Source organism: Archocentrus centrarchus, chromosome 3 (genome assembly GCF_007364275.1).
Source record: "Archocentrus centrarchus isolate MPI-CPG fArcCen1 chromosome 3, fArcCen1, whole genome shotgun sequence".
NCBI classification, from domain to species: domain Eukaryota; kingdom Metazoa; phylum Chordata; class Actinopteri; order Cichliformes; family Cichlidae; genus Archocentrus; species Archocentrus centrarchus.
In genome coordinates this window covers 30185927-30247215 of record NC_044348.1, presented here as the reverse complement: position 1 = coordinate 30247215, position 61289 = coordinate 30185927, and the positions used below count along the sequence as shown (strand labels likewise).

At 41.7% G+C, this 61289-nt stretch overlaps 1 protein-coding gene across 1 annotated transcript; it reads left to right on the top strand.

Annotated features, from left to right (window-relative positions):
* The first annotated feature begins 1069 nt into the window (after window positions 1–1069).
* On the top strand, window positions 1070–22497 carry LOC115775680 (thrombospondin type-1 domain-containing protein 4). The gene is made up of 12 exons (XM_030723161.1): window positions 1070–1182; window positions 10527–10731; window positions 13022–13197; window positions 13370–13466; window positions 13926–14123; window positions 14379–14508; window positions 15110–15314; window positions 15676–15849; window positions 16524–16697; window positions 16841–17020; window positions 18363–18507; window positions 21640–22497. Exons 1-12 carry the CDS (start codon window positions 1111–1113, stop codon window positions 21780–21782), a joined length of 1899 nt encoding a protein of 632 aa, XP_030579021.1. The 5' UTR covers window positions 1070–1110; the 3' UTR covers window positions 21783–22497.
* Window positions 22498–61289: the final 38792 nt, after the last annotated feature.

The window sequence follows — 61289 nt, the reverse complement described above, 5'->3', positions numbered from 1 at the left end:
GCAGCTGCCGTGTCTTAGAACCAACAAATTAAACTTTGGACATTGAGACTTTAATCTGTTTAATTTTTCTTTATATTAATCTCCTGTAGGTTTAAATGTCCCGTGTGCCCATCGGAGACACAGCCTATTAGTGTATAAGCCGTGCAGCAGCATGTTTCTGTGGTTTCCATGTGCCACTTCAAAATAGAAAAGTTTTCAATTATCTTCAGCTTATTTCTGGCCTGTGCTTGCAAGGGTCTCTTTGCTCTGCTCAAATAGGACCAGCCACAGCGTCCCCAATGTGCACGGGCTGTCTATATTATATTATGTGAAAACCAACTGTCAGATACTGAGATGAAGAGTGTCCTCCTTACCTCAGTATGTCCTGGTGAATTAGGATTTAATGTTGTGGAAACAATGGTGGTGCAATATAGGAAAACCATATGATGAGTCAGGTCTTCTTGGCTGCAGCGGTTATCCTTCAAGCACTGCAATGTGGCTCCAATAGGGCACAAGAATCTTATTGTTTTTGAGTTGTTGTTTGCGAGCAAAAATGTGTTTTTCATATGGGGCCTTTTCCACTTCAAGATGGAGCCTTTTTCTGGATTGTGTTGTTGTAGTATCAGGAACAAATATGAAGGTGAACTCCTACTTAAGTGTGTAGTTCTGTAATTCATTTTTGTTGGCACCTTTTGAAGATCGCATGCCTACCTGCCAATTAGTACCACATAACCCTAGTGGTTTGGCTTATACTTTCATTTTAGACCCTCAAGAATTTCCTTCCTCTCTTTTTTGCCAAAAGCTCCAAAACTTCCTCTCTAACTTCCAATTTACTGTAGTTGGAGCTGCCACACTCTGCTCTATGCCTTTCCTCTCTCTCTTCTCTCTCCCTCCAGTTCATTTTCTACCTCTCACCCTCCCTCCCTCTAAAAAAAAACCCCTTACCTCCCCCAGCTGCACCTCCCTCAGCTCAGTTTACAAGGGGAGCTCATAGAGATCGGTTCAGTAGTGAGTGGGTTCTTTTGGCATTCCCAGAGCTACAGAGGCATAGAAGAGGCTGACGGGAGCAGCCACTGGACCTGTGTGGACGCCTCAGTGACTGGTTGAACATTTCTGTGCCCACATGAGAGAATGCTGTCAGGGCTGGCTCTTCTGCTGCTTGTCTGCCTCCACATGCGTGTGCAGGGGAAGCTGCGGTCACAGGTAGGCTCTGCCTCACTTCCGCCGAGCCCTGAAGGAACCCGGGAGAGAGAGGGGTGATTTTCATTGATGCCAATGCTCTGGCCTTGAGAAAGAGGCCAGAGCCTCTCTCTCAGTTTATTTTGCACTCTTTACAGCTAGGTTTTGAAAGTTGCTGATATGTGGCTTCATGCCTGTCACCACAAGAAACGTCATTTAATTTATTGGACATTGTGATTACATCCACGGATTTAGTCACAAGTAAGCCTGGTACTCCTTTCCAACCAGTTTCTTGGGGTTGTAATTAGCACTGGGCAGTGTCACTCCATAACTTGAACTGTCATTATAGGACCATGATCTTGTGGTCCAACTACTGAGTGGAAGTATTTACAGTATTGCTGTTCTCACTGTGGCTCTGCTTGCGCTCTGAGCTGTTTATTTTTCCACAGCACATTCACTGGCTGCTTGTGGAGTTAGATTTCCCTCCTAGTGGAAGACTCAGTGAGTCAGGCCTGTCTTGGGACTATAAAGATGTACTTAGAACTCTATTAGGGATAGACTGTCACCTTGAATTAGCCTGTCGCCGCTTGTGGTTTTAGATCACCTGTATTTGCCTGGAATTAATGAGGCCACTGTGAGATTCCTGTGGTTGTTAATGTAAACTCATGAAGTGCCAAAGGCCTTGATGAGGATGTCTTTCTAAATTTTACATGACTTTAAACTGCATTCCTGTCAAGGTTATGTAAACATTATAATATGTCAGGACATAAATTGCAGGTAGGGCATGTGGTTGGATCTTTTTGAAGAGATAAAGTTGACAAAAACTCCTGTGATGTCCATTTTCAGTCTCAATACAGGATAAAGACAGCTGACGTTACCTCGTACAGGAATAACTCTGTTACATCTACGACTCGCCTGTATTTTCTGTGAAGATCTGTATGATATTTGTCAGACCCCAAGATTTAAAAACCACCCAAAGTCTTTATTCACTTTTTTGTAAATGGGATATGTTGAAAAGTAGCACGATGAAAACAGCAGAATACAGTGATGTTATTTACCACAAAGTGTTTTAAAACAGATTTTCAAACATGTTAAAAGTGTGACAGTGACTGACATACGAAGGCAATAAAACAATCAGTTCGCACTCAGTTTGGCTTTTGAGTTGTTAAAGGGAATCTGAAGCCTCCCGGGACCCCAAACAGATTATTGTGGTTACAGCAATATTGTGGTTTATATCACACATACTGGCACACATTGCAGAGTTTTGTTTGCTCAGCGCCTGCGATTAGTCTGTCTTTTTGTGGATGTTCTCAGCAGGTGTCAGGTCCATCCAACAGTTCATCCAAATCAGGGCTGTGATGTCAGGAGAAAGCCCGTGCTCTTTAATGGCTGTAGATTGATCACACTCACTTCTGTTTCTGAGTGTTTTACAAGCATGGAAGCCTTTAGTGCCTTTTGCTCTAGTCTGTGAGGGCATTTTCTGGCCTCTTTTTTTTTTTTACTGTTGGGATCAGAGGTCTTGCCACTATGCATCTCCACACAATAAAAAGCTGCAAATTCATGTGCTATTATGTCGGCACAATAACCTGAAATCAAGCGAGTGAATTCTAAAATAACATTTGGTAACCTGCTTATTTACTCATTTAAAAGGCATAAACAGAACTATAATGCAATCTGTAAATTTGCTTAGACCACCGCTGTTTCGTCCTCCGCTCCTCTGTGTTGTTACAGTAAATAATTCCAGCTCGTCTGCCCATTTTGGTTTGACTCCTGTTGCTACTGATTTCAAAAAAATGCTGTGCTGTGGAGAGTAGAAAGCTGAGTGATTATGGTAAAAAAAAAAACAAAACACCAGAACTTTGGTTTCTGTTTGTGGCTACAAACCAATGTACTAGAGCCTGAGGTATGTCAAATAATAGAGAACTGTCTAAACTGAATAAATATGCAAGTTTTGCTCTATTGATAAAGTCACATCTTCATGTGTACATGCATAACTGGAGTCACCTACACATGAAGGCTATTTTTGCATCATTCTTCTGTGTGATGACAAATTTAAATATTTCTCTACATATTTAGACAAAAGGTGTTTGTTTCAGTACTGTGTCCATACATTAAATATGGAATGTATAAAGTAAGATTACCTGCTGTATACATACAGTAGTGGCAGTTGACCATTAGCTGACTACTTGCTCTTTGTATGTGACTGGAGTAACTGTAATGAAAACTGTGGCACACTATGAAATACTTTATTTAGAAATAGTTAGTATTAGGTTCAGTAGACAAACTCATTTGTTTCTTTTATAACCAGGTACACTTAATGGTCAATGAAGCTGCCTGTTGCCTGTTTTAGAAAGGCACAAAAAAAGACTACAACGCCAGGCACACTGATGTTGAGAAACTCAACCGTTGTCTAGAGGAAGGATTTAGAGAAGTTGCATCTCCTTTCTCATAACCCAAAATAAATCTTCAAGTTTTAGCCATATGACACATTTATGTCTTGAAAGACTTATGATTAAATTAAAAAAAAAAAAAAAGCATGAAGTTTGATGTGACCTGTTTACACAGGAAATACTGTAAATCAGTCATTTCATTTTATGCTCATGAATGCCACGTGAGAGCTCGACGGCGGTGTTTCTTCCACAGATACAGAAGTGTTTGAAGTGCTGACTGAGGTAAAAGCAGTGTCGCCTGCCTCTCCTCATTAAAGCCAATTAAAGTTCCATAGCATCCTAGCATGTGGGGGACAGATGGTGCTGTGCTCTGATGTGCCCTTTGTTTATTTTATTTCAATCTAAACCAAACCTCAAACAGTATTTAAGATCAACCTTTACTGATTTTTATTTTTTTGAAGGGTGGGGTCAAGAAATGTTTGTACCATTTCCATAATCTCATTTCCAGACACAACATCACGTCTTGAAATTACTTCCACTGTAAATTTTTTGTCGTTGGGATGATGCTGCCTCTGCATTCTCAACCTGGAAGCCAAGTTGGGGCTGTATTGAATTTCCAGATGAACTTGAGTGTCACAGCTCACCAAGTTATGATCACTTCACTGGCCATTTTCCAAAGAACTTTACAACCTTTTTATGTGTGAATCTGTAGAAATGCCCAACGTGTGCACCAAACAGCCCCCTTTAACCTTATGCTCATAAATATGTTTTATAATACTGGACTTCTTCCATCCCAGGATGCATTTTTACATAAGAATATGGATCATAACAGAGTTTTATTGTGAGAAGCAGTCCTGGTAAGCAGGATGTCTATTGCATTGTCAGAGTTAAAACTCCCACTTTTTGTGTGTGTTTTGTTTATACAAGTGTTAGTAATATAGCTTTGGTATATTTGGCATAATGAAAATAGTGAAAAGGAGACAGAAGTCCATGTATTGTTATTTTGCTTTTCTTTTGGGGGTCAATAGGAAAGCTGAGGAAGAAACTGCCAAAACACAGGTTAAAAGGTTCTGGTGGGGATCCAATATGGATTCATGTGGATTAAGACGTGGGGGGGGGGGGGGGGGGGGGGGGGGGGGGGGGGTGTTAACCACTGAAGCCTCTCCAGACTGAGAAAACATCCTTTTATTCATAACCTCCTCCATTTCATTGTTTTTTTTTCTCTGCAGCTTTTGGCCCAGCAACATGTAGCCATGTGAGTTACTCAGTGTAAGACACTCAGACCGGAGAATTTTAAACCCAAACTGCTATAAAAACAACAACAACAAAAACCACTGATAAGTCTTAAAATAAAATGCATTAGATATGACTTAAAATATGGACACAGCCACTACGATGTCACCCTCTGGTGGTTTATGAACCCCCGTTTCGAGGCTTTGATTTTAGCTTTATTGCCACAGATATCCTGATATTTTTGAGAAACGTATTTTCAAGTGGAGCTAACACCATAGCTTGGTTAGCACAGTACATATATAGACTGTGGGTGCGTGACACAGTTAGTTTAGACAGAAGTAAAGTACAAATACAATACAAGGATTTTACTCACTAAAACAGAGCAAGGGGTTCTTGGACTGGCTGTCATTATATTTAACCACACAGTGAGCCAAATTATTTGTCATGTCATCATTTTCATACTGGCTTTTGAAACTAGTCTCAACCGGTCATTCAAGGAGCTGCACTTTTTCCTCATTCCCTCCTTTTTTTCTCGTAAGTTGCTGCCAGGGAATTATCTGGCTATTGTGTTCAGTGCCTTCCACTGACCCTTATGTGCTGTTGATGTCAAACTCCTTTCCAATAAACAGAAAAAGAGAGCAATTACAAAAATATTGTTTTTGCATTCATTGTGACTGTGTTTTCTATGTAAGACAGCTGGATAACATTTACTTCAGTCTAGAGAAAATAAATACGTTTTTGAAACTGAAATAATAATTTCTGTTGGCGGTACATAACAGATACATCATTGTTATGTTGAGTCCTAAACTTAAAAACCATCATTGAACTTACTGTAGTTTCCAGGATCCTAGTTGGTATAGTGCAGTTGCCCACATCTGGATGCTGCTGCTGGAGTGTGGCTCGGTGGTCCAGCCACAAGCATCTGCTGCTGTAAGTCAGGCTGTCACCCCAGGACTGGATGTGTCTGTCAGCTGCAGATTATCCTGTCTGAGCACCCTAAACACTGGCAATGTACAGAAACTGGTGCCTTTGTTTTCCAAACTTGCTAGCTTTGTAGTTAGGCTAGACTGGCATTTATTAGCCTGTTAGAAAACTAATGTAATGTGAGTAAATCATGATATTGAAACGTAATCATAAATTACCCAAGCATCATCTCAGCCAAGAAATAAAGTGCTTTAAATATGTTGCCAGGCTGCAGACAGGTGTCACAAAGAGCCGTTCATACATGGTAAAACTTCAAAGTGCAAATACACAAATAACCTTGTCTGGAAAAACCTCAGAAGATTTAGTCACTGCAGCAGTTGGTGTTTTTATGCTTTGAGAGGCTCCTGTGCCAAGGAGTGTCTGTTTTTGTACATAGAGATGAGTTATGACTAGCGCTGCTGTTAATTTCAGCACGATCAACTTTTTATTCATGATTACATTTATAGTTCGGTGCCACAAACCAGGCCTCGAACATGGATGAAATCAGTGTTATTGCAAGGCAGCTGTAAAATTCTGGCAGCTGCGGTTGGAGGAAAAATAATCCTTTTCAACTTTATATCATGACACTGTGCATGTTCAGTGTTGAGGACCGATACCAATGTCTGATATTTGCTGCTTTGTACCACCCTGCTCTCTGATACAGTTTTCAACAGTCATTCATTCCCTCTAAATATTTATTTCCCTTACACGTGTGCCGCATCTGTAAGCACAAACTCGTAACAGACTGATCATGGATACGGTGCTAATCATTTACTGTATTTTACATTATTTTGTTCTAATATAATATTAAACTCATAAAGAGACTTATATAAGAGTGTAGTTTGAATGGTTTGTCAAAGGTTGGCGTGCATATGTGACATTAAATTTGTATGTTGCAGATAAATATCACCTGTGTATCTATTGTGCTTTACCGTTTAAATGTTTTATAAGTGCAATAATCATTATTTTTACATTTGCAGTTCACAACATGTCTCTGCAGCACAGTGTTTGGACTTGCTCTCTTTGTGTTTTGGTTTTCTGTGCCAAAACTAGAAAAATTAAATCTTTGCACTGGCGTTTTTTTTTTTTTTTATCAGCCTCATTTCTAGGAAGTTGCTATTAAAACATAGCTATGATGGTGATAAATCCACTGCACATCATCAGACCGGTGTACACAAGAATATTTAGCAACTTCCTGGTGAATATAATAGCATGTCTGGCTGATTCAAGTGCCAGATAGTATTTTGCGGGTTGCTTGAAGCATAATTCCTGTATCTGTATCTGTTTTTTTTTTAAACCAGCAGTTAACTTTAAATCATTTCCATTTTAATGGTGTTGTACAAAATTAGAAATCAAAATGAAACTACACTAATGCCTTCTGTTTATCTTACAAAATGTTGATTTTGGCTCTAAAAATTCTACGATTATGTGATGATTAGTCAGTTATCAGTTTACACTCTCTCGATGGCCCTGTTTTTATATATATACACAGTGTATCACAAAAGGGAGTACACCCCTCACATTTCTGCAGATATTTAAGTATATCTTTTCATGGGACAACACTAGCAAAATGACACTTTGACACAATGAAAAGTAGTCTGTGTGCAGCTTATATAACGGTGTAAATTTATTCTTCCCTCAAAATAACTCAATATACAGCCATTAATGTCTAAACCAGCGGCAACAAAAGTGAGTACACCCCTAAGAGACTACACCCGTAAATGTCCAAATTGAGCACTGCTTGTCATTTCCCCTTCAAAATGTCATGTGACTCGTTAGTGTTACTAGGTCTCAGGTGTGCACAGGGAGCAGGTGTGTTCAATTTTGTAGTACAGCTCTCACACTCTCTCATACTGGTCACTGTGATACACTTTGTGATACACTATATATATATATATATATATATATATATATATATATATATATATATATATATATATATATATATATGTACATATATTGCACTCTTAACAAGTGACTAAAAATCATTTAATGCTGCTTTAATGGTAGCCTGAAGATATGCCTTAAAGCAAAAGGAGTGAAAAAGATTCTCAAGTTCAAGAGGTTAATGTCTCTGATTCACATGACCCCACAAATTTGTTTTATTTATTTTTATTATTATTGTTAAATAGTTTTAGTTTTTTCTCTTCACCCTTCACTGTGTAGCTCAATAATGACCATAACTCTGATCGGATCCTGGAGTCTCTGACCTACTTTATTTTTAGTATTCAAACAATAAAGCTTCAGGCAGAAGAAGTGCTGCCATCATTGAAATGTAGGCCATTGAGGACAAGCTTGTTGTTCAATAAGAAAGAGACTAAGGCTCACCTCTCAGGATGTCTGTGTCTAATTCTAAATGTCTTGTTGTGTTTTCTGGGAGTAGAAGAAATCTCCAGTGACAAGTGCCTTTGGCAAAACCGTGTAGAGTTCAGTTTGTTACAAAAAACCCTCTGCAATATGATGACTTTAACCCAGCTGCATCGTGTGGGAAAATACCATCAGGATTTACTTTAAGATGATGTTGTTTTCAGTGTTCATGAGTTAACTTGGGGTCGACTCCACTGTCCTGACACATGTAACCGTTTCCAGATGAAGGTGGGCTTTTGCGACATTTTAAAAATCCTGTTACAATTCCACTCAAAACAGGGTGATTTCCCTCAGCAGATGGCACAAGCCACCCACAGAGAGGAGGTGGAAAAAAAAAAAAAACATTGACGTGGTCTCAGAAACTAGACTGAGTCTTTAAAGTCCTTTTTTTAATCAGCCACAATGAGATTTTTTGTTTGAGATCTACTGGTCACAGCTAGCGAGGTTCTTGCTAAGCTTTGGATGCATTAATGCATCTTTACACCATCATCACCTCGTTTTGATGATTTCACATTCGTCAAAAAGTTGCACAGCAGTGGTGGTACTTGCAAATTTCTGGATATCAAGAAATTCTTTACCTCTAATCTGTCTGCGGTGTGGGTGTAAAATCTCTTGGCTCTTCCTCATGTCAGAAGAATGAAAATCCTGGTTCTGTTTATATCCACAGTCACAAGATATTACATTAACTATTCAGATTTTAAGTCAATAAATTCTCCACTCCTACATTAACATGTTTTGATTCAAACATTTTCCCATCCAAATGTCCACAGATAACCTCTCACCGTGTCAACATCTGTTTTATGAGAGGAACATTTTTCCCTTTTTCAGGCAAATGCTGCCTCGCTTCTATAATTGTGTTGTTTTAGATTGAAGGGATTTATGGTGAAAATGGAGATGCGGAGGAGATATTCATTCATTGGTAGTCATTTAAACAGCCAGCCCTACTTGACTGCATTTTAACTTGTTTTCGGTGGTAGATACACTGTAGCCAGTTTGAATGTCCCGAGATGGATTTACCATATATTATGCATTTCTTTATAGTCCGACTGTAGCTTTTGAATTGCTTTATATTCGCTGAGCTGTAAAGTGAGATCACGAAGTGCAGCAGTGCTTCCCTCAATGTTATTTTGTTATGTTTAGTGATTTTCATCCAGACCTTCCAACATAATTCCACACTGACCACCAAAGCGTTTGGGAATTTTATTTAAATTTTTTCAGCACTCTTAGTTTGCTGTTCTTTTCTCCCATCACTTATTTCCTGTGTTGAAGGAGGCATTTAATGTTTGCTTTGGCCCAGGTGGTGTTTTGGCCAAGAGCAGACTGGCCTGCTTTGGGTGGGAGAGTGCAAGAATCTCATCTTGAGTCCACCCCTTAGTCCATTATTTTTTCTTCCACCTCTCCTTTCTCTCACTTTTTACCGCTTTCCTATACCTTTCTCCACCTGTTTATCCATTTTCCCACTCTACTTCTGTATTTCCGCTGCTCTGCAGCTGATTTATGTCCAATCTACTTCTGCAAAATCCATGGAGATGACATTTCTTCTGGCTTATATACTTCCTTTATATTTGTTTATATCATTAGTATCTAGAGATAGATTTGTCACCTCAGGAACAGATGTCTTCTTCTTGGTCTTCTTTGTTGAGGGTTATTATATTTAGCATGTTTTTTTAATGCTAGTATCCAAAACATGCATTAGTGCTGAGGGGAATGTGCTGGGATTAGAGCGAGTGGAGTACATCAGAATCTACCTTAAAGCTGTAATCTGACTCAGAGGTTTGGAGGTTGGCTGCGTACTGGTGAAAGGAAGTTGTGGCACAATGTCTTTCCCAGACTTTTCTTTTTCCTTATTGGTAAATGTGGTCTGTATTGGACTTATGCTGGCACTGTGTGAGCTAAAGCCCAGCATGTCTGACTGTGTGGCAGCTCTCTGCAACTAGTTTTGACTTCTGGACCACCTGTTTGCACAGTGATGGGCTTTTACTGCTGGTTTGACTGAATTTATGGACTGCTGATGTTAACAGTTCTATTTTTACTGTGACCAGGTTTACTGTAATTTATTGCCACCAGTGTGATGCAGAAAACTCACACCCTAGAGAAATGGGAAGGAAAATTTGTCATAAATTTGAAGGTTGTCACTCAAAAGAAGTGTAAAATAACAATGAGCCTGCTAATTTGCAGGTTATACTCTAGTTAAGTATATGAGTTTATTGAGTTTATCTAGCAGATGCAACATAATCTCTGATTTACACGGTCTATCTATATTCTACATAATCTATTGTGTCTATTTTTTAAAAAATAAAAATGCTTAATGCTTGCATGCTTAGCACAGTGTATTGCACAATTATTATTTAAACTAGAACTGTTTAACTGTGTAATGCTCATCACTTCCTTACCTATTTCCTCTCTGTCCCACAGAGTCTAGGCTGCGATGAGTATCTCGGCTCAGGAAGGGTGGTGGACAAGTGTGGCGTGTGCGGAGGTGACAACACAACCTGCAGGCTGGTTTCAGGAGTGTTCAAACATAGTTTATCCAAGATCGGCTACCACAAGATAGTGGAAATCCCTGAAGGAGCCACCAAGATCAATGTGACAGAGATGGTGAAGAGCAGAAACTACTTAGGTGGGCGGTAAAAGCAGAGTATAATTACTCACATTATACTCTGCTGTGGTTTGACAACAGAGGAACTCTAGCTAAGTAGAGCAGTTTGGTCTTCCTGCTCATGGCTAGTTTCCTCAATTTTATTCTAGCTACTGCTTTACATCTGGGTAAATTAGCAAGTTTACCAATAGAACTGCTTCATCATTTGACTTTTTTCACTATGAGTGCAAACAAATTATTTAAGGCACTTAACTTTCAGGTTTCACTTTACTCTTCTGCTGCTGGCTCAGCCATAATCCTGGCAGGTCAGCGACTCTCAGTCTTAGCCTACATCAGCTGATACCATTCTTCACATATAATTGGAAAATCTCGTGTTTAAAGTGTTTAAAGCTGCCTTTGACCTGCAGTCTAAAAGCCCACCCGCAGGCTCTGAATGCACGGTTCCCTAGTGAGGACAGATTGTTGTTCTTCACTCTTTGCCATGCTGTGCCTGGATTATTCTTAATTTAGATGCACAGATGCCAAATATAAACTTTTGCGTTCACATCGTGTAATATTTCATTGCATATGTGGCAGCTAAATGAATTACATTTGGGGGAAAAAAGACCCAACTGAGATTGTTTCTTAGCAGCACATCACTCATACTATAATAATATTTTGACATCTGCTAATTTACTTGAGAAAAGAGGTTTTAAGTATTAGTTGCTAAAGTGTGTGAACAGTACAGTGATGCTTGAATACTGGCCATAGACTTTAAATAAGAGGCCTTTAAGAGCGCTCCTCTTTGGTAACTGCTAATTTAGCTGTCTCGCAGCAAATAGAGCATTTTAGTTTCCATCCTGGTTTACAGTTTCATTAGTCACAGAGTTCTGCTTTCAGAACATACGTCAGAAAATTTGGACCCTCCATCTGCCATGTGCAGTCTTACATGTATGATACCAGTGAAAAGAGAGCCTATTATTAAATGATGACTATGATTAATATTTGTTACACTGGCGTTTGACCGGTCTGCTTAATCAAGTTGAGCAGGTAGCAGCTGTTTGTGAAATGAATTATGTTAGTTTCATTAAACACCACATCAACAATGGGTGCTTTTTTTTTTCAGGTGTTAAGCTTGTTTTACCACCCACTGCTGTCCTGCAGCTGTTTAGTGGTGCCCCAGGATGACCTGCTCTTTATAGATAATTGGAGTCTTTAGTGAAGTACAACAGTGGGACAGTAGTGGCTTATTTTCAGAAATGACTGTTGGAATGTCAGACATTGTTTAATGAGAGTCTTGTCCTGACTCAGCAGTTGGTTTCCTTGAGGAAAGCATAAACATGCTTTCATTAGAGGATCTCAGCCGTTAGGTCTTACCATCTTTTTTTTTAGATGGAAATATGGATAGATTGAAGTGCAGAATTTCACTTCCCAGTAAAAAAAAAAAAAAAAAAAAAAGAAGAAAAGAACTAGGAACATTAAGACAATGAATTCAGTGGCTGCCTTTCAAATCCAAACTACTTGGATGCCAAGTATGCTCTGCTTTCTTTAATTTGGACTCATTTATATACACAAGTACACAGTTCTGTACAGACAAACACATGCCAACTTTTCTATAAAAACTTTGCTGCACCTTCTGCAACATTTACACACACTCATGTTCATTCACTCATTCACACATGCAGCAGCAAGCAAAAAAATCTTGCTTTGTATTCTGTGTGGATATGTTTTCCGTTTACGAATCTGTGACCCATTTCTGACGAGTGATCTGCAAATGGTTTATTTTTTTATTGAAGTGATAAGGTTACAAAGTTCCAGGGAGCAACACATGTTTTAAAATGCAAACGAGGATAGACACGGGCAGGAATCTGGCAGGAGCCATCTATTGTATCCTCATCACGTCCATGATTTTCCCTCAATAGGCCTTTGTTCTACGCTCTGCATCTCTAATAGTGCTTTTAGTTGTCCAAACACTCTTTTACAAGCCTGTCTAATGTTACACCTCTAATGTCTTTCTAATGGCCCTTTTGTATTTAATCCATGAAATCAGTGGAAAACCTCTTGGGAGATTTTGTTACAGGATTTGCATGAAAGATTTGCCAGCACACACAGATTGTCACATTTGAAAAAGACATTGCTCTGAAAGTGCATGTGAGAGCTTTTATTCAGTTAGCTACTGTAATTACTTTTTTGGGGGGAGAGCTGATTTTTTTTTTTTTTTAAACTACAGATCTCATTATAATTATATAGAAGAGTTTTTTTTTTTTTTTAAGTGTTTTTCCCATCCCTTCATCAGTCGTGATTGTGTGGTTGTGCTTTCTGTCTCTACCAGCTTTGCGAAGCCGATCGGGACGATCCATCATTAATGGAAACTGGGCGATTGACCGGCCAGGGAAGTACGAGGGGGCGGGGACCATGTTCACGTACCGCCGACCCAATGAAATCAGTAGCACAGCTGGGGAATCCTTTCTTGCTGAAGGGCCCACAAGTGAGATCCTGGACGTTTATGTGAGTAAGAAAATCCGCTTGAACTTCAGGAAAGTTATGGCAGTGGGTCTCTTTGGGTCTTGGGTTTTTTTTTGCTGACCTGAGAAAGCAGATGTTCCATTTTGGACGGGCAAATATTGAAAGGCTTACGGTTTTATTTTAAGACTGCTGACTGTCATCTACTTTGGCTCAGATGATCTTCCAGCAGCCAAATCCTGGTGTTCACTATGAGTACATTCTCCCATCTGAGAGACCCGTGAGCCCTCAGCAACCAAGTCACACATCAGAAGGTAAAGGAGACCCACTTGTTGCTCTCTTACTGTGTATAACCACAGTTTTATAATTGCTCAATATATTTTATAGGCCAACAACCAATGAATAAAAATAACAAAATTAAGAATAAAATTGAGTGTTAGTTGCAGCCCTATATATATAGCCATCTATCCATACAATCATACAACCATCCAAGCATTTATTCATTAGGCTATCAGGAGTGTCCAAACTTGCGGCCCCGCCCACTTCCAGTCCGCGAATTGATGTCAAAAATAACATACAATTTGGCCCTTTAAGTTACTTTTTTGACATTTTGCCTTCCCCTCCAATTAAGAGGGTTAAGTGAAATGTCAAAAAAGTAAGGGCCGTAAGTTTGGACACCCCTGGACTATATCCAATTTTAACTTTACCCGTCCTTCCAGAGTGACTCTAGTGTGTTGTTACATTTCTTTTTGTGTCTGAACTCTTTGTCTCAGGGAACGGCGTGAATGGACAGGATGGATATGACCAGCAGAGCAACACTCAACAGGAAAACTTTAATTCAGCAGGCAGTGGGAGGTATCCTTCTCGTCCCACTGAAAACCAGGTCCCCTCCGTACAGCCACCCAGACGAGAGAGAGAGTACAACTGGAAACTGACTGGTGCTACAGAGTGCAGTGCTTCCTGTGGTAAAGGTTAGTTAAACAAGTTTGTGTTGAGTATTTTTTTTAATATGCAGCAAATCTGTCATTTCCAAAATTACATGCAGTTTCAGGAATCAGTTCTTAAAGATCAATCCTATGGTCTTTATGATACTGAGTAAAACACATGGCTTTAATGAACTCTTAATTTCCGACCACCTTGAGGTGCTTTAAGGTTTGATAATAATTAACAGTGTATTAGATATTAGGTTCAGGAGTTAGTGCCTAAGGTAAATATCCACTTTTTAGGTTTCAGATTTCCCGTCTTTCACTGTATCCACCGGCTGACTCAGGTCCAGGTATCCGACTCTTTGTGTGACAGCAACAGCCGACCAAGTACACAGGAAGAGGCTTGCAACCTGCAGCCCTGCCCAGCATTGTGAGAAATTTCTCCTCTCTTCCTACACTTGTGCAAACTGCAGATTACTGCTACATTTCAAAAGTCTTTTTTATTCTAAATGTAAGTTGATGTAATAGTACACGCACTACATTTATGCAATGAAGACAGTTTTATAAGCTAAGGGTATTACCCCAGGGGTTTGATCCGTTCCGCAAATCCATATCTAGGCATCTAAGATAACACTGAGAGATGATTTGGAAGAGTGCATTTTAAATTTTACCAGTATTTTTGCCACAGCTTCAGAAGTTTTGAAAACTTCACCAATGCTTAGTATACAATACTGTGTGAGTTTAACCCAACAATATACTGTTTCAGAACATGTCAGCAATAAATTGTGTGCTGACATCAGTATATGTTTCTGCCTTTTTTAGGTTTCTCCATCCATGTGGAAACATTAACACATTATGATTTAAAATTGTTTTTAAATGTAGAAATCAAACATTTGCAGATGAAACAAGTTCTTTACATCTTCTCAACACCGAATTCTCAACACGTGCCATCTGCAAAGGAACAAAACATGATAAACACAGCAAATGAACGCAGCATTCTTAACACTAGTGCTTTTCATTTTATTTCATAGCTGGGATATTGGAGAATGGTCAGAGTGCAGTAAAACCTGCGGCCTGGGCATGCAGCACCGGCAGGTCTTGTGTCGCCAGGTTTACGCCAACCGCACCCTCAATATCCACACAAACCGCTGCCGACACTTGGAGCGGCCTGAAACTGCCAGTACCTGCCAGCTGAAGATCTGCAGTGAGTGGCAGATCCGCTCAGAGTGGACCTCTGTGAGTGGCAGCAGTCAGGCCCAGTGTGACCTTTTTTGAACTGACCCTGCAGCTATGAAAGAAACATCACTGTAATGATCTATTTTGAAGGCTTTAAAAATAGAGGACTGTTTGGGTGTAATATTTACTGTAAGTTATTATTAATGATGCTGGTATATCATAGAGCATCTTTTTGCCTTTCTTTACTTCATATTGTATATTTAAAAGGAATGAAGCAAACTCTAAAGTCTATTTCTTATTATCTTATCTAAATTAAGCAAAAGAGAACACTCATGGGAAAAAATAAAGAAAGGAATGAAGCCTCTTCAGCCACGCAGATCTCCACAGTACAGCATTAACCTTATAGTATGTATCTTCACAGTGCTCTGTGCCATGTGGGCTGGGTCAGAGGTCACGAGAGGTACGCTGTGTCAGCAACGTGGGCGACTTTGTTCCTGATGAGGAGTGCAACATGAATCTGCGGCCGAACGATATAGAGAACTGTGATATGGGGGCCTGTGCCAAGAGCTGGTTCTACACTGAGTGGGGCAGCAGGGTAGGTGTCAGCAGGAGAGACAGTAACTTTCATTCATTTCTAACAACAGAGCTAGTCTTTGTGTACAGCAGGTCTGTCTTCATCACTCAAGTAGATATTCTTGACGGCCAGCTTATATAAATATCTTTTGATATTTTTGGCAGCTAAAAGCACAACAGAGATTGTATAGAAGATTTCACTGTAAAGAAAGTGGTTGTCAAAAAAAAAAAAAAATAGACATTATATATACAGAGAATGGGATCATAGGCTGTACTTTAGGTTGTTCCTGTTTTCAGGTTACCTTGGTTGATCATGGTAAGCAGCAGAACAGTTTAGCCAGGAATAAATACAAAGTTAAAGCAGGGGAAGGAAGAACTCAGCAGATGACATGAGAAACAAACAGAATTGGGCACATGTTTTTGGTCTTACAGTGATGATACCACTTAACTGTACAGCATTACAGCAGTACAATAGTAGAAAAGTGAATGACTTTAATTTTGCAACATTCCTTTGATTCCTCTAGACTTGAAACATATGAACTACAAAGCCAGCTAGGATATGAAGTTTAAAAGTGGGCACACATTTGATTTGTGTTTTCTCCATTTAATCTGTTTATCGCCTGAAGTTTTTTCTATTTTGTGCAAAAAAAAAGAAACAAAACAGAGGCAGGAACTGTAAAACTTTTTGCTCCACAGTGCTCGGCTGAATGCGGGATGGGTGTACGAACCCGGGGAGTTCTGTGCCTGACCAACCAAATCAGCAGCCTCCCTCTGGAAGGATGTGGCAGCGAACGGCCCACAGACTCTCAGGTCTGCAACAATGGTCCCTGTGAGAATCGCATCGAGTGGTTCACAGGCCCCTGGAGTCAGGTATGAGCACAAATGCAGGTTTCACTGTTCTTAAGGGGAAGGTGTCTAATATGGAAGACTTTAAACTAACATGTCACACGAGTTTTCCTGTCTTAATTTTGGGTGGAACTGAATCCATGTGCTTTTATTTTTTTGTGACACAGTGCTCTGCAGAGTGTGGTACTGGCAGCCAGCACAGGTCAGTGGTGTGTTTGATGAGGTCAGATGAAGGATTCACTGTCATGCCGCTGTATGAGTGCTCATCCCTGGACAAACCTCTCAGCCAGCAGCGCTGTAGCCTCAAGGCCTGTGGTGCAAAATGGTACCACACTGACTGGAGTGCTGTGAGTAAGACCCTATATGAAAATAATTTAAACATTGAGATAATAAACTGATGATTTTTTTTCTGAGGTTCTAAATTATTTTCTGCTTGGCTTTTATACTATCTGATTTTCTTTTTAAAAGAAAGGAATTGCTTCCTGCTGTCCATTAGAAAGAATCCAAGTTGTAGCTACTTCTGCATTACCTCCATCTTTTCCACTTAGAAAGCCAACTCTGTGGCTGCTGATGGGTCTCCTAATAATAGGTAGTATTCTGTCCTGGCTACTGTGTCCATACAAAGCACTGACAGATAGCAAACCAGAGTAAAATGAGGAGCGGGACTTTCATTCATGAAGCTTTATTTGCTGTAAGTGCCACTTTGTCCGCAACTACATGACATGCAGTACCCAAAACTAACACTAGGTGTCATGAAAATGCTCTGTACTGAAGTAAACGGGCTTCTAAAACTTAAAATAAGTTTTCTTAAACATAAAATCAGTTAAAATGAGTCGGAACAGTTACGGTATAAATACAGCTGCAAGTGTTTTGGATACTCTCACCTTTCTCCAGTGGAAAGAGGAACTTCCAATCAATAAACATCTGAAGTATATTATACTGTCTCAGGTGCTCATGTCCATAAACTATGTCCATAAACTAAATATGCCTATTACATTTAAAAGTACAAAATGTACAATTTTAACTCAAATAGGGCTGTCAGTTTACAAAACATTCAAAGCCATATACAACATGTACAAACTTTCAATTATTTTGTTTTTATTACTGCTACAATTCTGAAATAATCTCACAAAACTCAAATCTATAAGTGTGTGGAGCTTCTCCCATACTGGACAGAAAGCTAATGCTGCACCTTTAAGCAGTGCAGTTCGTGTGCCTACATCAGTGCAGACTCAGTGTTGGAAGGATTTATAACCCACTTCCACAGAGGATTGTACACTTAAACATCCCACTGGAGTGAAAGCCTATAGTGGGAGTGACGATGGATTGGACAGCTAAATGTGTAGTTACTTTTGTTGTCCTCCATAATATGTCAAATCTTTCCTGGTGACATTAACACAGTTTGACACAGCCTCTTTAACTGACAAACTGACTGGCAAAACAACCCACTGAATTTGATGCGTGGCCTCACCTTTTTCCAACTGATGCCTCAAAACCAGTTAGAAGAACTCAAAATAATGAAATCTCTAAAACTGTTCTTGTAACCAGTGAAAATCTTGGGTTTATTTTGGATCTTATTAAGAATCTAATTGACGATGTTAGCCTTTAAAGGTTCCAATCACAATATTCAGAATGTTTGATGAAGGTAAATATGAGAATGATCACTATCACTGACTCCTGCCCTTCAAGTGCTCAAAAACATGTGAAGGAGGTTTTCGTGTGAGGGAGGTGCGCTGCCTGTCTGATGACATGCTGTCCAGTGAGGACTGTGATGAGGAGCTGAAACCAGCAGAGAGGGAGGACTGCAACCAAGAGCCCTGCATACCTCAGATAGGTCAGTCAACTTTGATCATCCATCCATCCATCCATCCATCCATCCATTCTCTTCCGCTTATCCGGGCCCGGGTCTCAGGGGCAGGAGCCTAAGCAGAGAAGCCCAGGCTTCCCTCTCCCCAGCCACCTCCTCCAGCTCATTCGGAGGGAACCCAAGGCATTCCCAGGCCAGCCGAGAGATATAATCTCTCCAGCGTGTCCTGGGTCTACCACGGGGCCTCCTCCCGGTGGGACATGCCCGGAACACCTCACCCAAGAGGTGGCCAAGAGGCATCCTTATCAGATGCCTGAGCCACCTCAACTGGCTCCTTTTAATGTGGAGGAGTAGCGGCTCTACTCTGAACCCCTCCTGGATGGCCACACTCCTCACCTTATCTCTAAGGGAGAGGCCAGCCACGCTTCGAAGGAAACTCATTTCTGACGCTTATATTCGCGATCTTATTCTTTCGGTCACTACCCAAAGCTCGTGACCATAGGTGAGGGTAGGAACGTAGATCGACCGGTAAATCGAGAGCGTCGCTTTTACACTAAGCTCCCTCTTCACCATGACAGACCGGTGCAGCGTCCGCATCCCTGCAGAAGCAGCCCCGATCCGTCTGTCAATATCCCGCTCCCTTCTCCCGTCACTCGTGAACAAGACCCCGAGATACTCAAACTCCTCCACTTGGTGCAAGAACTCGTTCCTGAGCCAGAGAGGACACTCCACCCTTTTCCGGCTGAGGACCATGGCCTCAGACTTAGAGGTGCTGATTCTCATGCTGGCGGCTTCACACTCGGCTGCGAACCATTCCACTGCGAGCTGGAGGCCACCCCCTGATGAAGCCAACAGGACCGCATCATCTGGAAAGAGCAGAGATGAGACTCTGAGGCCACCAAGGAAGAAGCCTTCTGCCACCTGGCTACACCTAGAAATTCTGTCCATAAAAATTATGAACAGAATTGGTGACAAAGGGCAGCCCTGACGGAGTCCAACACCCACAGGAAACGAATCCGCCTTATTACCGGTTATATGGACCAAGCTCTCACTGCGGTTGTACAGAGACTAAATGGCCCGCAACAACGGGCCAGACACCCCATACTCCTGCAGGACCTCCCACAGGATACCCCGAGGGACATGGTCGAATGCCTTCTCCAAGTCCACAAAGCACACGTAGACTGGTTGGGCAAACTCCCACGCACACTCGAATATCCTTGAGAGGATAAAGAGCTGGTCCAGCATTCTGTGACCAGGACAAAAACTGCATTGTTCCTCCTGAATCCGAGGTTCGACTAACGGACAGACCCTCCTTTCCAGCACCCTGGCATAGACCTTACCGGGGAGGCTGAGGAGTGTGATCCCCCGAAAGTTGGAGCACACCCTCCGGTCTCCCTTCTTAAAGATGGGGACCACCACCCATCCAATGGCACTGCCCCAGATCTCTACACGATGTTGCAGAGGCGTATCAACCAAGACAGCCCTACAACATCCAGAGCCTTCAGGAACTCAGGGTGAATCTCGTCCACCCCAGGGGCACTGCCACCAAGGAGTTGTTTAACTGCCTCAGTGACCTCACCCCCAGTGATGGTCAAGTCATCTCCCTCATCCCCAGACTCTGCTTCCACTACAGAAGGCGTGTCAGCGGGATTCAGGAGGTCCTCGAAGTATTCCTTACACCGTCCGACTATAGCCTCAGTTGAAGTCAGCAGCACCCCACCCACACTATAAACCGTGTGAATGGAGCACTGCTTTCCCCTCCTGAGTCGCCTGACGGTTTGCCAGAATCGCTTCGATGCCATCCAAAAGTCTTTTTCCATAGCCTCACTGAACTCCTCCCACACCCGAGTTTTTGCTTCGGCCACTGCCCGAGCTGCATTCCGCTTGGCCTGCCGATACCTGCCAGCACCCGCAGGCTAACCAAGCCCGATAGGACTCTTTCTTCAGCTTGATGGCTCCCTTCACCTCCGGTGAAGATTTCCCGGACTGGGGCTTCTGCCAGGCGTTCCCAGCGCACCCTCACAATACGTTTAGGTGCGCCAGGTCTGTCCAGCACCTGATCCAACTCACCACCAGGTGGTGATCAGTTGACAGCTCAGCTCCTCTCTTCACCCGAGTGTCCAGAACATACGGCCGCAGATCTGATGCCATGTGCACTTATGGACATCCTTATGTTCGAACATGGTGTTCGTTATGGACAAACTGTGGTTTGCACAGAAGTCCAATAACAAAACACCATTTGGGTTCAGATCGGGCAGGCCATTCCTCCCAATCACGCCCCTCCAGGTCTCACTGTCATTGCCCACATGAGCGTTGAAATCTCCCAGCAAGACTATGGAGTCACCAGATAGAGCACTCTCCAGCACCCCGCCCAGCGACTCCAAAAAGGGTGGGTACTCTGAACTGTCATTTGGCGCATAAGCGCAAACAACAGTCAGGACCCATTCCCCAGCCCGAAGGCGCAGGGAAACAACCCTCTCGTCCACCGGTGAAAACTCCGACGTACAAGCAGCAAGCTGGGGAATACAAGAATACCCACCCCAGCTCGCCGCCTCTCACCGAGGGCAACTCCAGACTGGAACAGAGTCTAGCCCTTCTCCAGGAGACTGGTTCCAGAGCACAGGCCATGCGTTGAGGTGAGCCCAACTATATCTAGCTGGTATCTCTCAACCTCCCGCACTAGCTCAGGCTCCTTCCCCAGCAGAGAGGTGACATTCTGTGTCCCAATAGCCAGTCTCGATAGCCGGGGATTGGTCCGCCAGGGCCTCCGCCCTAGGCCACCGCCCGACACCTCCTGCGGGTGGTGGGCCTACAGGAGGGCGGGCCCATGTAACCTCTTCGGCCTGTGCCCGGCCGAGCACCACGGCCTAATGCCCGGCCACTAGACGCTCTCCCTTGAGCTCCCTCCCCAGGCCTGGGTCCAGGGTGGGGCCCCGGTAACCCTATCCCGGGCAGGGTAAACTGTTCCCTTGCTGTTACAAACATAGGGGTCTTCTGAACTTTTATCATATTTCTCTGTAATACCTCTGACCTGAATGAATGTTTCCTGGTGATTTTAGCATCCTGCAACTCTATGGCTCCATTGTCATGTTCCTATTTAGTTACCTGTTTAGTGAATGCATTATTTTGTATTGTTGTCAACTCTTATTTTGCTTTCAGATGAGAACTGCAGAGACAAATACTTCAACTGCAATGTGGTGGTCCAGGCTCGCCTCTGTGTGTATGATTACTACAAGACAACGTGCTGTGCTTCGTGTTCCCGGGTGGCCCACAAACAGTTGACCTATCGGCAACGCAGCTAGCGCTGTCTATCAGAGTCCCTCAACTCCATGGTGGACCATAGTCGGCACCCACTGGAGGCACACTGATCCTGCGCCAGCCCGGAGGAATAGACTGGCTGGACCTTGCCTAAAATAGGAGCTTGTTGTTTTTGCCAAGCATGGAAAGTGAAGAAGGGAAATTTTTGTTGGTTTATTTGAAGAGAGCTGTTGTGAAAGAAAAATAGTGGGTGACAAGGATCCACTCACTGCACAAACAATGTCCAATGAGGCAAAAGACAAGTAACAAAGTGGAAATTCCAAAACACTTGTTGGGTTCGATTTGTGAACAGGTACCTTTTTTATGGCTCTTTTGGATTTCTTATGAAGAGGAGAGCACATGTTAACTGTGTAACGTGGACTAGATATAGAAAAATATGTTTGTTATGTGACAGAACTCAGATTTCTGGCAGTTAATGTCATCTTCCATGTAATCAGATATTTCACATCCACTGTTGACCAAAGATACGCAACCTCACCGAACTGCTCAGTGGCAGGTCATCGCCTTTTCCTGAAAAACAAATATAGTGTGCATCAAACCTTCCTTACGATCTTCTGGCAAACCACTTTTTTTTTTCCTTTTCTCCCTACACAGCCATGAAGTGTAAAAGCAGCCTTTGTAACATGTATAACTGTATGTATGACAGCGTGAATGAAAAAAAAAAAAAAATGTTTTTAAGGGTTCTAGGACAGCCCCACCTTCTCCCTGTCATGTCCTGGGCCGTTGGCCCAGCGTTTTGTGTTAGTTTATTTCCTAGTGTTGTGATATGTCTGCGTCTCTGTCCTGAGTCTGTGCCTGTTCCCCGTGTTTAGTCAGTATGTTCCTTGGTTTGTCACTTCCTGTTTATTTTGACAGTCTGGTTTTCCTGTGCTTTGTGTTCAGCTTTGCTTCCCCTGTGTAATTAGTTTCATTTGCCTCACCTGTTGTTCCCTGCTGTTTCCTCTTGCCCTGATTACCCAGTGTGTACTTAAGCCCTCAGTTTTGTTTTGTTCTCTGTCGCGTCGTTGATGTTTTGTGCCCGCATGTTCCTGTGTTCCCTGTGCCTGCCCTTCGTCTCCCTGTGCCTCCCTTCCAAGGTTTTTGTATTTGTGTTTCCCCCGTTGAAATAAATCCCCTTTTTAGTTATGTTTGCTTCTGGAGTCCTTCATGTGAGTCCTTCCTCGTCCGTTCCCTCCCCGGCCATGACAGAACGACGCAACCATACTAAAGACCCTGCAAGCTCCGGCCGCTACAATGGCACTCGCCTGGCGCTGGGGGGACCAGCTTTTTTGAACGGTCCCCGGCGACGCCGCTCACCGCCCCCGCCTAAACCGCAGGTCTGCCGCGTGGGCGGACTGTTTTTGGCGCCGGCCGCTCCCTCACCTGTCACTCCGCTCGCTGGCCCCTCCTGTCCTCAGCAGTCGCCGCAGCCACGGAGGACGAGATACCGGAGGAAGCGGAGAGACGTTTTCCTGGAGCCAGCGCCCGGAATGACTCCAGAGGAGTCATTTTTCCGATTCCTGGGTCACAGGGGTCCCTGGCCTCCCACCACTTCCGCGTCACCACTGCCTGCTGCTGACGGAGGAAGACCAAGCTCCCGGCAGCATCAGAGAGAATCGCCGCGGGAGCAGAGCGGTATAACGCCGCGGAGACGGTCACTCTCGCCTCAGTCAGCTGTAGCGCCAGCTCATTCTCCGTTTCCCCAGTTAGCCGTAGCGCCAGCTCATTCTCAGTTTCCCCAGACAGCTGTCGTGCCAGCTCAGTCTCAGCCTTCCCAGTCAGCCGCAGCTCTCCCTAGCTCTCAGTCGCAGTGTTCCCAGTCAGCTGTGGCTCCAGCTCCTCCTCGGTCGCAGTGTTCCCAGTCAGCTGTGGCTCCAGCTCCTCCTCGGTCACCGTGTTCCCAGTCAGCTGTAGCTTCTCTCTCTCGTCAGTTAGCTCCAGCTCCCTCTGCTCCAGCTCCCTTAGCTCCATCTTCCCCTGCACCCGCACCTGTTCCGCGGGTGGGGGCAGCCACGGACGGGCTGACCTCTGCACCCGCACCTGTTCCGCGGGTGGGGGCAGCCAGACCCAAGCCTTCGCATCGGTTTTCTGCGTTAGCTGCAGCAGCAGGGTCTCAGTCAGCTCTAGCTCCAGTCGCTCCCCCTCGCCTTCAGTCAGCTCTAGCTCCAGTCGCTCCCTCTCGCCTTCAGTCAGCTCTAGCTCCAGTCGCTCCCCCTCGCCTTCAGTCAGCTCTAGCTCCAGTCGCTTCCCCTCGCCTTCAGTCAGCTCTAGCTCCAGTCGCTCCCCCTCGCCTTCAGTCAGCTCTAGCTCCAGTCGCTCCCCCTCGCCTTCAGTCAGCTCTAGCTCCAGTCGCTCCCCCTCGCCTTCAGTCAGCCCCAGCTCCAGTCGCTCCCCCTCGCCTTCAGTCAGCCCCAGCTCCAGTCGCTCCCTGTCCACTCCAGTCTCAGTCAGCCCCAGCTCCTGTCGCTCCCTGTCCACTCCAGTCTCAGTCAGCCCCAGCTCCTGTCGCTCCCTGTCCACTCCAGTCTCAGTCAGCCCCAGCTCCTGTCGCTCCCTGTCCACTCCAGTCTCAGTCAGCCCCAGTAGCTCTTCCTCGGTCCCCGGTGTCAGCTGTTTCTGTGCCCTCTCAGTCTGCTCCCTCCGCTTTAACGTCAGTTAGCTCCGTAATCCCCTTGGACCCTTCAGTCAGTTCGGTTTTGGTCTCTTCATCTGCAGTTTTTCCATCTTTAGTCGCAGTTCCCTCAGCTCCGGCTCCCTCGGTAGCTCCAGTAATGACAGCTTGCCCAGTGTCAGCTCTTCCTAGCTCTCAGTCAGTCTCCACGCAGCCAGATCTCCCTAGCGCTCTGTCAGTTTCCACGCAGCCAGATCTCCCTAGCTCTCGGTCAGTTTCCACGCAGTCGGCATGCTCTAGCTCGCAGTCTGCCTCCACGCAGTCTGCTCTCCCTAGCTCGCAGTCTGCTCTCCCTAGCTTGCAGTCTGCTCTCCCTAGCTCGCAGTCTGCTCTCCCTAGCTCTCAGTCGGGTTCCACGCAGTCGGCATGCTCTAGCTCGCAGTCTGCCTCCACGCAGTCTGCTCTCCCTAGCTCGCAGTCTGCTCTCCCTAGCTCGCAGTCTGCTTCCACGCAGCCAGTCGTCTCCCGGCCTGCTTCCACGCAGCCAGTCGTCTCCCGGCCTGCTTCCACGCAGCCAGTCGTCTCCCGGCCTGCTTCCACGCAGCCAGTCGTCTCCCGGCCTGCTTCCACGCAGCCAGTCGTCTCCCGGCCTGCTTCCACGCAGCCAGTCGTCTCCCGGCCTGCTTCCACGCAGCCAGTCGTCTCCCGGCCTGCTTCCACGCAGCCAGTCGTCTCCCGGCCTGCTTCCACGCAGCCAGTCGTCTCCCGGCCTGCTTCCACGCAGCCAGTCGTCTCCCGGCCTGCTTCCACGCAGCCAGTCGTCTCCCGGCCTGCTTCCACGCAGCCAGTCGTCTCCCGGCCTGCTTCCACGCAGCCCATAGCGTCAGCTCCCATGCAGTCCCCTGCACCTTGGCTATTCCCCGAGCGGCCCCTGCTGCTCAATAAAGCAGCAGTGTGCCCTGTTCCGCAGTCCCAGCCTGCGCATCCGGAGCCTCACCATGTAGGCCCCGTTCAGCCCAAGGGCTCAGCTCAGGCCGAGCCGCCAGGGGGTCCCGCTCAGTCCGAGCGCTCCGAGCCTGAGGGTCCCGCTCAGTCCGAGCCGTTGGGGGTCTCCGCTCAGTCCGAGCCGTTGGGGGTCTCCGCTCAGTCCGAGCCGATGGGGGTCTCCGCTCAGTCCGAGCCGATGGGGGTCTCCGCTCAGTCCGAGCGCTCCGTGCCAGAGGGCCCCGCTCAGTCCGAGCCGATGGGGGTCTCCGCTCAGTCCGAGCCAGGGGGTCCCGCTCAGTCCGAGCCGATGGGGGTCTCCGCTCAGTCCGAGCCAGGGGGTCCCGCTCAGTCCGAGCCGATGGGGGTCTCCGCTCAGTCCGAGCGCTCCGCGCCAGAGGGTCCCGCTCAGTCCGAGCCGATGGGGGTCTCCGCTCAGTCCGAGCCGATGGGGGTCTCCGCTCAGTCCGAGCCGATGGGGGTCTCCGCTCAGTCCGAGCCAGGGGGTCCCGCTCAGTCCGAGCGCTCCGCGCCAGAGGGTCCCGCTCAGTCCGAGCGCTCCGCGCCAGAGGGTCCCGCTCAGTCCGAGCCGATGGGGGTCTCCGCTCAGTCCGAGCGCTCCGCGCCAGAGGGTCCCGCTCAGTCCGAGCCGATGGGGGTCTCCGCTCAGTCCGAGCCGATGGGGGTCTCCGCTCAGTCCGAGCGCTCCGAGCCAGGGGGTCCCGCTCAGTCCGAGCCGGTGGGGGTCTCTGCTCAGTCCGAGCGCTCCACGTCACCCGAGGGTTCCCCACCAGAGCCCGGGGTCGCCCTTCTCCGCCGCCGCATGCCCCGCGGTCGGCCTCCAGTGTCTGCTCCCCGTCGCCGCCGCCGCACGCCCCGCGGTCGGCCTCCAGTGACCCCTCGTCGTCGCCGCCGCCGCTGGGAGCGCGGTCGGCCTCCAGTGACTCCCCCTCGTCGTCGCCGCCGCCGCTGGGAGCGCGGTCGGCCTCCAGTGATTCCTTCTCGTCCTCGTCGCCGCCGCCGCTGGGAGCGCGGTCGGCCTCCCTCGTTGGGATTTTGCTTTGTGGCCCCTTGGCCTCTGCGGCCTCCTGAACTGTGTGTTTTTTGTTTTTTGGATTTCCCACTGACTCCCCTGAACTGTGGACTGTTTTTTCCCCTGCTGTTTTTTGTTTTTTCATAGCTCCTGGACTGTTCCGTGTTTCGACCCCCTGTTTTGGACTGTCTCCGGCCTTGTGCCGTCGCCTTTTGTTCTGGTCCTGTGTTTTTGTTTTCTTCCGGTACGGGTTTGATTTGTTTTGTTCACGCCCTGTGATTTCTGTTTTGCTCCCTGTCTTTGTTTTTGTTTCGGGCCCTCCCTCCTGGTCCCCCGCCTCCCGCCCTTGTCTGGTTTTGTTTTCTGGTTTTGGCCGTCGGGAGCCGGCCTTTGAGGGGGGGGTACTGTCATGTCCTGGGCCGTTGGCCCAGCGTTTTGTGTTAGTTTATTTCCTAGTGTTGTGATATGTCTGCGTCTCTGTCCTGAGTCTGTGCCTGTTCCCCGTGTTTAGTCAGTATGTTCCTTGGTTTGTCACTTCCTGTTTATTTTGACAGTCTGGTTTTCCTGTGCTTTGTGTTCAGCTTTGCTTCCCCTGTGTAATTAGTTTCATTTGCCTCACCTGTTGTTCCCTGCTGTTTCCTCTTGCCCTGATTACCCAGTGTGTACTTAAGCCCTCAGTTTTGTTTTGTTCTCTGTTGCGTCGTTGATGTTTTGTGCCCGCATGTTCCTGTGTTCCCTGTGCCTGCCCTTCGTCTCCCTGTGCCTCCCTTCCAAGGTTTTTGTATTTGTGTTTCCCCCGTTGAAATAAATCCCCTTTTTAGTTATGTTTGCTTCTGGAGTCCTTCATGTGAGTCCTTCCTCGTCCGTTCCCTCCCCGGCCATGACACTCCCAGTAACTGAAGAGAAAAAAAATCTCCCTCTTTATTTATTAGTGTGGTTCCCCAGGGAGGACATTGTTTTATTGGCCACCAGTGGCCTATTTTTAACTGTGGGGATAAAACCTTTGCTGCCTCTAAGTCAGTGACAGCTTTGAACTGATTGTAGGCATTCCACAGCCTACTGGATGGCAGAAGCAGATGATCAGTGACCCTGTTGTATTTTTGGTGCCTTGAAACTAACTGTATATATTTCTTTTTTTTTTCTAGTGGGATTTGATCATTCCACACTGTATAATTCCTGATAAAAAATATATTGATTTATCTGTAATATATTATTCATATTTGACTGTAAAGATAAGTCATTGCAGTATTTTACAGCTATATGGTGATATGTTGTCGTATACATGAGGTTTGCATTCATAGTAAATCCATTAATGACGTATCCTTTTCTGCCATAAAACAGACATTTATACAAAAGTGCACACAGTACCTCTCAAATGTTGAGCTCTTGTTGTGTTAGCTTTTATTGATTCCCTCCAAATACGATAAACTTACCTCTAATTTACAAGTACTGTATCCATGATTAAGTTCTGAATGACTCAAGTATGCAAATATCTCACTCTCTGAGAAAGAGCTATTCTGACGTGCCAACATGATGGCACGAGTCTCACCTTTTTTACTTAATACAATCAAGAAGAGTTGGATTGAAACAGCTGAATTAAACATTCAGTATATGATTGCAACTAATAAAACATCTGTATTTGCTTTTTTTTGGATTCCAGATGTTAATTTTATGTCTTATATTTACTCAGTGTTGAGATTTTGTATTTATGCTACTTTGCCATTTAACATTAATACAACTGACAACATGAAAACCATGGAAGTGAGCCAGCTCTTGGCTGTGTGCTGGCTTTGCCGGGGTCTTGTTCAGCAGGCGTTTGATGACGTAGATGTACGGTGAGGGCCATTCTCTCTGCCTCAGTTGAAGCTTCAGTTCAGGCTCTGTAGTTCTTTAAATGCTGTTAAATTTCTTTTATTTTTATTGACTTAATTCCGTCGTGCAATTCACGTTCGTTTCCTTTATTGCAGCAGCAGTTAGTTTGGCCTCTAGAATCCAAGGGGAGGTCATCACTCCCCACAAATATGATCCACACAAAAAATTGAGGAGTGATGCATAAACATCAACCTGTAGCCTACAGTGATAGATTTTAATATTTCTATAGATTCGGGTCAATTTTATTTATATAGCACCAGATAACAACAAATAGTCGCCTCAAGGTGCTTTATGTATACTGTACCTTTATGTATAAGTACCCTGCAATAATACAGAAAAAAAGATCAAGGTATTAAAACTTTAAAATCTTGAACTTTTAGTAGAACTGTTGAACTTGCTGGCCACTAACCAAGAATAAAAGTGTTACTTTTACTTTGCCATTTAATCTGTACATCTCACATTATGAGTCATTAATATAACCACTGACTGAGCCCTGGTTCAAATTCACATGCAGCAGCTCCACTGGAGCAACACTGTTTCTGTATTTAGTTATCAAAACTGTGTATCTGGAGCTCAGACAACATTTAATCCTCCCCCCTCTTCTGCCCTCATCATGAACTTCTTCCTGCAGCTTGACCTCTTTTTATTTCCCTCTCATTTCTGTGCCAAGCTTCTCTCTATTATTGATGACAGATCAAAGTGCCAGGAACAGAAACGTGTTTTTATCCTCTAATGTCTCGAGACTTTTGACTGTTACAGCAATAACTATTGACTACCTGTTGCAATGTGGGCGACCTCAGAGTTATGTTCTGTTCTAACCTCAGGGTAGCCTCCTACATCGTGCACATTGGTGCTCAGCAGGTGTCCCAGGCTACGGGACATGAATACAGAGCCCAGGTGAGACTTCATTATGTCCTCCACACTGCCATACAGGATGCTGGTCTCCACAGTTTCTTTCAGGTGAATCTTGTTAACCAGTTTGCTGCATGTCAGGCCACTTTACCATCATCACAAACTTAGTTTTAAATAAAGAGCAGAATCTAACATCCTTGCAAAAACTATGATCAAATTATTTCATACACAGGCTATAATACAGAGGTTGAAGCTTTGTTTAACTTATGTATAGTTTACATTGACAGGATGATGCAATGGAGCAGCTGAAAAATTAAGTATGACCTCTAGTGTAATTTTTTTTCCAGATTTGTGATTAATTATTTATTTAAAGTTTTGCTGTGAATGAAGTAATTCAATTATTGTCAAAATTATTTGTATTTCTTAACTTAAGGTCAACCATTAAAAACAAATGCCAAAAGTTGTTGATTTACATTAAGTTGCAGCCATGATGTTTAAGATGTCTAGAGAAGACAAAAAATATTAAAACATTTCTGCCTGCCTCCCAGCTTTAGTAATGTGTACCACACTGACCTACACAAATAATGCTCTTTTCTCAACATTTAGCTTGTTGGGATCTGGTCATCCAAGTCGCACAGATGCCAACTTAATGCAAGACAAATTTCTGTCTGAACAGTTTAACTCGGCATGTGAAACTGTGTGAAAATTTGCCATAATTGGCATATGAATTATTGAGTTCTGGCCAAATGTGTACTGCAAGGTCACAGTGACCCTGCCCAAAGCATTTCATCACTGAGTGCAAGTCAACATTTGTGCCAAATTTGGATAAATATTTGAATAATATTACACCACTAAAAGTAATGTTTTCTGGGATTAAAACCCATTTTGGAAAGGAAGCACTTCAGTCACGGGGAATGCCGTTCTTTAAGTGTTTCTTTTCTTCTTTAGCAGAAACCTGAGACACTGATTCTCTGTTTTTTGTGAGCTCTCCCTGACCAGGAAGGAAAAAAAATTCCAAGAAGTATTCATTACTTGTGTCCTTTGGTCCAAAAGGCCAAAAGCATGATTAGAAGCAACATCTGAAAACACTTCCATGGCAATGCTGTGGGCTGACAGTCGAAAACCTATTACTCACAGCCCTCATACCCACAGATACCCGAGTACGAGGAGTGGCAAATCTGTCCAATAGTGTTATGACAAGCTGCAAGGTAGAAGAAAAGCTAAAAAGGCCAAATTTAACAGAAGAAAAACAATCGTTTATCGAAGCAGAGATGAGGGAAAACAAATTTTTATAAAGGATTGATGCTGTCCTCTCCTGCCTCCATTCTTTTTAAAAATTCATTCATTACACAATCATGCAGTCAAACAGCTTTATGGCTCTTGACAGCATCACAAAGCTGTGCAGGATGATGAGCCCACACTTCATGGTGCTTCATTGCCTTCCCAGTAGGTTCCACTGGTAAATTGCACCACTTATCCATTTTAATACTCTGTTTGTCCGGGCTTCACATGCCTCTTCTTCTTGTTGTAGAGGGAAAATGCAACCATAATACCAGTTTTTAGCAAAGCACAGTTTATAATGAGTCTATAAGGTAATATATGAATAATTTACTGTTCCATTATAGTTCAACTGTAACCTACTTATAACACCATTAGAATGGAAAAGCCTCCTCTTTGTGGAGCGAGCTGTTTAACACATTCAGGACAACAATTTAAAGTCCACACTACTAACTAAGTGCTCATTAGAAATTCAGAAACACAACCCCCTTCATTAATGGTTTACCAACATTTATAGCAGCATCATCACTGAATACAATCACAAGGCCATGTTACTATCAAAGCACTGCATTTAAACTGGGATCACTGAGAGTTTATTTAAGCAACAAAACCAAATCTTCAATCTAACCTTGCTTTAAGGTAATAAAATTACACTTAAGAAAATGCTAATAAACTATTTATTAACCATAATAATATGTAGAAAGCTGTGCCTGGTACTCAAAGGCTTTGTTTGCGAAGATGATATTTATCAGTTTATCCTCATGTTGATGACGCCAGCAGTATATGTTGCTTACACTGACTTTTACAGTGTCATTCCTAACATTGCCATGAGATGGCGCCAGAGTCAGTCAGTGGCTCAAAATACACGCTCTGTGCATGGTACACTACACTAGTGAAGCTCCTTTTACATATGACACTAACATTCAAATGCAACATGGGGCTCAGGGGGATCTGTGGCCTGCCAAGTGGTTTTTTTTTTTTTTTGTGTAAACCTAAAATATTTTGAGGAACTCAAAGTGCAAACCCCAAGGAGTCTGAGCAGAGCTTACAAAAAGTTGAAAAAGTCAGTGAGAAAGCTCTCGGGCACTAACTGATTTACTGTTTATTATTGCACAGCTCCAGAGGAGGTCATAACTGAAATTTCGTGTGACAGTATTACAAATATATTGCACTAATGTTACAGCTTATTGGTCAAAGGCAATTGTGTTAACTGCTCTGCTCTGAGCTCTTGTGTCACGTTAAAATCAATACCATTTAAACAGTTTGCAGCCTTGTGGGATTCTAATATCTTGATTCCTTTACAGAAGCTTTAAACTCAATAAGGTATTTAGTGTTTTAATAGCTATTAGAAAAGTTATTAAAGTGACACGAAACACAAATATTTGAAAAGTAGTTCCAAGTTAAGCAGGAGGGTGCTCAGAAAGTGATCTTTTGCAGGCAGTAATGCTGCCTGAGTGCTGAACGGCAGCAGCTTTGCCTATAATTTGAATGAAATGCTGTGACAAATATGTCTGGCTGAAAGTACATTATAATAAAATTTTACTTTTAAAATTGATAAGTAGTAAATGGAGTAAAAGTGGATGGAAAATCCTGTTACTAACCTACCCCTTTCTACTGTGGTATAAATAACTAAATGCACTAATGAAAAGAGGCTGGTGTTTTTCTAGTCTTCCTGACCACTCAAAGCTATGTAGCTGTTCTCTTTATCTACCATACACACTCACACACCTACAGATGCATTGGGGACAATTTGGGGTTCAAATGAAGTACGTGAATATGTGGGCTAGAGGAGCCTGTCCAAGTGTTAATGACCTCATGTACTTCCTGTGCCATAGTCAACCTTATTGTCCTTTGCAGAAATGTCACGACTCATGTCATATCATCAAGGTTCAATTACTGCACAGGAAAAAGGTCACACCAGACCTGCAGTAAAGATCAAAACCAACATAGACTTGCAGCACATTGCACCTCACGAACAGCCTTTTCCATGTTGAAGTGCTCTTTAGGTAAGATCCTGTCAACAGATGCAAACACAGCTGATAAAAGTGCAATAAACCACAGAAAGAGCTTAGTATCATATTCTTGCTTTAAAAGGAGGTTATGTAATAGTATGGGGAAAAAAAGATTAGTGTGAGGAGATGAACTAGAATTACAGCCTGTGTAGTCAAACATGTCTCTGAGATTATTTGAGTGATAACAAAGACTTTGAGCTGGTCTACAACTCACATCTGTGGACTGGCTGGTGATGACTGCTGGCTGTACACACAGCTCTTGGGGGATTCGTGTGACTAACTCTCATACATATTGTACAGTTGTCAGGCAGTTTAGGAATGAGACCACATCAAGAGCTCCCCAGCAGTCAGATTCAGTCACTGCAGTATTGCTGATTCACATTGTAAAACATATTTAGTGGGCAAGTGAATGATCCAAATGTCCCAGGGGGCTTTACAGTGTAAGGTAAAGGTCCCACAATATTAGATAGAGACAACACCATGATTCAAATGACATACAGGTGCAGGTGTACTGATCAAAAAGTGGGCTTTATATGTATATGTAAAACAACTTTGTCCAGCAATGTGGTGGTGCAACTATAAACGCGAGACTCTTATTATGAAGTAAAAAAAAAAAAAAAAAATCATAGTGAAAGAGATATTTTATACAGATAAACACATGGGGTCTTTATGGCTGACTGAAAAGGTGTGCAGTGCACTCTTAAACATGGAAAAAAGTTCAACTCATATGCAGGCTAGTACATCTGATTTAAAACTAGGAGAACATTAACTTATCATATCACATTTCAATTTTATGCTCTTGTTACCAAACACACAAGTTAATTCGGCCGTGCAGAAAAAAACTGAAAATGTTTGCAGGAAATGTCAATTAATTAAACTTACAATGTTTGTTTATTTTTCTAACATGCCTGCTAGTCTTAATTAAAAGATGCTGTTTTATAGCATAAACGCCCTACAAGACATAAATTGAATAAAGTATTGTAAACAGGAACGCTCGAGTTACTTGTTCAAATGTTTTCAGTGGGATGAATCAATCTGTTGCTTTAAACCTTTTTTTGATCAATTTTACCTTAAAGGTTTTATTCAAGGACATGAAGTCTGACAGTTAAAAGTGACTCTCCGCTTTGAAGCCAGAAAAAAAAACAAAACTGCTTTCTTTTGTTGTTTTTTTTTTTTTTTTTTTTCATTTTTCCACACAAACAAAAGTTGAAAATTTTAATGAATTCTTGTGGCAGCCATATTTCCTCTGACGTCAGACTCAAAGTGGGAAATTTAAATGCTGTTATCAGCAGGATTAATGTGGGGCTGCTGTGTTGTGATGCTGCAAATTGTTCCAGTTGATCAGCAACTGGAAAGAACTGACAGTGAAAATTACACTGGGCTGTATTTTGAGGTAAAACAATGCATTTATAAGCCATCAGATAACATAAAGTACTACACTCACCAGTTCCAGGGTAACACTGAGTTAGCTTGGAAGTGACTGAGTTATAGCTGGAAGGTACAAATTAATTCTGAAATATCAACTTGTCTTGGACTCTGACATCCTGGAAATTCAAAAGCACTGGAAATAATCAAGCTTTCAATTTGATGTCAAATGTCTCCATCTTTTTCTTGGCCTCAGAAATGTTATGGGCAGAAATCTTAAATGGCAGGCTTGCTGGAATACATATTTCTTATTCATGTCTTATTCATGCTCACTGCTGAAGTGAAGTGCTTGGAACAAACTTTTGTGTTGGATGTAATTGGTAGGAACATTACAAGGAAATGCCCTAATCTGCCAGAACCTTTAAATCAGTGCATGTGTTCCACTTAGCATACTGTCTGACATTTTTACAGTTAACATTTACAGTTGGAATGACAACGAAGAAATTGAAATTTATCCATTTTTCTGTATATTTGACATCTCAATTTAGCCATCAGCAACACTGCTTGGAAGCTGCTTTAGGGATACTTTACCATAAAATGTCTCATAAGTCTTTAATATTTCAGTGGCAATTCATGTTAATTTCCCCAGTGTTGACTTATGAATCATTTGTCATGCAGCATTGTAGCAGTTATTTAGTAATATTCTATAGCATAGTTGCAGGTTGCAACCTACAACCTGCAACAGTACAGGCTTTAATTGCTAATGTAATTTTAAAAAATGACACAAAAACACAAAATTATGACAAAAATTATGACATTTCCATAGGAAATATTTAAGCTATGGCACTAAGCTGTTTGAAGGTAAAAGCATATATTTTGACACTTCCTGATAGTGTTTAACTCATAAAGGTTTTTTTTTTTTTAATAAATAACTGTATACTAACCCCTCCAAAGCCGTAGAAGTGAGCAAGCACTTGGTTGTTGATAAAGCAGCTCTGGGTAGGGTTAGCCAGGGCCTGATCCAGCAGGTGGTAGATGAAGTATTGTGACACTGTGTGGTGAGAACCATCTGCTCCTGCACCAGGCAGCCCATCACAAGATTCCTCATTTCAGTTATCAATATACTCAATGCCGTGAACAGAAGATGACATTATTATTATTATTATTATTATTAGTAGTAGTAGTAGTAGTAGTATTTTTAATTTCATAAAATAGTGGTGAACACTTATGCAGCTCCACTGGAGAAACTATTTTTTTAAATTTACTTGTCAAAACTGGGGAAGTGTACAAAATCCTCCACTGCAGCATGAAATATTTTGGATTCAGAGTTCAGACAACATTGTGTGTTCCCCTCACTCCTGCCCTCATCCTGAACTTGTTCCTTGCAGCTTGGCCTCTTTTTGTTCCCCTCTCACTTCTGCATCAACAGTGTCTTTATTATTGATATCACATCAGTATTCCAGGAAAAGAAATGTGTTTTCATCTGCTAGTGTCTGGAGATTTTGACTGCTACAGAAACAACTACTGACTGCTTGTTGTCATGTGGGCAATCTCAGACTTTAAGTCTTCTGTTCTTACCTCAGGGTAACCTCTTACACTGTGCACATTGATGCCCAGCAGGTGTTTGACGCCATGGGGTATGAATACAGAGCTCGGGGCGACCTTCATCATGTTCATTCTTGCTGCCATGCTGGATGCCAGTCTTTATGAGGCATTCCAGGTGAAACTTGTCGGTGCGCTTCTCACCACCAATACAAACATTTGTCAAAGAAGAACAAGTGTTTTTACCTAAACTTAAAATGTTACTATATATGTTATTTTAAAAAATTCTAAAATTCTTAAAGCCAGGTTTTCATTTTATTTGTAAAGCATAAATTGCAAAGACATTACTTCCAAGACCCCATCAACTGTGATAATACTAACTACTACTATCTAACTGTACTGAAAATCCTGGAAGTGTAACCAGTTTAAAGATTGTAAAGACAAATATGATCACTGTGCTCATTGCTGTGATTTTAATTTACAGATTTCTAAAACTTTGATAATTTGTATTTAATCACTGTGAAGCAGTATTTCTATTAGGGCAGAATATTCATTTTTAATGATGATGATAATAATGATAATTTACTTACTTCTGATTGTTAAAGTGTGCTTAGTCTTGGTCTGATGCTAGCCATTACAATGCATGAGGATTTCAGGACACCCTTACAGATGGCCCTCAGGTCTGGAGCGAACTTGCTGTCAGCTGGGAAGGAACAGGTGATGTCTGAGGTATAGCAGTAGTACTCTCACCCATGTGAAACAGAGCGCAGGGGACAAAACATCAGACGTCATCAGACAGAATTTATTTCAAGGGTAACAAATGTACAAAGACGGCAAAGGCACTAAAGGTCACAAAAGCATTAACAATGCCACTTGATGGCATTCACTGAAGGGTATTTCACAGAGACTGCAGGCTGGAATGTCTGCCAATAATAAACCAGTTCCTTGTTTAGAAGAATATGTACAGTTTGTAAGACAAAAGCCAGAAGCATGGGGTGCTGAAAGTGAAAACCACTGAAAGATATTCACCATGGCTCCATGTGTGCTTGCCTTGTCACTGAGGGCTCCTGGATAGCCAGATGACAGAGCGTTATTGTCTCAGTGGGAATAAACAGTGCATAAATTAAAAAGGCAAATAACATAAAAATAACTACTATTCTTCAAAGTGGGAGAATAATTCAAATCAACAAATGTATTCCAATCTCATGTTTACAGCTCCTAGTTTAAACAGGAAAATCGCTTTCATATACAGACCACTGATCCTGAGAATGTGCATAATACATGGACTTCAACACAAAAGGGCAGAGCATGATTAGCAGTGTCTCAGAATTTTTCATGCTGATGTTTTTTCATCCAGTACCTTGTGAAAGAGAGGATGTTAATGTACTGTTTTAGTGAGCAGGGTTTGTTTTGGACCACAATGCACCTGGGAACAACATGAATACACAGTGCCAGTTCCACTTTGTTGTAAAATCTCTAAAGGTACTGGAGTAACAAGGAGACTTGTAATATATTCTGCATTATACTATAAAGTATTAAAAAAACAAAACAATATTTTTTCAAGAGTTGCTGGGGTTAGTTTGTCAATGTAACAATTTTTCAAAAGTGGACACGTGCACCAAAATTTGTGTTTGTCCTTCTAGTGCAATTAAGATCAAGAGGATTTACTCTTGATTTCTATGTTGTGCTGTGCTGGCACACTCTGTTAGTTCCCATCCATCCATCCATCCATCCATCCAATAGCCTGGATACACACTTGCATCCACATCTAAGACCAAATTAGAATTAACCTGGCATGGATGTCTTTGGCTGGGAGGTCCAACCAGGAGGATCAAACCCAGAACCTTTTTGCTGTGAAGTGTGACTGTGCTAATCACTGAATCACCCTGCTGCCATATTTCAAGAAGCCTGCAATTACCAATCTTCATGGGTAGATAGATTCTGACCAAAGCAAGGTTGGTTTGGTTTGGGGTCTGTCAAAATCAGACCCCATTCCTACAAGACTGCTCAAAGAAGTCTGACCATTAATTAAATATGACCAATCTATCTCTATTAATGGGCTACATACCAAAGTCTTTAGGCAGTAATTAAACCATTACAGAAAAACTCATCACTTGACAGCTGTCTTAACTAGTTATAGGCAAACCTCCAACCTTCCTTTTACCTCAAAAATGCTTGGAAGAGCAGATGTAAAACAGATCATCTGCAGAGGAATGGTTTATTTGAAGAGCTTCAGTCAGGTTTCAGAATTCCTCAGCATTAGTGAAGGTTACAAATGATCTTCTTATTGCCTCTGACTCATATCTGTGCTTGTCCTGTTAGACCTCAGTACAGTGTTCAATACTGTTGACCATAATATTTTATTACAGAGATTAGCGCATGCCATAGGTATTAAAGGTACTGCACTGCAGTGGTTTGAATTATATTTATGTAATAGATTACAATTTGTTAATTTAAATTGATATGCAGATGATACCCAGCTTTATCTATCCCTGAAGCCAGATGACACACCAATTAGTTAAACTGCAGGAATGTCTTAAAGACATAAAGAGCTGGATGACCTCTAATGCCCTGCTGCTAAATTCAGATAAAACTGAGGTTATTGTACTTTGCCCTACAAATCTTAGAAATGTGTCTAACCAGATAATTACTTTGGATAGCATTACCTTGGCCTCCAGTTACACTGTGAAGAATCTTGGAGTCATTTTTGACCAGGATATGTCCTTCAATTTGCATATTGCATGTATCATGGGATACATGTTCAACCTGAGCTTGAAGCTGGGGAAAGTACCACAACTGTGGAAGACCTCCTGTGTGGTACCGGTACCAAAGACCAAACATCCAAAGGATCTTAGCAGCTACAGGCCGGTAGCCCTGACATCGCATCTAATGAAGACCCTCGAGAGGCTGGTCCTCAACCATCTACGCCTCATGGTGTCGTCTTCGTTGGACCCGCTGCAGTTCGCCTACCGGCCTGGCATCGGGGTGGATGACGCCATCATCTACCTCCTGCACCGAGCTCTGACCCACCTGGAGAAGCCTGGAAGCACTGTGAGGATCATGTTCTTTGATTTCTCCAGTGCTTTTAACACCATCCAGCCAGGACTTCTGAGAGACAAGCTGGAACTGTCAGGAGTGGACCACCACATCTCCGAGTGGATACTGGACTACCTCACTGACCGCCCACAGTATGTGAGGACACAGGGCTGTGTCTCTGACAGGCTGGTCTGCAGTACGGGGGCCCCACAGGGAACTGTGCTGGCACCGTTCCTCTTCACCCTCTACACTGCAGACTTCTCCATCAACTCCCCACGCTGCCATCTGCAGAAGTTCTCTGACGACTCTGCCATAGTTGGCCTCATCACAGGTGAGGATGACTCAGAGTACAGACAGTGGACTCAGGACTTTGTGGACTGGTGCCAGCGGAACCACCTCCTGATCAACGCCGCTAAAACCAAGGAGCTGGTGGTGGATTTCCGCAGGCGCAGACCCACCACACGGACACCGGTGAACATCCAGGGAGTGGACATTGAGATAGTGGACTCTTATAAGTACCTGGGTGTTCACCTAAACAATAAACTGGACTGGACTCATAACACTGATGCGCTCTACAGGAAGGGTCAGAGCAGACTCTACCTGCTGAGAAGGCTGAGGTCTTTTGGAGTGCAGGGGACACTCCTGAAGACCTTCTATGACTCTGTGGTGGCATCAGCCATCTTCTATGCAGCAGTATGTTGGAGCAGCAGCTTATCTACAGCTGAGAGGAAGAAGATAGACAAGCTCATCAGGAAAGCCAGCTCTGTCCTAGGATGTCCTCTCGACTCAGTGCAGGTGGTGGGAGACAGAAGGACTCTGACCAAAATAACATCACTGATGGACAAGGTCTCCCATCCCATGCATGAAACTGTTGCTGAGCTGGAGAGCTCCTTCAGTGACAGACTGCTGCATCCTAAATGCACAAAGGAGCGTTACCGTAGATCCTTCCTCCCAGCAGCTGTAAGACTTTATAACCATCACTGCTCCCAACAAAAACCACAATAACCTACACAATGTAGGATAATATATAATATACTGTAAATAGTCCGGCCTGTTAAGGTTCAACACACAGGCACATCATGTACATTGTATATAGTGTTATTATTAGTAGTATTAAGGTTAATATTGTTTGTTGATTTTATATATATTTATATTCTTTTCTTAGTGTGAATTATTATATTTTTACTTATATTTATAATAACTGCGGCTGCTGTTACACCCAAATTTCCCCTCTGTGGGACAATAAAGGCTGTTTCTTCTTCTTCTTCTTCTTCTATTAAACAAATATGTAGGACTGCTGTCTTGCATTTGCACATTATCCCTAAAATTAGAAACATCCTGTCTCAAAGTGGTGAGGAAAGATTAGTTAATGCATTTATTATTTCTAGGTTGGACTGTTGTAATTCATTATTATCAGGCTGTCCTAAAAACTCCCTGAAAAGCCTTCAGTTGATCCAAAATGCTGTAGTGAGAGTACTGATAGGGACTAGAAAGAGAGAGCATATTTCTCCCATACTGGCTTCTCTTCATTGGCTCCCTGTTAAATACGGAATCAAATTTAAAATCTTTCTCCTCACATACAAGTTTTTGAATAATCAGACCCCATCTTATCTCAAAGACCTCATAGTCCCATATCGTCCCAACTGAGCATTTCGCTCTCAGACTGCTGGCTTAATTGTGGTTCCTAGGCTATTCAAAAGTCTTTTGTCCTGCCAGTAGTAAGGAGCTGTCAATCTGACCGGTGAAATCAATGCACATTACAGTGAATGTACAGGCATAAAACATACACTAAAGGGAAATGAGCAGCAAAATGGCTGCAATGTAATTCCATCGGGCAACTGTAAAAAGTGCTTGTTTTTGCTAATGAAGGGCTCAGATTATTTTGTGAGTGAAGGTAAACATAATTTAGCTATAATCTGGAAACATGCAGACAAACCATTTAAACTTGTTTGCTGCCACCTCTCTAGTATGAACACACATTAAATGAAAAACAATCTTTAGCTTCAGTCAGCCACAAGTATCCTTGATGGAGTCTGTACCATTCGATATTAATTTTAGGTCACATGCTGGTCAGTGGCATAAACAAGCACGTCTCCTTTGATGTGGATGATTGCCCATTAGGATTATATGGCAGCTGTTTTGTCGCTGCTGATTGTGGCATTCAAACTCATGATTAGACTGAGTCCAAATGCTTTGGCCCTAAGAATAATTTAGATGATAATCAATTTAAAGGATTTAAAAAGAGTACATTTTACTTAAGCTAAAGCAATACAGTATCTGTACTGTGATTCAAATATACAATACTTGTGCACTACCAGGTGTAGTGACCACATACTGAGCAGTTTGTTTTAACTCATTTCAAGGGATGTTGCATAAAAATGATGCCATTCTTATCATTCCAGTAGAAACTTATTGATTGCTGCCGAGGTGATAATGTTTCAATCCACTATAAAGTGTACCAAAATCTTTGACTTAAATCAAACCTTTTATTGATACCTTTCCATATGGTCTTATTTTTTATGTGTGCACCTATGTCTTATTACTGAAATGGATTAAGATTACTACACAAATAAACCACATAACGATCACAAGGCATTTATAACAAACAGTTATGGTAGAGTGCAGTGCAGTAATAAAGCCTATGAAAAGAAAGGCTCGTAAGCTGCAGCAAGACGAGGGGGCGGAGGGTTCAATCAAACCTCACTTCCTAAGAGCTGCACCTGAAAAGCATTTCTCCTCATTTAGAAAAAAAAGAAAAAAACCCATCAACTCTAATGCCAAGGACAACCAGGCAAGCACGGGGTCCATTACATACATGCAGACTGATTTCTCATTCTACGAGGAAAATAAAACAACACCACCAACGACAACCAAAATAGAAGCTCCTGCTTCTGATTCTAATGCCAGACACACAGTTGCCTGACTGAGCGGCTGTAATTGCCAAGGTTTACGAGAATCTGACTGAACAAACTCTTAGGAAAAAAAACTGTTTTATTCTCATCTCAAGTGGGCTTTGTTAGCAATAAATTTTAATTACTTACCATGCCACATTGACTGAGTGTAAAAGAGCATTGTTCACTTGGAAGCTAATTTAAAAAAAGAATGCAGTATGATACAAATGGTTATATTTCATTTGAAACAAGTATTTGAGAGTTTGCCAAAAGTGTTTGGGGTCAGATTGGGTTGATTAAAAATTGTAAATCCATACAGCTGACAAAACAATAAAGACCAGTGCCAGAAACAACAGTATCATTATTATTAATCAACAAATAACAAGTAAGATTGCTTGCTTAATTGAATTGTGTTTGAAATTAGGTTAATCAGCAACAATCAATACACATAAGAGTTTGCAGCATCTTTAGATATAAATAGAAAAAAAACAAGTTCTACAAACAAATTATGATTATGTTAATTCAAATTGAAGCCAATTAAATATACTAATTCCATCAAAGGAGGCCTCACGGCAGATGCTCCTACTATTTATATTCTGTCCTCGCTGCAGAAAAAGAACGAACACGCAAACAAGTCATCATGTCATCATCGAAAGCATTCAAATGTTTACAGTAAATGTAATTATTTGTGGTATCTAAAAGTTTACAACTTTTCTCAAACTGTACTCTTAGCAGTTAATCAACCTAAAAATGTTTTTTTTTAAAATCAGTTTTCAACAGTAGATATTTTGTGAAAAATATTTAACTTATTAACTATGAAACTGAAAGAATGGACGGTCAGGTTTACATAGCAGGGCATAATTAGTGTGACGCCACATCACAAAAAAAGAGCTGAGGGGAGTGGAAAGTTTTGAGGGTGATCTACTAACAGTGCAGCAATTTATTTCAGTCATGACCGATGCAGTTTATGTAGATCAACCCATAATAAGCAGCAGAGGAAAAGCAGTAGAAAAACTGATACATTCTTATATAAGGCTGAAATCTTCACTGAGAGGGAAGACCGGGGCAGACAGACAAACAGAACATTATTTCTCATCAGATCCTGATCAGGCTTGTGTTGATACAGTTAATGCATCTGTTCCACATCTGCAATTTTTTTTTTTTTGGCTATGTGATGCTATAGGTATTACAAGGCTCAAAAATAATTGGAAAATTGACTGATAAACAGATTTATGGCTAGGTGAGATCTGTTCCCATTATTATTATTCCATGGCAAATTTTATATGATTTATATAAAGTGGCCAATGTACAAGGCTCAAAGGTAATTGGAAAATTGACTAATTAACAGGTTTATGGCTAAGTGAGACCCGTTCCCTGATCATTCCATAGTAAATTAAGCAGGCATGGCACATTCCTAAAAGAAGGAATTTACTAGTTACACCAAAAGGCCTGGAAGACCAGAGAAGAAAGCTGAAGTGGATGATCACAGAGTTCTTTCTTTGGTTAAGAAAAAACCTAGCCAAGTCAAGAACACTGCCAAAGGAGGTAGGTATATCAAAGTCTACAATCAAGAGATAAAATTATTTAAAATATAATTGTCCAAAAACATATACATGCTACTTTTCTATGAATGAAATACTGCCAGACAAATCTACCATCACTAAACTGTTAATATACCTTCAGTGCTTTGCTGATTTTTAGGTGCAGTTTTTTAGGTGTATCTTTGGAACACTTCAGGGATCCATAGAGAGTATAAAAGATGTATCTACTGTAACATCACTCACTAGTTTTGGCCTCTGGATTCTGAAGTGTCAGGACACCTGTCAATAATTTGTCCAGGTAGATAAATTAAAAAATTCACCTCACTCAGAGTTGTTATGAGCAGGAAAACTATTTCTTCTGTTCGGATCCATTTTACAAAGTGACGTTTCATGCATCATGCGACTCTTCTACTCAAAACAGTCCCTGTGAATACAGCCTACTCCTATCAGAGATATTATCAGATGATGATGATGATGACAAAATGGTGATAAAAATCTATAAAGAAAATGTATGTATTTACATGTATATACGTATGTATTTATTCATTTGCATAGGTGTCGTTGTACATTCTTAGTTTTTTCAGGAAAACAAATGCAGTAATTACACTGGTCTTGGAGAAAATATACATTGTCTTGTAATCGCAACACAACCCAGATATTTTGTCCACAACATTACATTTTCTAATCAGTAACTCAAAGCGGTTGCATTGCTGTTTAGTACATTGTTGTATCTACCTCGCTCAATACCAGCGGTGGCTCAATTCTCACAAACCTGTAAACTCAGTCAACGCCGAATGACACGGAAATCTAACAGCCATGAAATTCTGTGAGGATATGGGTTATCCTTTAACACAGCCATACTTGAGGTTCACCTCGCTCTACTGAACAAATCCTGAGGATTACTTCCAGCTATTACTAAAAACATACTGAGTCTTCTATCCATGCTGAGTGGAGAAATTAGTCTGGATATAACAGTTATAATATTAATTGATGAATGATAGCATCAGACAACATCTACACCAGTCAGCCACAAGGTTAAAATAACTGACAGATGCAGTGAATAGCAGTGACTGTTTCTTTACAATGCATTTTCTATTGGGGAAAGTGGATTCTGGTATTCTTGTGGATGTTACCTTGACACATTCTAACCACTTGAACATTGTTGGGGACTAACTCCAAGAACTCCCCAGTGGGAATAGCTTTGCCCTGCAATGCTTGAGGAAAACAATGAAGAGCACAGGACAATGATGAGGCCTGCAAACTCCCTGGATCCCAATCCGATCAAGCATCTGTGTGATGCCCCAAAACAAGCCCAATCCTCGGAGGCCCAACCCCACAACCCAGAGGACCCAAAGGATCCACTGGCAATATCCTGGCACCAGAGAGACATCACAAGTCACTCTCAAAGGGCCCCTGTCCATGCCTCAATGGATCAGAGCTGTTATGTTGACACAAGAGGGACGTACACAACATTAGGCAGGTGGTTTTAATCCATCTGCAAATCTGGACCACAGGGACATTTACCGGTCAGTCAAAGACACTAACTAAAAAGAATTGAAATCCACTGAGAAGTCAAGGAGATGCACGCACTAATCAAATCCAAGACAAATTAATTTCATTTCACTACAATCTGCCCAAAACTCTGGGAGGAGTAGAGATTCTTGTGAATTCTGGAAGGATGGAGAAATGGATGACTGCCCATCGCAGAAGCTCATCAGTGTTTTAGCTGGGTGAGCTAAAACTAACTAATTTTAATGATAAACAGTATAATATTTTAATATTTTAAATTTTTTGACACAGTAGTGAGGGACAGAACATCAAATTTCTTTGTTTTTTCAGACCTGTCTACTGGCTAAGTAATGTCACCCTGAGGGTGTGTGCTGCCCTTTTTTCTGAGAACCAATGACAACTGTGCCATGGGCTGAAAGCCAAACATGGACTCGTGCCAAAGTCAGTTGTGATGTTGCAGGGAGGAGAGTAGAAGTTGAGGTATTGCATGGACTAACACCTCCACCTCGGGAAGGTAGGTACTTTGTAGTTTTGCTATTGATTCGTGATTCTCCAGCCAGCATTGAGTTTATGTACCTTCAGCATAATTTGATACAGTTTGCTGTCATTTGGATGTGAATGATCACTCAGAGGTTAGAGTGCACAAAGACATCACCTGGTCAAACTCAAGTTTTTAAGAGTCTATATTACTCATAATCTCCATACTCTGCCACAGAAATAAAAGCCAGCATGTCATGCTGCATAAACAACTGTATTTAGTTTTGAATAGAAATCATTCAGCATATTGGAGGTATACCTTTGTTGTCACTTGACCTATAGTCTAACAAAGGAAGCCTCATATTTCTTATGATGTGTCATTTGAACAAAGTTTGCTCACTAATGTGCAAATGCACCTGTGATGGAAGTCTGTCAGTGATGGTCTTTACAGCCCAGCCACTCTGATGTGACCTTCATCTCTGTGCAGTAACTGAACCTTAATGTTATGTGTTAGAGCCATGACTGAGACAGAAGGATATTAGTATGTCTTCATAAGCATTTTTCACACATGCACTGCAGCCCAAAACTTTTCTAGATATTACCCCACATTAAGCCAGCAACGTTATAGTTCAACAGAAAGGCACAGCACTCAAAGAATCCTAAACTGAAATCTGCAGCTTCCAACTGCAGAAAGCTTTTCAAAAACCTATTTGGGGAAAAATTGAGAAAATATTTTTTAACAGTTTTTGTCAAATTTTGCTGTTGATTCTACACATCACTTTTATTATATCAGGTAGCTTAGATAATTACAGGCCAAATAGTCAGAGAGGTTTCACGATGGCTGCCAAGTGGCAAGACCTGCTTCTAGAAGGACTTTGATTAAATGGTCTTTAACCTGCCACCTCCCTAATACACAGTCAGTATGATGAATAATTAATTGGTGTATTCACAGCTAGTGGGCAGGTACACTAGCTTTAATTAATTATGTTGTTCAAATTTTAAATGAAAATCATGGAAAATCATAAACTTTGGTTCATAATTATCTTCTGTGTGTGTTTGCATGTAATAGGATGGTTTCTGCTGCATGCAAATGATGCTTATCTGCACTTATCTGCAGGCAGAGCAGTGAACATGATGAGATTCAAATATTCTACTTTCACTACACTCCACCCCAAATTTTGTGCCTACCTATGCAGTGAAGAAAAAATACCCTAAAAATAATCCAGTGTCTGTGCCTTTCTACCTCAAAAATCTTGTCTTTATTTTTTTTGGTTGTTTTAAACATCAAGAGAGTTTTGCACGGGCATAAATCTAATTTTTATGCCAATATTTTTTTTATGAGTTTTATGGCAGACAACATTGCAGTGAGGTGCAAAAGGGATAAGGTGGTTCATCAAAAATATTCCTACACCATCATATTCAGTAAAATTAAAGATTATTAGGTAGGAATGAGTGATATGTACCAGCGTAAGGAGAACTCCTGGTTTCAGGTTTGACAGGATATTAGCTATCTGTGGGATTGAAGACCGGGCATAATTAGTCAGACATACAATAGAATGGGAGAAATAACAACCACAAGTTTCTTTCTACTTGAAGCTACAGATTAATGGTTATTCTGGCAGGAAACAACATGCCTCTATGGCCTCTCAAGCACTCAGCTGAATAATGTAATTCGAGAGACTTTGTTATTCCTTTGCCATTAGTCCAAATGTCACATACCAGATTCCTGACTCAGTGCTACTGTAGTGAAAGCACTGTTGTTATTGTCAACACCTAAAATCTTAATTAGAGACACTGGAATAAAAAGCTACAATAGAAATGATTCAATACTGAGGTTACTACAGTTTAAAATTTTACTGCTGATGATGACACCATTCTACAGTACACTGTATTGCAAAAAGTATTCACTCACCATTTCAAACAATTAATTATTTTATTAATTTAAATTAATTATTAATTATTATTAATAATTAATTTAAATTCAGGTGTACCAATCACTTCCATGGCCACAGGTGTATAAACCAAGCACCTAGGCGTGCAGACTGCTTCAACAAACATTTGTGAAAGAATGGATTGTGAATTCAAGCTCAGTGAATTCAAGCATGGTATCACCTATGCAACAAGTCCAGCTGTGGAATTTCCCCACTACTAAATATTCCACAGTCATCTGTTAGTGATATTATAACAAAGTGGAAGTGATTGGAATGACAGCAACTCAGCCACGATGTGGTAGGCCACATTAAATCACAGTGTGGGGTCAACAAATGTTGAGGCACATAGCGCACAGAGGTCACCAACTTTCTGTAGAGTCAGTCACTACAGACATCCAAACTTCATGTGGCCTTCAGATTAGCTCAAGAACACTACGTAGAGAACTTTATGCAATGGGTTTCCATGGTCAAGCAGCTGCATCACCAAGTGCAAAGTAAGGTATCAGATGCAGTGGTGTACTGTAAAGCACGCTGCCACTGGACTCTAGAGCAGTGGCGACATCCTCTCTGGAGTGACAAATCACGCTTCTCCATCTGGCAATCTGAGTCTGGAGTACAGTACCTGTCTGATTGCATTGTGCCAAGTGCAAAGTTTGGTGGGGGTGTTTTTCAGGAGTTGGGCTCAGCCCCTTAGTTCCAGTGAAAGGAACTCTTAATGCTTCAGCATACCAAAACATTTTGGACAATTTCATGCTCCCAACTTTGTGTGAAAAGTTTGTGGATGGCCTCTTACTGTTTTAACATGACTGCACACTAGTACACAAAGCGAGGACCATATAGACATGAGCAATTTGGTGTGGAAGAACTTGACTGGCCTGCACAGAGTTCTGACCACAACAGAACACCTTTGGGATGAATTAGAGTGGAGACTGTGAGCCAGGCCTTCTTGCCCAATATCAGTATCTGACCTTACAAATGTGCTTCTGGAACAATGGTCAAAAATTCATATAAACACTCTTCTAAACCTTCCCAGCCTTCCCAGAAGAGCTGAAGCATATTAAACCCTGAGGATTAAGAATGGGATGTCACTCAAGTTCACGTGCATGTGAAGGCTGACGAGCAAATACTTTTGGCAATATAGTGTAGATATAGTACTGACTCAACAAGTTAGTAATTCACTGTAAGATTAAAATCAAAAGATGAAAAAAATACCTTAATGACTTAGTTTGACTTTGTTTGTTATTAGTTTTAAAACTCAGGAGCAAAACACACAGGAGTCAACTAAAGCGAGGTGAAAGGTCTTTGAAGCCTGCTGAACTTTTTTCAAGGACTTGATTGCAGCCACATAAGTCAAGATGGCCAAAGTGACTTGTTGGACACAATTAGATCTGCATCATAAGGATAAAAACAGCTAGATACCTCTAAAGCATAAAATCAGCCATTTAAAGGTGAATTGTGAATTTTAAGCACGAAAGAGCAAAAAAAAAAAAAAAAGTTTTCATGCATCATCACCTTATGATTCTGAGTGCTGCCTAAAATATTCATGACATGATTTGGATGTGAAAGAAATATTGTTCTCTTTCTAGAGCTTCAGTAGGTAACATTGCCACCTGAATGCTGAACATGAGCAACTGCTTTCTTTGGCTTTCTAGATGACAGTCTTGGGACTTAGTAGGCAGTCATTCAGTTATTTATGTGTTTTGCCTGCTGTGTTAAGCTGCTGTTGATGATTTCTAACTTAACCTGTGACTAATTAGGATATTTAACAGCTCAGGGAAGTGCAGAGATGTAAAAATATATGATATGAAGAATGAATGACTAATAGGACAAAGAGAAAATATGGACTGCATAATGTGAAATTTTGTGACCCTTTAAAGCACCAGCCCCAAAATAGGTTTTTTAAAAGCTAGAAAAGTTTGGAGCTGCAGTGCATGTGTGAAAAATGCTTATGAAGACATACTAATATCCTTCTGTCTCAGTCATGGCTCTAACACATAACATTAAGGTTCAGTTACTGCACAGAGATGAAGGTCACATCAGAGTGGCTGGGCTGTAAAGACCATCACTGACAGACTTCCATCACAGGTGCATTTGCACATTAGTGAGCAAACTTTGTTCAAATGACACATCATAAGAAATATGAGGCTTCCTTTGTTAGACTATAGGTCAAGTGACAACAAACGTATACCTCCAATATGCTGAATGATTTCTATTCAAAACTAAATACAGTTGTTTATGCAGCATGACATGCTGGCTTTTATTTCTGTGGCAGAGTATGGAGATTATGAGTAATATAGACTCTTAAAAACTTGAGTTTGACCAGGTGATGTCTTTGTGCACTCTAACCTCTGAGTGATCATTCACATCCAAATGACAGCAAACTGTATCAAATTATGCTGAAGGTACATAAACTCAATGCTGGCTGGAGAATCACGAATCAGTAGCAAAACTACAAAGTACCTACCTGCCTGAGGTGGAGGTGTTAGTCCATGCAATACCTCAACTTCTACTCTCCTCCCTGCAACATCACAACTGACTTTGGCACGAGTCCATGTTTGGCTTTCAGCCCATGGCACAGTTGTCATTGGTTCTCAGAAAAAAGGGCAGCACACACCCTCAGGGTGACATTACTTAGCCAGTAGACAGATCTGAAAAAACAAAGATATTTGATGTTCTGTCCCTCACTACTGTGTCAAAAAATTTAAAATATTAAAATATTATACTGTTTATCATTAAAATTAGTTAGTTTTAGCTCACCCAGCTAAAACACTGATGAGCTTCTGCGATGGGCAGTCATTCATTTCTCCATCCTTCCAGAATTCACAAGAATCTCTACTCCTCCCAGAGTTTTGGGCAGATTGTAGTGAAATGAAATTAATTTGTCTTGGATTTGATTAGTGTGTACATCTCCTTGACTTCTCATTGGATTTCAATTCTTTTTAGTTAGTGTCTTTGACTGACCGGTAAATGTCCCTGTGGTCCAGATTTGCAGATGGATTAAAACCACCTGCCTAATGTTGTGTACGTCCCCCTTGTGTCAACATAACAGCTCTGATCCATTGAGGCATGGACAGGGGCCCTTTGAGAGTGACTTGTGATGTCTCTCTGGTGCCAGGATATTGCCAGTGGATCCTTTGGGTTCTCTGGGTTGTGGGGTTGGGCCTCCGAGGATTGGGCTTGTTTTGGGGCATCACACAGATGCTTGATCGGATTGGGATCCAGGGAGTTTGCAGGCCTCATCAGTGTCCTGGGCTCTTCATTGTTTTCCTCAAGCATTGCAGGGCAAAGCCGTTCCCACTGGGGAGTTCTTGGAGTTAGTCCCCAACAATGTTCAAGTGGTTAGAATGTGTCAAGGTAACATCCACAAGAATACCAGAATCCACTTTCCCCAATAGAAATGCATTGTAAAGAAACAGTCACTGCTATTCACTGCATCTGTCAGTTATTTTAACCTTGTGGCTGACTGGTGTAGATGTTGTCTGATGCTATCATTCATCAATTAATATTATAACTGTTATATTTCTCCACTCAGCATGGATAGAAGATTCAGTATGTTTTTAGTTATAGCTGGAAGTAATCCTCAGGATTTGTTCAGTAGAGCGAGGTGAACCTCAAGTATGGCTGTGTTAAAGGATGACCCATATCCTCACAGAATTTCATGGCTGTTAGATTTCCGTGTCATTCAATGTTGACTGAGTTTACAGGTTTGTGAGAATTGAGCCACCGCTGGTATTGAGCGAGGTAGATACAACAATGTACTAAACAGCAACGCAACCGCTTTGAGTAACTGATTAGAAAATGTAAAGTTGTGGACAAAATATCTGGGTTGTGTTGCGATTACAAGAAAATGTATATTTTCTCCAAGACCAGTGTAATTACTGCATTTGTTTTCCTGAAAAAACTAAGAATGTACAACGACACCTATGCAAATGAATAAATACATACGTATATACATGTAAATACATACATTTTCTTTATAGATTTTTATCACCATTTTGTCATCATCATCATCATCTGATAATATCTCTGATAGGAGTAGGCTGTATTCACAGGGACTGTTTTGAGTAGAAGAGTCGCATGATGCATGAAACGTCACTTTGTAAAATGCCCCAGTGAAGAACAGAAAGCCAGGCTTAAGAAATAAAATTAATTACTACGATCACAACATGTCTGTGTAGGTTCTCAGTCATCCAGGTCATAGTAGTCTCTGCAGCTTGAAAAAAGGCGACTGGACTTCTTTACGTTTCTTGAAGATGTTTCACCTCTCATCCAAGAGGCTTCTTCAGTTTCTCATCTCAGATGAGAGGTGAAAGGTCTTCAAGAAACTTAAAGAAGTCCAGTCGCCTTTTCTCAAGCTCCAGAGGCTACTATCACAACACCTTTTTATAAGATAAATGATGAATAATATTTCAGTAACTTCTGAATTATTTTCTAAATCTAATACTGCACTTTCTAAAGACACAAAAGAAACTCAAAACACTGGGCCACCGGCCCGGGACCATGACATTCAAAAGTTATTAATTCAGCGATTTAACAAAATGGGGCTAGGATCACCCCTGGAGGCAAACTGCAGAGCTAAAAAATGAAGCCAATGTGGAAGTGCCAAAAACTGCAGCTCCTCTAGATGAGACTAGAAGCTGCTGCAAAATGGAATCAGTCACCATAAATTCCCTGGATAAAATGTGCAACTTTACAGCTTTAAAAGAATATTTAAGCCTGGTGATTTTGGGGTGTATGGATAGTTTCCCTCCTCATGACAACTGAGTGAAGTGAAGTTTCTAACTTATCCACCTGGATAATTGAGTTAGGTGCATGGCCACATTGATTGACAGGTGTCCTGACACTTCAGAATGCAGAGGCAAAAACCAGTGAGTGATGTTACAGTAGCTACATCTTTTGCACTTTCTATGGATCCCTGAAGTGTTCCAAAGATACATATCAGGTGTCATAATTGATTACAGGGAATATATGTCTAATTTATTTCTCCTTTTTTTTAGATCTTCTGAAATTCTAGATTCCATAACCTCTTCAACACTCTAAGGTATTTTAAATGGTAATAAAAAAAGCTGTTTTTTGGGGTCACACTCAACATTGATCGTCCCTCGACCTTCCATATAAAGTCTTAATTGGATTTTTGAAAGTTTCTTGCCTGATGCAGCCATTTGTGTCTTTTCCAATTTTTAGTTTAAGAGAGTGAAGTTAACATTTGGCATGCTTACAGTTTGGCCTGTGCTGAACATTGTAGTCACACAGTAAGTAATATATATACATTGTATCTATAGTTTAGAAAGTTCTATAAATGGCTGAAACTGCACCTAAAAAAGCACTCATGACATATTAACAGTTTAGTAATGGTATTTTTTTCTGGTAGCAATTAATTTATAGATAAGTAGCATAAGTACAGTTTGATCTATATGTTTTAAGGCAATTACATTTTTTAAAATAATTTTATCTCTTGATTGTAGACTTTGACAATGACATGTCTGTGTGAAGGGGTTTTTCTTAACCAAGGAAAGATCTCTGTGATCATCCACTCAAGCTGTATTCTGTGGTCTCCAGGCCTTCTGGTGTAACTAACACCTTCTTTTTAAGAATGTACCAGATTTTTCACTTGGCCTCTCTCTGATAGGTTTATTTGGGGTTTTCAGCCTAATGATGGCCTCCTTCACTTGCATCAACATCACTTTGGACCTCATGCTGAGAATGCCAGTGAAAAGATACCAAATGCAAGTTTAACACTCGGAACTAACGATCAACTCCAAATCTTTTATCTGCTTAATTTGCCAGGGAATGATCAGGGAACAGGTCTCACTTAGCCACAAACCTCTTTATCAGTCAATTTTCCAATTACCTTTGAGCCTTGTATATTGGCCACTTTATATAAAAAATTGTTAAAACTTGTTAATTAAAGCTTAAAATGTGTCATTGTCCAAAATTCTAATTTAGTGAATGCATTTGTGTATGAAGTTTTCTAATACTTTTGATTTATATATTACTGGTGAATTATTTAGAGTGCACCTAGATAATTACTAAAAATAATCACCCATTATCAGTCACAAATTTTTAGCATTTTTTTAATTGGGTTAACTTTCATTCCTAACCAGCCATGACAACAATTATAGTTGATAATAAAATATAGGTATCAAGTTAATAACACACATAATTTAAATAACTGTGCATTTGATCTTTTTGTACAGTTACTGTATAGCTACAAACTCTATTTCCACATTCACTCATATTTTTAGTGTAGATCAGTTGCCATAAAGGGATAAAAGCATGAAAAAAGTGAATATGACAGACAGACTTCAATCAAAAGAAAGGGACTGCAGTTTTTTGGGTGTCATTTCTTTTAAAAGATAATGGAGGGGTGGATGAAAATAAAACTTAGATAATTTGCCTCTGTGTTTTTCATACCTTCAATTTTTAAGCTCTTCCAGACCAGGAACAAAAAAAAAGAAGAAGAAAAGAATATACAGTACACCCTGAGGCCACGCTGTCTCATGCTGCCTGTAAACAAAAATATTAACTTTTCAAACCTTATGTTTAGGAAAGACACCAAATCTTTTGAAAATTTTAGAATTTTAGAACTTGCATAAAAAATACTTTTTTTTTTTTTTCATTTTCAAGCTTCAATATCTTTAAGATGATTCATCTAATTTGAGCTGTTTCATGGTATAGAGTACACCACATTTATAGGAATCTGTGTTACAACTTTCAGTCTCCCCATCTTTGAAATTGGTCATTCCATAAGCCTTCAAATATGATAGTGCAGGCCATACTATAAAATTTTCAAACAAATTTAAGTTCTCAAAATTTTATGTTGAACTTCAGCTACACTGAAATTTACTTGAAATCCCAGATTTGTGAACTTATAATAGCAGATAGAAAATCTGAGTGGCATAACTTGAGTGGTTCACTAAACATAGCCATTTGAATTGAGCTCCACAGAAATGGCTGCACAAAAAGGCTTGAAAATGCTCCAAACTTCCATCCGTCCATCTGTCCGTCCTCTTCTGAGGAACCCCTTGTCATATGTCGAACTACCTCAACTAGCTCCTACTGATGTGGAGGAGCAGCAGCTCTACTCTGAGCCCTTCTTGAATGACTGAATTTCTCACCCTGTCTTGTATCCACAAACTCATTATTTTGGTCCCTACACAAAGCTTGCGACCATAGGTGAGGGTAGGGGTGTAGATCAACTGGTAAATGAACAGCTTCAATTTTACACCGAGCTCTCTCTTCACCATGATGGACCGATGCAGCATCCACTTCACTGCAGCCTCAGTGAAGTCTTAATCTCCCGTTCCCTTCTTCCCTGACTTGTGAACAAGACCCTGAGATACTGAAACTCTTCCAGTTCTCCTCCAGCATCAACTCATCCCTGACCCAGAGTGGGGACTTCATCCTTTTAGATGTTAGATGTTAGATTCAACTAACTGTCATTGTGTGCACAAGGCACACAATGAAATGATTGTTCCAGATCACTCATCCAGAGACGAGCATCTGCGGTCATGCAGCCAGAGACCGGCACTGCCATTTTATTCATCCTATTAATCTCTGGCTCTCTTCCACAGACACACATCAAATCGAATTGAATATTTTTCTGCCTGAGAACCATGGCCTCAAACTTGGAGGTGCTAATTCTCATACCTGCTGCTTCACACTCAGCTGTGAACCACTCCAGTGCAAGCTGGAAGCCACAACTGCCATGTTTCCACTAATACCTACTCAGCACGGGTCGACTCGACTCGACACAACTTGCCATGGTCTTGTTTTGTTTCCATTACAACTGAGTACCACATTAATGTGGGTGGATACAGCAATGCGGGCAGTAGGCTCTTGGCGAAATTTGTATGTGACTCAAAACAACACAACAATGGATGAGATAGAGGCAAGCTAATGGTAGCTAATGCCAGTTTACTATCGTCACTATGCATAAGTCCCCCATACAATGTTTTAATGGATGAAGGTTATAAAATATGTATGCTGTGTACACATTTCAGATGGCTCTCTTGTTGCAAAACTACTGCTGCAAACCATCAGTCTGGGCATTCATCCGAGCCTCCCAGTGGTTTGTGTGCCTCCAATTTCTTGCTGTCGGGTTTTAAAAATAGCACGGTTGATTTTGCTGAATGAGTTGCTCTCATGACTCAACTAGTGGTGACACTCCCTAGCCAATCAGTGGCATGCTGTTCTTCGATGTCACATTTTCAGATCGCCTCGGATTGCTTGGAACCCCAGCTGAGTGGGTACTAAAAAAGTACCTGCTACCAGGTACTTTTTACCTGGTACCAGGTACTAATGGAAATACCTACAAACTGTGCCAAGTCGAGTTGAGCCATGCTGAGTAGGTACTAATGGAAATGCAGCAAACCTGAGCCATCAGAAGTATATCATCTGCATAAAGCAGAGATGAGGTTCTGAGGCCGCCAAAGTGGAAGCCTTCTGTCACTTGGCTCTGCCTAGAAATTCTGTCCATAAAAATTATGAACAGAATCAGTGACAAAGAGCAGCCCCGGTAGAGTCCAAGGACCACTGGAAATGAGTCTGATCTATTTCCGGCAATACCGACCAAACTCTTACAACAGTTGTACAGGGACTAAATGACCCATTGCAACAGTTCAGACACCCTATACTCCTGAAGCACCTCCCACAGGAGGGACATGGTTGAATGACTTCTCCAAGTTTACAAACACATGTAGACTGGATGGGCAAACTCCGATGCACACTCGAATATCTTCAAAAGGAAAAAGAGCTGGTGCAGTGTTCTACTACCAGGACAAAATTGCGTTGTTCCTCCTGAATCTGACGTTCGACTCGTGGATGAACTCTCCTTTCCAGTATGTTGGCATAGAGCTTCCTTGGGAGGCTGAGGAGTATGATTCTCTTCTGTTGGAGCATACCCTCTTAGTCATTCCAAGAAGGCTGGGTATCTGAACTGTTGTTCTGTACATAAGCCCAAATGACAATTCAGAGTACACAGCCCCAGACCCAAAGATGCAGCAAGCTGAGGGAATACAATGATACCCTCTTGACGCCCCTCACCGAGGGCAACTCCAGACTGGAACAGAGTCCAGCCCATCTCCAGGAGACTGGTTTCAGAGCCCAAACCATGCATTGAGGTGTGCCGTATCTCTCAACCTCATTCACTAGCTCAGGCTTCTTCCCCACCAGAGAGGTGGTGTGCCATGTCCCAATAGCCAGCCTCGATAGCTGGGGATTGGACCACCAGAGTCACTGCCCTTGAATGCCGCCCTTGCTCCCAACTCCTACAGCGCCTCCTGAGGGTGGTGGGCCTACAGGAGGGTGTCACTGACTTCATCACAAAAATATTTTTTATGAGCAAACTAAAAATAATAGAATAATAGAATAATAGGGATTGGATGTATTTGGAGAGGTTTGAAGTATTTGCTCAGTTGCCTGTGGCTAACTAAACTCAACAGTATTATTTGTCAGGTATCCACACACTGACTGAGCCCCGCATTCAACTGATTCCCCTCTGTTTCTGCAAGTGAACATTTAACAGTTCTACTGGAAGTGCTGAGGGTTAACCGCCTTCTCTATTTAGTGCCTATCAGCACAAATTCCTCCACTGCAGCATGAAACTATTTATGTTCACATCTCAGATGACATTTTATCTTCCCCTCGCTCCTGCCCTCACCCTGAACTTGTTCCTTGCAGCTTGGCCTCTTTTTGTTCCCATCTCCCTTCTGCACCAACGGTCTCTTTATTATTGATGACACATCAATATTCCAGGAACAAAAAATGTTTTCATCCTCTACTGTCTCCAGACTTTGACTGTTACAGAAATAACTACTAACTTCTTGCTGTGATGTGGGCAATCTCTGTTCTAACCTTAGGGTAACCTCCCACATGCACATCGATGCCCAGCAAATGTCCGAGGCCATGGGGCTCAGGCAGACCTTCATCATGTCCTCCACACTACAATGTAGGATGCCAGTCTTTACAAGCTCTTCCACGTGAACCTTGTCAGCCAAGCGGTAGATGGCAGTCCACAAACATTTGTCTCAATGAAGAACAAAAGTGTTAAAGATTTAACTATGCATGTTATCTTAAAAGCTTCTTAAAATTTTAAAACCAGGCTTACAATTTACTGAGGAGTGTAATTTACAAAGACATTATATTCAAGGCTCCAGCTGTAATGAACACTAAAGAATATTTTTCTAACTCTACTGGAAACCCTGCAAGTGTAACCAGTTTAAAGACTTTACAGACAAATATCATCACTGTGGTCACTGTTATGATTTGTACTTTTGTACAACAAAAACAGATTTATATAACTGTAATTGATTAGCATTTAACCCTTTGCTGCTGTATTTTTATATTGACAAAAAATTCTGTTTTAATGACATCTCCTCACTTTATTCGTGGTTGTTATGTAAAGTGTCCATTGTTAAACTGAAAAGAATCTAACCTGGTCTGATAGCAGCCATTATGGTGCGTGAGGATTTCAGGACAGCCTCGTAGATGGTCCTCTGGTCTGGAGTGAACTTGCTGTTAGCTGGGAAGGAGCAGGTGATGTCTGAGGAGTAGCAATAGAATTCTCCACCCATGACAAACAGGCAGCAGGGGAGAAAACATGAAAAGTCATTAGGTAGAATTTATTTCCAACATGCTTTTTATTTGGACCCCATGTCTTTTAACTTCAAGTACACAAAACATGTACAGAGTCAAAGTCATTAAAGGTCACAAGAACAGTAACCATGTCACTTCATGGTATTCACTAAAAGGTGTTTTACGAAGACTGTAAGCTGCAAAGTTCCTCATTTAGAAGAATCTGTACACATTCTGAATTAAAAGCCAGAAGCATGAGGTGCTGATAATTAAAACCCCCAACAAGTACTCACCACATATCTCCATCTGTAATTGCCTTTTCAGTAGGAGCCCCCGCATGGCCATAATGGAGGACGGAGAAATTTTTGCCCCTGGTGGGAATAAACGATGCATAACTTTAAAAGACAACTAGTAACAAAATATAAATAACTACTGTTCTTCAAAGTGGTGAATACTTTAAAGCATCAAATGGATTCCAGTCTTGTGTTTTAAGCTCCTAGTTTGAACAGGAAAACCACTTTCATCTACAGACGATTGATTCCTACAATGTTCACAATACAGCCTTTAATACAAAAACCCAGAGCATGATTAACAACATCTCAAAATTTTTCATCTTTAATAATGCTGCTGGCTCACTGCTAAAGGGAGGATGGTAATGTAGTTTTTTAATGAGAATGGTTTGTTTTGGCCAACACGTCACCGGGGATACTGCAGAGATGCACAGTGCCTGTTCATCTGTGTCATAAACTCAGCATTTTTGCGCTCAAACCCTTGAATGTGCTGCAGTAGTATAGTGTATTGCACTGAATTGTAATTTGTTTCTAAAATGTAAGTTTTTTCTCCCCTCCATACAAGTGCTGAACTTAACAAAGGAACACAGTATTTGGTGTTCTTAACGCCTAGGGCTACGGTCTCTTGGTACCCTATCATATGCTTTCTACATCCCCCAAAACACAGTGCAACTCCTTCTGACCTTCTCTATACATCTCCATCAACACTCTAAAAGTAAACATTGCATCTGTAGTGCTCTTCTTGGCAATGAACCCATACTGATGCTCACTGATCATCATGTCTCTGCTTAACCTGACGAGTTTCAACATGTAATAAGCTTTTTGATACTTTGCATGTTTAATTTTCTGAACTTTTGTCTTTTTTATTTTTTTTTAAATGATCTGTTTAACTGAGGAGGATCTAAACAATTTGTGGGCTTCACTGGAAATCCTGTTGGTGTAACGCAGGACCATCAGCTCCACATCAGTTTTAATGAGATGGCTGCAAACACAGAAGAAGGAGCAACTAGTTGTCTCTCTGACCAGTAAAATCAATGCACATGTGGATCTACAGCCATATAGTATACAGAATACAACCCTCACATGGAAAGAAAACATTGGTATTTTTTTTTTTAACTGGGGCCCTACTTTTGCTTATGAAAAAAAATAGTTGCAATGTAATTTTGTGAGTCAATAGTTTGCGCCAAAGCAAAAGTGATTGTTTTTACCTGTGACAGGTTTAGATCTTGAAACTTGCAGACATAATTTGTTTACATTGATTTGCTACCACTTCCAGTAAGAACACAGACCAAATGGAAATCTATCCACACCCTCACACATGTAAGGAAATGTATGAAGAATGTGTTGGTAATGTGCTCAGCTCCAAGTATCCAAATAGAGGTCTTTCTCAGTTTGCTGACATCTGTGTGTACTTTAAATCACATATAACTGAGTCCTTAAATGACTGAAAACAAACAGTTTTACTTTGCTGCTGTCAATTGCCCAATGGAATTCCACAGCAGCTGTTTTTTTTATTGTGGTATTCAAGCTCAAAATTACACTGATTCAAAATGCTTCTTATTAATAATATGGGCCAACAGAGGGAATTTGAACAAAATACCAACATTTAGTGCAATATCTGTATTCTAATGGCTGAAATAAAACTAATATGCACCGCTAAAAGAAGAGTTGTACTGTAGTTGAAGTGTAGGGACTATGAGTCAAGCAGCTTGTTTTAAGTAATGCTAAGGTAAGTTGTACATAAATGAGATCTGCCATTTCATATCATTCCAGTGGAAACTTTTATAATCGGACCTGCTGCAGAACTGCTAAAGATGTTTCAATCCACAATAAAATGTAATTCTTGGACTTCGCTCAAAACTTTTCTTTCCTTGCTAATTTATACAATTTTCTTTTTTTTGTATGCACCTGTCATGGCTTAGTAATGAAATGCGTTAAGATTTCTTCACAGATAACCACATAAATAATGCAGGGCACTCACAACATAGCAGTAATTAACATAACATTAAAAAGCAAAAAAAAACAAACCCCAAAAGCCCATGTAAAGAGCTATGTAAGCTGCAGCAAGAAGAGGGGGGCAGAGGGTTCAATCAAGCCCTATTTCCCTGGAGTTGTGCCTGAACAGCATTCCTCCTCATTTCAGAAAATGTCAATTCATCTGGAGGGTGCAAACTTTAATGCCAAGGACAACCAGGCAGGCACGAAGTCCATTACATCCACACAGACTGACTTCTCAGTTGAGAGCGGGAAAAAAAAGGAAACTATCACAAGAGAACCCTGTTTCTAATAGCAGATGCACAATTACCTGACTGTGCAGATGTAATTGCCAAGATTTGTGAGAATCTGACTGAAAAAAAAAATCTTAGGCAAAAACATTTTTATTCTTAACTTAAGTGGATTTTTTTTTTTCAGAAAAAGGTGAATAATAAAATGACATCCTTGTCATGCGCCTTGGATATCTTGACTGTGAGATTCCTAAAGGAAGTTTATGAATCTGTCAGCCAGCACGTTCTATCTATAATACAGCACTTCTGACTGGTTCTGTCCTCGTTTATTTTTAAAAGGGTATTGTGCAACCACTTCTGAAAAAACAAAACAAAACCCTGGACCATAATTCCTTGGATAATTTTACACCCATTGCCAAACTTCCTTTTCCCTTTCTCTCCAAGGTTTTAGAAAAGGTTCTTACCTTTTCTCAAACAGAAATGAGCTCTTTAGAAAATTCCAGTCGGGTTTTAGAGCAAACCACAGGACAAAGAAGGGATTCAGCATCATGAATGATCTGCTGGTTGCTCCTGATGCTGGTAAATCCTTTGCTTTAGTAGATTTGAGTGCTGTTGTCACTGTGGATTACTATTTTATTGAATCATCTCCAATGCTAAGTTGGCATTTCTGGTTTAGTTTCAAGGTGGGTTTATTCTTATACTTACAAGATAGGTCTTTTACTGTTGTCACTGGCAAGTCATAGTCATCTTATATGAAGATAGCCTGTGGGGTACCTCAGGGCTCTGTCCTTGGCCCTCTCCCATTTTCTTGATTCATACTACCGCTGGGACGTAGTGTGAGTTTTCACTCGTATGCAGATGACACACATCTCTACATCCCTTTTAACCCCAGTGACATTCATGAACATTCAAGAACATGCACTGAATGACTGCATCCAAGATATTAAATGCAGAACTTTCTGCAGCCACAACAACAAGTCTGAGCTCCTTGTCTATAAAGTTGGGCCAATATGGTAAAAACCTCTGCATCATTTTTGACAACCACTTCAGCTTTATATAAAATCATTGACATGCCAATTCAGTTGTTCAACCATGTTTTATGCAGCTTATAAGACTTAATAAGATCAGCTTTAGTTTATCCAAAAGAAATACATGCTTGTATATCCTTTAGGTTAGATTACTGTAGTAAACTTGTTTAAGCCAACAATGTTTACACAAATTACAGTTTGTCCAAAATGCAGCAGCCAGACCAAAAAGAGAAACACATCATCTCTCTTTCAGTTCTCTTCACTGGTTATGTATTAATTTTAGAATTGAATTAAGATTTATTGTTGACTTTAAAGGCCTACTCTGGGCTCACACCAAAGTATATTTCAAATCTCCTGACACTGCACATTCCTGTTCATAATTTGAGGTCCTCAGCCAAGGCTCTGCTGGCCAGCCACAATCTTGGCCAAGGACCCAGGGTGATTCAGAGGCCTTTTCTGA

Bases quoted from the DNA above. Each gene is read 5' to 3' on its own strand.
- LOC115775680 (XM_030723161.1), top strand. From the start codon at position 1,111: ATGCTGTCAGGGCTGGCTCTTCTGCTGCTTGTCTGCCTCCACATGCGT. The intron at 14,509-15,109 runs GTGAGAAATTTC...TTTATTTCATAG, and splicing joins CTGCAGCCCTGCCCAGCATT to CTGGGATATTGGAGAATGGT. The intron at 16,698-16,840 runs GTATGAGCACAA...TTTGTGACACAG, and splicing joins TCACAGGCCCCTGGAGTCAG to TGCTCTGCAGAGTGTGGTAC.